This window comes from Haliotis rubra, unplaced genomic scaffold (assembly GCF_003918875.1).
Source record: "Haliotis rubra isolate DU_JTF1 unplaced genomic scaffold, ASM391887v1 Scf1027, whole genome shotgun sequence".
NCBI classification, from domain to species: Eukaryota; Metazoa; Mollusca; class Gastropoda; order Lepetellida; family Haliotidae; genus Haliotis; species Haliotis rubra.
In genome coordinates, this window is record NW_025764923.1 from 183,987 (window position 1) to 256,075 (window position 72,089).

Genomic DNA, 72,089 nt, shown 5'->3' on the forward strand with positions numbered 1-72,089 from the left:
TGGCGACATATTGGTACGAGTGGTATATATCATATGGCGACATATTGGTACGAGTGGTATATACCACATGGCGACATATTGGTACGAGTGGTATATATCACATGGCGACATATTGGTACGAGTGGTATATATCACATGGCGACATATTGGTACGAGTGGTATATATCATATGGCGACATATTGATACGAGTGGTATATATCACATGGCGACATATTGGTACTAGTGGTATATATCATATGGCGACATATTGGTACGAGTGGTATATATCACATGGCGACATATTGGTACGAGTGGTAAATATCACATGGCGACATATTGATACTAAGTGGTATATATCAAATGGCGACATATTGATACGAGTGGTATATATCACATGGCGACATATTAATACGAGTGGTATATACCACATGGCGACATATTGGTACGAGTGGTATATATCACATGGCGACATATTGGTACGAGTGGTATATACCACATGGCGACATATTGGTACGAGTGGTATATATCACATGGCGACATATTGGTACGAGTGGTATATATCATATGGCGACATATTGATACGAGTGGTATATATCACATGGCGACATATTGGTACGAGTGGTATATATCACATGGCGACATATTGGTACGAGTGGTATATACCACATGGCGACATATTGGTACGAGTGGTATATATCACATGGCGACATATGGGTACGAGTGGTATATATCACATGGCGACATATTGGTACGAGTGGTATATATCACATGGCGACATATTGATACGAGTGGTATATATCACATGGCGACATATTGGTACTAGTGGTATATACCACATGGCGACATATTGGTACGAGTGGTATATACCACATGGCGACATATTGGTACGAGTGGTATATACCACATGGCAACATATTGGTACTAGTGGTATATATCATATGGCGACATATTGGTACGAGTGGTATATACCACATGGCGACATATTGGTACGAGTGGTATATATCACATGGCGACATATTGGTACGAGTGGTATATATCATATGGCGACATATTGGTACGAGTGGTATATATCACATGGCGGCATATTGGTACGAGTGGTATATATCACATGGCGACATATTGGTACGAGTGATATATATCTCATGGCGACTTATTGGTACGAGTGGTATATATCACATGGCGACATATTGGTACTAGTGGTATATATCACATGGCGACATATTGGTACGAGTGGTATATATCACATGGCGACATATTGGAACGAGTGGTATATATCACATGGCGACATATTGGTACTAGTGGTATATATCACATGGCGACATATTGGTACGAGTGGTATATATTGCATGGCGACATGATGGTACTAGTGGTATATATCACATGGCGACATATTGGTACAAGTGGTATATATCACATGGCGACATATTGGTACGAGTTGTATATATTGCATGGCGACATATTGGTACTAGTGGTATATATTGCATGGCAACATATTGGTACTAGTGGTATATATCATATGGCGATATATTGGTACGAGTGGTATATATCACATGGCGACATATTGGTACGAGTGATATATATCGCATGGCGACTTATTGATACGAGTGGTAAATATCACATGGCGACATATTGGTACTAGTGGTATATATCACATGGCGACATATTGGTACGAGTGGTATATATCACATGGCGACATATTGATAAGAGTGGTATATACCACATGGCCACATATTGATACGAGTGGTATATATCACATGGCGACATATTGGTACGAGTGGTATATATCACATGGCGACATATTGATACTAGTTGTATATATCACATGGCGACATATTGATACTAGTGGTATATATCACATGGCGACATATTGATACTAGTGGTATATATCACATGGCGACATATTGATACGAGTGGTATATATCACATGGCGACATATTGGTACGAGTGGTATATATCACATGGCGACATATTGATACTAGTGCTATATATCACATGGCGACATATTGATACTAGTGGTATATATCACATGGCGACATATTGATACTAGTGGTATATATCACATGGCGACATATTGATACGAGTGGTATATATCACATGGCGACATATTGGTACGAGTGGTATATACCACATGGCGACATATTGGTACGAGTGGTATATCTCACATGGCGACATATTGGTACGAGTGGTATATACCACATGGCAACATATTGGTACGAGTGGTATATACCACATGGCGACATATTGGTACGAGTGGTATATATCACATGGCGACATATTGGTACTAGTGGTATATACCACATGGCGACATATTGGTACGAGTGGTATATATCACATGGCGACATATTGGTACGAGTGGTATATACCACATGGCAACATATTGGTACGAGTGGTATATATCACATGGCGATATATTGGTACCAGTGGTATATATCACATGGCGACATATTGGTACGAGTGGGTATATATCATATGGCGACATATTGGTACGAGTGGTATATATCACATGGCGACATATTGGTACGAGTGGTATATATCATATGGCGACATATTGGTACGAGTGGTATATATCACATGGCGACATATTGGTACGAGTGGTATATATCACATGGCGACATATTGGTACGAGTGGTATATATCACATGGCGACATATTGGTACGAGTGGTATATATCATATGGTGACATATTGATACGAGTGGTATATATCACATGGCGACATATTGGTACGAGTGGTATATATCATATGGCGACATATTGGTACGAGTGGTATATACCACATGGCGACATATTGGTACGAGTGGTATATATCACATGGCGACATATTGGTACGAGTGGTATATATCATATGGCGACATATTGGTACGAGTGGTATATATCATATGGCGACATATTGATACGAGTGGTATATATATCACATGGCGACATATTGGTACTAGTGGTATATATCATATGGCGACATATTGGTACGAGTGGTATATATCACATGGCGGCATATTGGTACGAGTGGTAAATATCACATGGCGACATATTGATACTAGTGGTATATATCAAATGGCGACATATTGGTACGAGTGGTATATATCACATGGCGACATATTGGTACGAGTGGTATATACCACATGGCGACATATTGGTACGAGTGGTATATATCACATGGCGACATATTGGTACGAGTGGTATATATCACATGGCGACATATTGGTACGAGTGGTATATATCACATGGCGACATATTGGTACGAGTGGTATATATCATATGGCGACATATTGATACGAGTGGTATATATCACATGGCGACATATTGGTACGAGTGGTATATATCACATGGCGACATATTGGTACGAGTGGTATATACCACATGGCGACATATTGGTACGAGTGGTATATATCACATGGCGACATATGGGTACGAGTGGTATATATCACATGGCGACATATTGGTACGAGTGGTATATATCACATGGCGACATATTGATACGAGTGGTATATATCACATGGCGACATATTGGTACTAGTGGTATATACCACATGGCAACATATTGGTACGAGTGGTATATACCACATGGCGACATATTGGTACGAGTGGTATATACCACATGGCAACATATTGGTACTAGTGGTATATATCATATGGCGACATATTGGTACGAGTGGTATATACCACATGGCGACATATTGGTACGAGTGGTATATATCACATGACGACATATTGGTACGAGTGGTATATACCACATGGCGACATATTGGTACGAGTGGTATATATCACATGACGACATATTGGTACGAGTGGTATATATCACATGGCGACATATTGGTACGAGTGGTATATATCACATGGCGGCATATTGGTACGAGTGGTATATATCACATGGCGACATATTGATACGAGTGGTATATATCACATGGCGACATATTGATACTAGTGGTATATATCACATGGCGACATATTGATACTAGTGGTATATATCACATGGCGACATATTGGTACGAGTGGTATATATCATATGGCGACATATTGGTACGAGTGGTATATACCACATGGCGACATATTGGTACGAGTGGTATATATCACATGGCGACATATTGGTACGAGTGGTATATACCACATGGCAACATATTGGTACGAGTGGTATATACCACATGGCGACATATTAGTACGAGTGGTATATATCACATGGCGACATATTGGTACGAGTGGTATATACCACATGGCGACATATTGGTACGAGTGGTATATATCACATGGCGACATATTGGTACGAGTGGTATATATCACATGGCGATATATTGGTACGAGTGGTATATATCACAGCGACATATTGGTACGAGTGGTATATATCATATGGCGACATATTGGTACGAGTGGTATATATCACATGGCGACATATTGGTACGAGTGGTATATATCATATGGCGACATATTGATACGAGTGGTATATATCACATGGCGACATATTGGAACGAGTGGTATATATCATATGGCGACATATTGGTACGAGTGGTATATACCACATGGCGACATATTGGTACGAGTGGTATATATCACATGGCGACATATTGGTACGAGTGGTATATATCATATGGCGACATATTGATACGAGTGGTATATATCACATGGCGACACATTGGGACGAGTGGTATATATCATATGGCGACATATTGGTACTAGTGGTATATATCATATGGCGACATATTGGTACGAGTGGTATATATCACATGGCGACATATTGATACGAGTGGTATATATCACATGGCGACATATTGATACGAGTGGTATATATCACATGGCGACATATTGGTACGAGTGGTATATATCATATGGCGAGATATTGATACGAGTGGTATATATCACATGGCGACATATTGATACTAGTGGTATATATCACATGGCGACATATTGATACTAGTGGTATATATCACATGGCGACATATTGGTACGAGTGGTATATATCACATGGCGACATATTGATACGAGTGGTATATATCACATGGCAACATATTGATACGAATGGTATATATCACATGGCGACATATTGGTACGAGTGGTATATATCACATGGCGACATATTGGTACGAGTGGTATATATCACATGGCGACATATTGGTACGAGTGGTATATATCATATGGCGACATATTGGTACGAGTGGTATATATCACATGGCGACATATTGGTACGAGTGGTATATATCACATGGCGACATATTGGTACGAGTGGTATATATCATATGGCGACATATGGTACGAGTGGTATATATCACATGGCGACATATTGGTAGGAGTGGTATATATCACATGGACACATATTGGTACGAGTTACCTCATACCTACCCTGGTCTGAGGGGCGACCTAATAGATCGGTGACTTAATTTGATTCCCTGGAACCCACGCTTGAATAAGGGGTAACCAGACAGATCAGCTACATGGACAAATGTGTCATAGCCTGACAGCGTGGGGCAAGTGTTGCTCACTCTATCGATCACTGGGTGTCCAGACTATTTGCTGGTGGGCATGTAGCCGGAACTAAGTTACACCAACAAACAAAGAAAACATGAGTTCAGGTGAATACGGCCGACGGAGTACAATCTGGCGAACACACAAACACACATTCGGTGAATGTGTGAACCCTTGAAGGTCCGGGTTAGAATTGCTCAACAGAATCCCATGCTTGTCGTAAAAGGTTTCTAACAGGATCGGGTGGTCAGGCTCGCCAACATGGTTCACGCATTTCATCGTATCCCAATTGCGTAGATCGATGCTTATGATGTTGATCACTGGATTGTCTGGTCCAGTCTCGATTATTCACAGACCGCCGCCATATAGCTGGAAGATAGCTAAGTGCGGCGTTAAACAACAAACAAACAAAAGGTAATTGTGTATTTCTCGTTTTAATTTTGTCTTTTCCCGCAACCAGTTTTGCCGTCTACAGGAAATGTACGATGTCACGTGTCATGTGTAAGATATAGCTCTGTTTCAGATCAGATGTGAAATAATTTTGTTGCTTTGTCATTGTAGAAAGGCGGTCATACAGGCGTGGACCGGGGATGTAACGACAAGATGCTCTAGATCTGCTGTCATGTAGGCGTGGACCGGGGATGTAACGACAAGATGCTCTAGATCTGCTGTCATGTAGGCGTGGACCGGGGATGTAACGACAAGATGCTCTAGATCTGCTGTCATGTAGGCGTGGACCGGGGATGTAACGACAAGATGCTCTAGATCTGCTGTCATGTAGGCGTGGAGCGGGGATGTAACGACAAGATGTTCTAGTTCTGCTGTCATGTAGGCGTGGACCGGGGATGTAACGACAAGATGCTCTAGATCTGCTGTCATGTAGGCGTGGACCGGGGATGTAACGACAAGATGCTCTAGATCTGCTGTCATGGAGCGCCAACTGCACTGTTCTCTGTTGTAATGTTGTTCCTAATTCTGTTGTTAAACAGCCTGAGCGTGGTTGTAAGATAATAATGAGTTGTTATGTTGTAGGTTGGCGGTAGTCTTTGGGTGGTCTTGGGCCAGATGATCTTGTAGTGTTGTTAGACAGGGTGGTCTTGGGCCAGATGATCTTGTAGTGCTGTTAGGCAGGGTGGTCTTGGGCCAGATGATCTTGTAGTGCTGTTAGGCAGGGTGGTCTTGGGCCAGATGATCTTGTAGTGCTGTTAGGCAGGGTGGTCCCGCTGTTACGGTGTTGTTTGTACACAAGGTGGTCAGATCAGATGGTGTTTCAAAACAACTACAGCAGAATACCACACCCTGTATTATGTTCTACCACGCCATGTCCATGTGTGTTATAACGCAATATTGCTAAATAAGGAATATAAGTCCAAAGTCCAGTGTTCATGATGATATTTAGTAATTGTGCTGATACTCCTTCCAACAACTGAAGAAAGTAGCAAATGTAGTCTATAGCATTTACCTAGAAATAGTCAATTAATACCATATTTGTTTGTTTTAGTTACACCTTGGACTGTATGAGGTACATCCCTACCCTGCATAGAAGCAGGTGGATGATACAGCAATACACGCTCCCACGCTGGAGTCGTACCACAACGCCGGCACGGCACATTTCATTTTGTAGGTAATTCCGTTAGAGCAGGTGGTAAAACCATGACACGTGGAACATGACTGGTAGTTGCCGCTTGGACGGCCGCTGCAGTCATCCACGCAAGTCGTTTGATTAATGCCTTCCTCCACAGAAGATGTCAGTATTCGACTTGAGCTCCTGAAACACATGATTTTTAAAATTATTAATATCAATTACATATTTAAAAATATATACATGAAACAAAGAGGGCTTAGGGGTTCCTTTCACGAAGCAACCTTTACTAGGGTTAACCTTAACTCCCATTCTTAACATTGTACTAGGGTTACCTTAGTGACTTACGATCACCTTAGTGCTTTGTGAAAGGAGACCCAGGTTGGTCATCATCAGATGCCCCTTCGAACCCACCAAGAACAATTATTTTTTTGTACGGTCACAACACATCACGCCTTCCTGTGCGGGACTACTCACCCACAATTCACTTCGGCCACAGGGAAGCAGTTTCCGGTCACATGGTTGTACGCAAGGCCACTTGTGCATGTATGGTTGACTTCATAACTACCGAAGCAGGTTCGAAAGTCCCGGCAGAATCGGCAGTCCCGATACATGGCCAGCCCTACCACCCCACTGCAGTCGTTTCTGCATTCTGTAACAAAGCATACCAAACTGTCTGTGAATGGATCACTAACATAACCCTGGTTTGTGTGCTCCCTACTCTGTCCCCAGTCAGATCAAACACCATCATCTATTACAAAAGGGCCATTTTGGGTTGGGTTTGTAACATTGCTTAATAATCGAACATTCTAACGGCCGATTGTAACTGATCGAATCTGGACCAGGCAATCCAGTGATTGATAGTATGTATATAGATACGCACTTTCGGAGCATCAGCAGAAGTTGCCTCTCCACTTGATACAAGCCGACGTTACGGAACCAGATAGTGTGTGAGTGAGTGAGTTGACTTTTACGCCGCTTTTAGCAATATTCCGTCAATCGAAACAAAACTTTTGGATCGACCAACGAAAGCTTTGAGCACTGGTCTACCCCACCGCCCCCTTATCAAGCAGGAAAGTGTACTGGGGGAGGTTAGTACCTGGTTCTCAGTTTGACTTCTGGTTTTATATTGGGAAGTTCGGAGAGAAGGTGTTGGTTAGGTTCCTCATTCCAATACACGGCTTCTTAGATTGCCTTCAGTAGTAAGAGGCTATAAGAGGACCGGGTGGGCAGGCTTGCTGACTTGGTTGACATATATCCTCTTTGTGAAGATCGATGATCATGGTGTCAATATTTGGCCTAGACTCGATCATTTATAGACTTCCCTAACACAGCTGGAATATGATTGCACATGACAGATACATGTGAAATCAGGGAGGAAAGAAGACACAAGTAGGATACAATGATGACGATACACCGCTACAAGTAAGATACAATGATGAGAATACACCGCTACAAGTAGGATACAATGATGAGGATACACCGCTACAAGTAGGATACAATGATGAGGATACACCGCTACAAGTAGGATACAATGATGAGAATACACCGCTACAAGTAGGATACAATGATGAGGATACACCGCTACAAGTAGGATACAATGATGACAATACACCGCTACAAGTAGGATACAATGATGGGAATACACCGCTACAAGTAGGATACAATGATGAGAATACACCGCTACAAGTAGGATGCAATGATGAGAATACACCGCTACAAGTAGGATACAATGATGAGGATACACCGCTGCAAGTAGGATTCAATGATGAGGATACACCACTACAAGTAGGATACAATGATGAGGATACACCGCTACAAGTAGGGTACAATGATGAGAATACACCGCTACAAGTAGGATACAATGATGAGAATACACCGCTACAAGTAGGATACAATGATGAGAATACACCGCTACAAGTAGGATACAATGATGAGGATACACCGCTACAAGTAGGATACAATGATGAGAATACACCGCTACAAGAAGGATACAATGATGAGAATACACCGCTACAAGTAGGATACAATGATGAGAATACACCGCTACAAGTAGGATACAATGATGAGGATACACCGCTGCAAGTAGGATACAATGATGAGGATACACCACTACAAGTAGGATACAATGATGAGGATACACCGCTACAAGTAGGGTACAATGATGAGAATACACCGCTACAAGTAGGATACAATGAAGAGAATACACCGCTACAAATAGGATACAATGATGAGAATACACCGCTACAAGTAGGATACAATGATGAGAATACACCGCTACAAGTAGGATACAATGATGAGGATACACCGCTACAAGTAGGGTACAATGATGAGAATACACCGCTACAAGTAGGATACAATGATGAGAATACACCGCTACTCATAACAGTGTTGGCGGGACTTCAGGGGGCTGGACAACCCATGCCCAGATACAAACACTGTTGGCGGGACTTCAGGGGGCTGGACAACCCATGCCCAGATACAAACACTGTTGGCGGGACTTCAGGGGGCTGGACAACCCATGCCCAGATACAAACACTGTTGGCGGGACTTCAGGGGGCTGGACAACCCATGCCCAGATACAAACACTGTTGGCGGGACTTCAGGGGGCTGGACAACCCATGCCCAGATACAAACACTGTTGGCGGGACTACAGGGGTCTGGACAACCCATGTCCAGATACAAACACTGTTGGCGGGACTTCAGGGGGCTGGACAACCCATGCCCAGATACAAACACTGTTGGCGGGACTTCATGGGGCTGGACAACCAATGCCCAGATACAAACACTGTTGGCGGGACTTCATGGGGCTGGACAACCAATGCCTAGATACAAACACTGTTGGCGGGACTTCAAGGGGCTGGACAACCCATGCCCATATACAAACACTGTTGGCGGGACTTCAGGGGGCTGGACAACCCATGCCCAGATACAAACACCGTTGGCGGGACTTCAGGGGGCTGGACAACCAATGCCCAGATACATACACTGTTGGCGGGACTTCAGGGGTCTGGACAACCCATGCCCAGATACAAACACTGTTGGCGGACTTCAGGGCTGGACAACCAATGCCCAGATACAAACACATTGTTGGCGGGACTTCAGGGGCTGGACAACCCATGCCCAGATACAAACACTGTTGGCGGGACTTCAGGGGCTGGACAACCCATGCCCAGATACAAACACTGTTGGCGGACTTCAGGGGCTGGACAACCCATGTCCAGATACAAACACTGTTGGCGGGACTTCAGGGGGCTGGACAACCCATGCCCAGATACAAACACTGTTGGCGGGACTTCATGGGGCTGGACAACCCATGCCCAGATACAAACACTGTTGGCGGGACTTCATGGGGCTGGACAACCCATGCCCAGATACAAACACTGTTGGCGGGACTTCAGGGGCTGGACAACCCATGTCCAGATACAAACACTGTTGGCGGGACTTCAGCTGGACAACCAATGCCCAGATACAACTGTTGGCGGGACTTCAGGGGTCTGGACAACCCATGTCCCAGATACAAACACTGTTGGCGGGACTTCAGGTGTTGGTTAGGGGGCTGGACAACCAATGCCCAGATACAAACATTGTTGGCGGGACTTCGGGGGCTGGACAACCCATGCCCAGATACAAACACTGTTGGCGGGACTTCAGGGGCTGGACAAGCCCATGCCCAGATACAAACACTGTTGGCGGGACTTCAGGGGGCTGGACAACCCATGTGGCGGGACCAGATACAAACACTGTTGGCGGGACTTCAGGGGGCTGGACAACCCATGCCCAGATACAAACACTGTTGGCGGAACTTCAGGGGGCTGGACAACCCATGCCCAGATACAAACACTGTTGGCGGGACTTCAGGGGCTGGACAACCCATGCCCATATACAAACACTGTTGGCGGGACTTCACTGTTGGCGGGACTTCAGGGGCTGGACAACCCATGTCCAGATACAAACACTGTTGGCGGGACTTCAGGGGGCTGGACAACCCATGCCCATATACAAACACTGTTGGCGGGACTTCAGGGGGCTGGACAACCCATGCCCAGATACAAACAGTGTTGGCGGGACTTCAGGGGGCTGGACAACCCATGCCCAGATACAAACACTGTTGGCGGGACTTCAGGGGGCTGGACAACCCATGCCCAGATACAAACACTGTTGGCGGGACTTCAGGGGGCTGGACAACCCATGCCCAGATACAAACACTGTTGGCGGGACTTCAGGGGGCTGGACAACCCATGCCCAGATACAAACACTGTTGGCGGAACTTCAGGGGGCTGGACAACCCATGTCAAGATACAAACACTTTTGGCGGAACTTGAGGGGGCTGGACAACCCATGTCCAGATACAAACACTTTTGGCGGGACTTCAGGGGGCTGGACAACCCATGCCCAGATACAAACACTGTTGGCGGGACTTCAGGGGGCTGGACAACCCATGCCCAGATACAAACATTGTTGGCGGGACTTCAGGGGGCTGGACAACCCATGCCCAGATGCAAACATTGTTGGCGGAACTTCAGGGGGCTGGACAACCCATGCCCAGATCCAAACACTGTTGGCGGAACTTCAGGGGGCTGGACAACCCTGGTTTGTGTGCTCCCTACTCTGTCCCCAGTCAGATCAAACACCATCATCTATTTACAAAAGGGCCATTTTGGGTTGGGTTTGTAACATTGCTTAATAATCGAACATTCTAACGGCCGATTGTAACTGATCGAATCTGGACCAGGTAATCCAGTGATTGATAGTATGTATATAGATACGCACTTTCGGAGCATCAGCAGAAGTTGCCTCTCCACTTGATACAAGCCGACGTTACGGAACCAGATAGTGTGTGATTGAGTGAGTTGACTTTTACGCCGCTTTTAGCAATATTCCGTCAATCGAAACAAAACTTTTGGATCGACCAACGAAAGCTTTGAACACTGGTCTACCCCACCGCCCCCTTATCAAGCAGGAAAGTGTACTGGGGGAGGTTAGTACCTGGTTCTCAGTTTGACTTCTGGTTTTATATTGGGAAGTTCGGAGAGAAGGTGTTGGTTAGGTTCCTCATTCCAATACACGGCTTCTTAGATTGCCTTCAGTAGTAAGAGGCTATAAGAGGACCGGGTGGGCAGGCTTGCTGACTTGGTTGACATATATCCTCTTTGTGAAGATCGATGATCATGGTGTCAATATTTGGCCTAGACTCGATCATTTATAGACTTCCCTAACACAGCTGGAATATGATTGCACATGACAGATACATGTGAAATCAGGGAGGAAAGAAGACACAAGTAGGATACAATGATGACGATACACCGCTACAAGTAAGATACAATGATGAGAATACACCGCTACAAGTAGGATACAATGATGAGGATACACCGCTACAAGTAGGATACAATGATGAGGATACACCGCTACAAGTAGGATACAATGATGAGAATACACCGCTACAAGTAGGATACAATGATGAGGATACACCGCTACAAGTAGGATACAATGATGACAATACACCACTACAAGTAGGATACAATGATGGGAATACACCGCTACAAGTAGGATACAATGATGAGAATACACCGCTACAAGTAGGATGCAATGATGAGAATACACCGCTACAAGTAGGATACAATGATGAGGATACACCGCTGCAAGTAGGATTCAATGATGAGGATACACCACTACAAGTAGGATACAATGATGAGGATACACCGCTACAAGTAGGGTACAATGATGAGAATACACCGCTACAAGTAGGATACAATGATGAGAATACACCGCTACAAGTAGGATACAATGATGAGAATACACCGCTACAAGTAGGATACAATGATGAGGATACACCGCTACAAGTAGGATACAATGATGAGAATACACCGCTACAAGAAGGATACAATGATGAGAATACACCGCTACAAGTAGGATACAATGATGAGAATACACCGCTACAAGTAGGATACAATGATGAGGATACACCGCTGCAAGTAGGATACAATGATGAGGATACACCACTACAAGTAGGATACAATGATGAGGATACACCGCTACAAGTAGGATACAATGATGAGAATACACCGCTACAAGTAGGATACAATGATGAGGATACACCGCTACAAGAAGGATACAATGATGAGAATACACCGCTACAAGTAGGATACAATGATGAGGATACACCGCTACAAGTAGGATACAATGATGAGAATACACCGCTACAAGTAGGATACAATGATGAGGATACACCGCTACAAGAAGGATACAATGATGAGAATACACCGCTACAAGTAGGATACAATGATGAGGATACACCGCTGCAAGTAAGATTCAATGATGAGGATACACCACTACAAGTAGGATACAATGATGAGGATACACCGCTACAAGTAGGGTACAATGATGAGAATACACCGCTACAAGTAGGATACAATGATGAGAATACACCGCTACAAATAGGATACAATGATGAGAATACACCGCTACAAGTAGGATACAATGATGAGAATACACCGCTACAAGTAGGATACAATGATGAGGATACACCGCTACAAGTAGGGTACAATGATGAGAATACACCGCTACAAGTAGGATACAATGATGAGAATACACCGCTACTCATAACAGTGTTGGCGGGACTTCAGGGGGCTGGACAACCCATGCCCAGATACAAACACTGTTGGCGGGACTTCAGGGGGCTGGACAACCCATGCCCAGATACAAACACTGTTGGCGGGACTTCAGGGGGCTGGACAACCCATGCCCATATACAAACACTGTTGGCGGGACTTCAGGGGGCTGGACAACCCATGCCCAGATACAAACACTGTTGGCGGGACTTCAGGGGGCTGGACAACCCATGCCCAGATACAAACACTGTTGGCGGGACTTCAGGGGCTGGACAACCCATGCCCATATACAAACACTGTTGGCGGGACTTCAGGGGGCTGGACAACCCATGCCCAGATACAAACACTGTTGGCGGAACTTCAGGGGGCTGGACAACCCATGCCCAGATACAAACACTGTTGGCGGGACTTCAGGGGGCTGGACAACCCATGCCCAGATACAAACACTGTTGGCGGGACTTCAGGGAGCTGGACAACCAATGCCTAGATACAAACACTGTTGGCGGGACTTCAGGGGGCTGGACAACCCATGCCCAGATACAAACACTGTTGGCGGGACTTCAGGGGGCTGGACAACCCATGCCCAGATACAAACACTGTTGGCGGGACTTCAGGGGGCTGGACAACCCATGCCCAGATACAAACATTGTTGGCGGGACTTCAGGGGGCTGGACAACCCATGCCGAGATATAAACGACACAACTGAAAAGTTTTATCGTTACAGAATGTTTAAGAAGAGATGACAAAACATGTAGCTCTAAGATAAGCAATCCACTGTTCGGAAGGGGGTAAGATATCCTGTTCGCCTCCATCAACGGCGAAGACAACATAACCTGGGCTCCGACAGCGCCACAAGAGCAGTCATTCACTCCCAAGTATTAACAGTACGGATTCTTTATCCTGAGATCTTCCGTACATGAACACAACAGGGAATAAACTGATGTCTCATGTTACATTATACAATTTGAGGTTCTTGGGGAGAAAGTGGATGAGTGTACGCTTGTCCTATTGCAAGAGAGATTTAACACTTAGTAAGCCCAGGTTCTATTCCATTTATTTTTTTATTTTTTTTCGAATTGCGCGAACACCCTGATTCAGCTCGCCGTCTCAACATGATGACGATGTTCGGATGGTGTCATTTCCAAAGAAAACACATTTACCTGTCCAGGTTTGAAGAGACTATCCGTATGGGGTCAGCACCAGACACTGTCCAGTGAGATGCGTGGTACACGCCGTCATGTTGTAGGTGTGTGAGTGAGTGAGTGAGTGTTTTGTCAATATTCCAGCTTGGGACACTAGAAAAGGGCTTTACATATTGTACCCATGCTTCAGTGTGACGAGCGGACGCTGTAACCATTCTGCTACCTCGCGGCCCCTCATTCTTAAGGAACAAACTGTACAATTCAAGTGTATATATAAATAACATATCCTTTGATTGTGCATAAGAAATCACCTCGAGCTGCTGGCGGTGTTGTTCTTGCCGTAGTTGTAGTGGAAGACGTTGTTATTGGCGAGGTTGTGACAGTTGGCGACGTTATTTGCGAAGTTGTTGTTTGAGACGTGGTAGTTGCTGATGTCGTTGTAGGTGACGTTGTTGCCGATGTTGTAGTGGTGGTAGATGACGTTGTAGGTGAAATTGTTGTTTGAGACGTAGTGGCTGATGTCGTCGTAGAGGACGTTGTTGCTGATGTTGTTATGGACGTTGTCGCTGATGTTGCCCTGCAGAATTAAGTCGTTCCGTTAATAGTTGATTTATGACAGGTATGAGTGGCCAGGGATGCCCACATAAAGGGCCGGTCTTAAATATGAGTCTCTTCTTACATTACAGTTCGCGTTTGAAACTTATTTTCCATATCCAAGATAAGAATTGATTGTATGGTCGTCACGGATGCTGCAGTTACTTGCCGTCTAAAACAACACGCTGAAGCTTACCCACACTTTGCATTGGCTGGGTAATCGCAGTTCCCAGCATCAGCATTGAAGGCGAGCGTCAGGGGGCATCGCCTTCTCAACATCCCGCTCGTCTCACATCGGATGTAGAAGTCGCAGTCGTCACAGTCGGGGTAGCGCATGCCGTCATCAGTCGCTCTTCCATCGCAGCTTGTGATACACACTGATAACGAATGTCACAGTTTGGAGTGAGTGAGTTAGGGAAGGAGGGGGTAAAGTAGGATTGAAATTAAAATCAATCCATTGGAATAATGCAAAAATAATCTGTCTCCAACTTACTGCTTGTCCCACAAACGTGTTTTAAGCATTGGCTGAACAAATACTCCATACATATGAACGACGAGTCAGTGTTTATGTTAAGAGAAGGCGTACACGGATTCAGTTGGTTGCTTCTTTTGAATGTGATGAAAACTAAGAGAACGCGCATGGTGCAACCATTCACTGTTTCACACTTGTCTCATATTCACTGATGACAATGCTAGACCTTCGCTCTCGAGCCGTCATCGCCCATGAGCATAACAACGCCATCGAAACATCACCATGGCCCACAAGGAGCCCCGATATGAACCCATCAAAACATCACCATGGCCCACAAGGAGCCCCGATATGAACCCATCGAAACATCACCATGGCCCACAAGGGGCCCCGATATGAACCCATCGAAACATCACCATGGCCCACAAGGAGCCCCGATATGAACCCATCGAAACATCACCATGGCCCACAAGGGGCCCCGATATGAACCCATCGAAACATCACCATGGCCCACAAGGAGCCCCGATATGAACCCATCGAAACATCACCATGGCCCACAAGGAGCCCCGATATGAACCCATCGAAACATCACCATGGCCCAAAAGGAGCCCCGATATGAACCCATCGAAACATCACCATGGCCCACAAGAAACCCCGATATGAACCCATCGAAACATCACCATGGCCCACAAGAAACCCCGATATGAACCCATCGAAACATCAACTTACCTGCATATGAGACAGTCGGCGACAGGAGCAGGAAAGCTGTAAAGTACCACACGAACTCCATTCTGCAAGCAGAAACGAGTAGAAGACTGAATCAATGTACGGAGAGGGTGCTCCATGTTTGGGTGGGTGGGGGTGAGGGGTATTAAGTGTGGGGGGGTGAACCTGAAGGGACGCAGGGTGTGAACGGGTACAAATGAGTTCGTCAACTGTGTACAACAGCATTAGTCCAGCTACGACCATCAGGGGTTGTCCACTAACAAACGGTTACAACTTTACAGGTGTCGTATGCGACTGGCAACCCACATATAGGTATCAGTCGAATCTACTCGATACGATGATATAATTATTATAGGATATTTAGGATATGTATATAGCGCACATATCCAGGCAACTAGTGCATGCTCAAGGCGCTGGTATTTTTTACAATGTAGTCTGTACCCTCAAAGGGAGGTAAGACTGCACCATGTTACATTTCGGGCAACCTTTGGGATTTACGGGTACATTTTCAGGACATTGCGATGTAGCATATTTGTGCGGATTGTGGGGAACTTAGGGATCGAGTACAAAAGGACGGATGTGTGATCGAGTGTTAGAGCACAAAAGGACGGATGTGTGATTAAGTGGTAGAGACAAGTTGTTAATATAAATGCCTGGGTGTGGCAGTATATTGAATATGTCAACTCCCATCACGTCAGTTGATGACGTAAGGATGCATCAGATATATGGTCACGTGTTGGAGGTCACGTGTTGGAGGCCAGGTCACTGGGAAGTACAACAGTCGGTCGGTATGTTGTTCTACGCCGCACTCAGCAATATTCCAGCTATATCGCGACGGTCTGTAAATGATCGAGTCTGGACCAGGCAATCAACAGCATGAGCACAATTGGGATACGATGACAAGTGTTAACCAAGTCAGTGAGCCTGACCACCCTATCCCGTTATTGGCATCTTACGACAAGCATGGGTTACTGAAGATCAATATTCTAACCCGGATCTTCCCGGGTAAACAACAACATACATGTCCTAGTTTCCTGCAGCTGGTGTTTAGTTTATGATCTCTACCAACGCCCGTCAACGGGGAAGACATTCAACAGGGTGTCTCCTCTGTTGGCCCATACGAGTGAGTGAGTATGGTTTTACGCCGCTTTTAGCCATATTCCAGCAATATCTCGGCGTGGAACACCAGAATTGTAATTATATCTTGGAATTAGGTACTCCATGCGGTGTCGAGAAGTAATATGTAGAAGAAACAAAGGAGATGTTTGTGGAACGGTACTATAATTCTTAACACATGAAACCTTGACCGTGTGATTGGTAAAGTAGTGTTCCTCCTACCTTTGACTAGCTGTTTCTGTCCCCGGCGTAGACGGCCCTAGTGTGTAGACGCTGTTGTCTCTCCAGCTAGAGGGAATACTGACGCATCAGGGTGTCTGTTTGTATGTCAGTCACGTCACACGGCGGGTTTATCTGTTCAAATAATCTACGCCTCTGGCTCAGTGTTTCTAATAGGAAAATGTTGTTCAGTGTATCTATTATTTTATCGCGACCAGCTATGTCAGAAATGTGGCTACTGTCGTTCCCACGGTCACCTGTCCCTACTTAGCTCTCACGGTCACCTGTCAGTATTGTAGTTCTCACGGTCACCTGTCCCTGCTGTAGCTCTCACGGTCACCTGTCAGTACTGTAACTCTCACGGTCACCTGTCACTACTGTAGCTCTCACGGTCACCTGTCACTACTGTAGTTCTCACGGTCACCTGTCAGTACTGTAGTTCTCACGGTCACCTGTCACTACCGTAGTTCTCACAGTCACCTGTCACTACTACAGTTCTCATGGTCACCTGTCACTACTATAGCTCTCACGGTCACCTGTCGCTACTGTAGTTCTCACGGTCACCTGTCGGCACTGTAATCGTCACGGTCACCTGTCGCTACTGTAGTTCTCACGGTCACCTGTCAATACTGTAGTTCTCACGGTCACCTGTCACTTCTATAGTTCTCACAGTCACCTGTCGCTACAGTAGTTCTCATGGTCACCTGTCGCTACAGTAGTTCTGAATGTCACCTGTCGCTACTGAAGTTCTCATAGTCACCTGTCGCTACAGGAGTTCTCATGGTGACCTGTCTCTACTGTAGTTCTCACGCCACCTATCACTACTGTAGTTCTCATGGTGACCTGTCACTACTGTAGTTCTCACGCCACCTATCACTACTGTAGTTCTCACGGTCACCTGTCACTATTGTAGTTCTCACGTCACCTGTCACAACTGTAGTTTTCACGGTGGCCTGTCACTACTCTTGTTCTCACAGTCACCTGTCACTACTGTAGTTGTCACGGTCACCTGTCTCTATAGTAGTTCTCACGGTCACCTGTCACAACTGTAGTTCTCACGGTCGCCTGTCACTACTCTTGTTCTCACGGTCACCTGTCACTACTGTAGTCCTCACTGTCATTGTCTATTCATAGCTTTTGGCCATGGGTGCTTTCGGCCGTCCGAATCCCGGGTGGGACTCAACTCAACAGCTCTCCTGTCACTCTGAGTTATGCAGAAGGCTGCTGTGTTGGGGAGTCTACATATTCTTTCTTCCTGCGAAAATTCCCATTCGCTGTCTGGGCTGCGTGTAGAGGGTCCAGGGCCCTGAGCTAATGATGAGCTTTACCAGCCTGACTGTGCCAGGATCACCAGACCTATCACTACTGTAGACTAGTTGTAATCATTTTAATAGCAAATCACCATGCACACAACCACTGCCAGTAAATACAGTACACACATCACGTCCTCGCGTTCAGGAAACCCCATTAAATAGTGATGATGTCAGATGTTTGAGAAAAGGGAGACGCCTGTACAACCCCAATATGTAAAATCAACACAATATGTAAAAGATAACGCAATATGTAAAAACCTAACGCAAAACGTAAAAAATAACGCAATATGTAAAATATTAACGCAATATGCAAAATATGTCTTTAAAGCAAAAAGTACAACACCTAACGCAAAATGCAAAAACAAGTTTTAACTTAATATGTAAAAAATTAACGCAATATGTAAAATCCAGTTTTAGGTTTGAATATTAGGGGTGGCAATCGAAATCCATTTTTTTTTATATTGGAAAACATTGACTTCATTTACAAAAACTAAGCTATCCCAATGTTTCTTACAAAATAAACTTCAGATTACATTTTTTTTGCAAAAATTTACCTCGTTCAGCATACATATAAGCATAGTCGATAAACACATCGGGATCCAATCTCAAATGTCTCTGGTATTACTCAATTTCATTGGCAGCAATATTACCTGTGACTTGATTGAAGGAAATCAGATATGACTGGAATGGAAATACCCGAATCACTGCGATGCGTCTTACATTTCCATTATACCTGAAACTTCAAGATGGATTTACCATTTCTAAATCAAATATATTTGTATCCATTGACACATCGACATCGACACAACAGTAATTTTCACATTTTGGAGTAATATAATATTTGTTAATACATCATCATAAATATGATGTTTTCTCCTAAATTCATTAAAAGTGTTTCTGAAACAAATTACCAAGTCTCTCGTAATTCTTATGGGATGGCTCAAACTTTTATCAGGATTTGTTGCATTTGATTTGTGCATTTTGAGGTGAGATTAAAAAACACACTAACTAACACATCAATTCTATAAAGGAAAATGTTTTGCAATTAATTCACCACTAAATAGGACAAATCTGAAAGCAAAACTGATCTCTCAACAAAAACAATGAAAAGAAAAAGAAAACAAATACAAAAAACTTATATCTGCAGAATTCCAAGTTAAACCTTGGTTACCGTACCCAATGCGGAGGGTAATTTTATGTCCCCAACTTTGCGCTACATGCGCGTTGTGGGATAAACAAGGGCCAAAAGGTAAAACCTCCTGGAATAGGACATAATGAATACAACCCATATGACCATTTATGTAAAACAACTATGAAGAATACAATGATTTCCTTGGATACTGTCGAATATCGATTATGATATCAAGTATCGCTATACATGTATATTACACAGTTATCGGCGTTACTTTGATGTTAAACGACCCAAAAGATCAGATATCAATTAAGTTAGAAATGAGGTTAATTTTGTCAGAAATATTGCAATAGCTTAGTTATTTTGAAAAACAATAAAGTAAAGTTTCTAAAAAAATAATTTCAGTCGCCAAAACAATACACAACAATAAAGCTGCATTTCACAGATTCCGTTAGTCTTTTACAAACTGCGTTAAATATTGATTTTACATTTTGCGTTAGGTGTTTACATATTGCTTTAAAGACATTTTTTACATTTGGTGTTAATCATATACATATTGCGTTATATTTTACGTTTTGCGTTAATTTCTTACATATTGTGTTAGTTTTTACATATTGTCTTGATTTTACATTTTGGGGCTGTACAACGCCAAACACGTAATAAATGACGTAGTACTAGTGACGTACTTCCGATTTAAATTTTTGCAGGGACTGTTGTGAGATACTAGTATTTACAAAAATGTTCTGTCGATGTCCTTTTCCTCTGGGAATTCGCCTGGTGACCTGGCAAGTTGTATGTTATTCCTAATCCGTAAACAATACACATTTCGTGACGAATTATTCTTATATCTACAGAACTTCCCAATGTGATAACATGAGTGAGGAAAATATAAATCCAGGGACGCTTATTTATTCCTGATGATAAAACAGACTTATGAAAAAAGATGGTACCAGTTTTCGTTGTACCCCCAGGCACACCCTCAGGGGCTCTGAGCAGAACATAAGTTTTATGTTTCTTTCGCTTATACTACTGCGTGTTCCAGCAGACCGCCATTAGGCACATGAAAAACAAACAAAACAAAACACCTCCAAAACAATTCATACTCCACCCACCCACCCCCTGATAACATCCACATTCCCGAATTACATATTACAAGCACTATACAATACTATAGCACTTCTCTCTTCCGCTTTTTATTGGGCAAAAAGTTCTCTTCCGTAAAAGGCTTGCCAGGTTACTTATAAAACATTCTATAGGATACATTTGAAGGATGTAATATGACGTAATACAGAAAATTGTCCAAACGTTCCGTCAAATAAACATAATATAACGGTTCTGTAGATAATCAGACAAATCAAATTGCTCAAAAGCATGACATGGTTTGTGTATGTCATTCAGTGTGGTAATTACCTGGTTTGTGTTTGTCATTCAGTGTGGTAATTACCTGGTTTGTGTATGTCATTCAGTGTGGTAATTACCTGGTTTGTGTATGTCATTCAGTGTGGTAATTACCTGGTTTGTGTATGTCATTCGGTGTGGTTATTACCTGGTTTGTGTATGTCATTCAGTGTGGTTATTACCTGGTTTGTATTTGTCATTCAGTGTGGTAATTACCTGGTTTGTGTATGTCATTCAGTGTGATAATTACCTGGTTTGTGTATGTAATTCAGTGTGGTAATTACCTGGTTTGTGTATGTCATTCAGTATGGTTATTGCCTGCTTTGTGTATGTAATTCAGTGTAGTTATTACCTGGTTTGTGTATGTCATTCAGTGTGGTAATTACCTGGTTTGTGTATGTCATTCGGTGTGGTTATTACCTGGTTTGTGTATGTCATTCAGTGTGGTTATTACCTGGTTTGTATTTGTCATTCAGTGTGGTAATTACCTGGTTTGTGTATGTCATTCAGTGTAGTAATTACCTGGTGTGTGTATGTAATTCAGTGTGGTTATTACCTGGTTTGTGTATGTCAGTCAGTGTAGTAAATACCTGGTGTGTATGTAATTCAGTGTAGTAATTACCTGGTGTGTGTATGTAATTCAGTGTGGTTATTACCTGGTTTGTGTATGTCAATCAGTGTAGTAAATACCTGGTGTGTATGTAATTCAGTGTAGTAATTACCTGGTGTGTGTATGTAATTCAGTGTGGTTATTACCTGGTTTGTGTATGTCAATCGGTGTGGTAATTACCTGGTGTGTGTATGTCATTCAGTGTAGTTATTACCTGGTTTGTGTATTTCATTCAGTGTGGTTATTACCTGGTTTGTGTATGTAATTCAGTGTGGTTATTACCTGGTTTGTGTATGTAATTCAGTGTGGTTATTACCTGGTTTGTGTATGTCATTCAGTTTGGTTATTACCTGGTTTGTGTATGTCATTCAGTGTGGTTATTACCTGCTTTGTGTATGTAATTCAGTGTGGTAATTACCTGGTTTGCGTATGTAATTCAGTGTGGTTATTACCTGGTTTGTGTATGTCATTCAGTGTAGTAATTACCTGGTGTGTGTATGTAATTCAGTGTAGTAATTACCTGGTTTGTGTATGTAATTCAGTGTAGTAAATACCTGGTGTGTATGTAATTCAGTGTAGTAATTACCTGGTGTGTGTATGTAATTCAGTGTGGTTATTACCTGGTTTGTGTGTGTCAATCGGTGTGGTAATTACCTGGTGTGTGTATGTCATTCAGTGTAGTTATTACCTGGTTTGTGTATGTCATTCAGTGTGGTTATTACCTGGTTTGTGTATGTAATTCAGTGTGGTTATTACCTGGTTTGTGTATGTCATTCAGTTTGGTTATTACCTGGTTTGTGTATGTCATTCAGTGTAGTTATTACCTGGTTTGTGTATGTCATTCAGTGTGGTTATCACCTGGTTTGTGTATGTAATTCAGTGTGGTTATTACCTGGTTTGTGTATGTCATTCAGTTTGGTTATTACCTGGTTTGTGTATGTCATTCAGTGTGGTTATTACCTGGTTTGTGTATGTCATTCAGTGTGGTTATTACCTGGTTTGTGTATGTCATTCAGTGTGGTTATTACCTGGTTTGTGTATGTAATTCAGTGTGGTTATTACCTGGTTTGTGTATGTCATTCAGTGTGGTTATTACCTGGTTTGTGTATATCATTCAGTGTGGTTATTACCTGGTTTGTGTATGTCATTCAGTGTGGTTATTACCTGGTTTGTGTATATGATTCAGTGTGGTTATTATCTGGTTTGTGTATGTCATTCATAGTGGTTATTACCTGGTTTGTGTATGTCATTCAGTGTGGTTATTACCTGGTTTGTGTATGTCATTCAGTGTAGTTATTACCTGGTTTGTGTATGTCATTCAGTGTGGTTATTACCTGGTTTGTGTATGTCATTCAGTGTGGTTATTACCTGGTTTGTGTATGTAATTCAGTGTGGTTATTACCTGGTTTGTGTATGTCATTCAGTGTGGTTATTACCTGGTTTGTGTATGTCATTCAGTGTGGTTATTACCTGGTTTGTGTATGTCATTCAGTGTGGTTATTACCTGCTTTGTGTATATGATTCAGTGTGGTTATTACCTGGTTTGTGTATGTCATTCATAGTGGTTATTACCTGGTTTGTGTATGTCATTCAGTGTGGTTATTACCTGCTTTGTGTATATGATTCAGTGTGGTTATTACCTGGTGTGTGTATGTCATTCAGTGTGGTGATTATCTGGTTTGTGTATCTCATTCAGTGTGGTTATTACCTGTTTTATGTACGTCAATCATTGTTGTTATTACCTGGTTTGTGTATGTCATTCAGTGTGGTTATTACCTGGTTTATGTATGTCATTCAATGACAAACCATGACATCGATGTATTGTTTCTAGGACTCATATTGGGTCCACAGCAGGATGCTTCACAAGTTGGTTGGTTGATGTATAAAGCCGCACTAAGCAATATTCCAGCTATATGGCGGCGGTCTGGAAATATTCGAGTCTGGACTAAACAATTCAGTGATCAACACATGAACATCGATCTACGCAACTGGGATACGATGATGCGATGTGTCAGGAGCCTGGCCACCCGATCCCGTCACCACAAGCGTTGGTTACTGATTCTAACCCGGATCTTCACGGGTTCCATTTAGTGAGTAATGCAACAGAACTTAAATGTATTGTAAATGTTCACAAATGGAAACAAAATTTGACAGTAAAATGTAATACATACATACATACATACATACATACATACATACATACATACATACATACATACATACATACATACATACACATACATACATACATACATACATACATACATACATACATACATACATACATACATACATACATACATACATACATACATACATACATACAGGATATGTATGAAACTAGTGACTCCACTACTGGTCAAGGGCTCCGATTCTGGCCACCGTTGGTGCCATGTGCGTTGGTGTTTAGGCTGGTGCTGTCCCTCGGTTTCAAAGTACTCTTAGTTGATTCTGTAGACAGACAGCCGCCAGGATCCCCCACAGATCGTTGTCCAACTACCCGAGCAGCGTCTGTTACAGCCATGTGACTCCTCTTGACCCGCGACCTCGTCACCACACCAGCATTCAGTTCCTGCCTGCACGTAAAGTGAAAAATATATGTTCATTGGGCAATATGCTGTGTAAACATTGTTGCCCATATGTGTGGAGGGATGTGAGTGAGTGGGTGAGTTTAGTTTTACGCCGGTTTTACCAATATTGCAGCAATACCACGGCAGGGGACACCAGAAATAGGTTGCATACATTGTACTCATGTGGGGAGTCGAACCCGGGTTTTCGGCGTGGCGAACCACTAGGCCATCACTCGGTGGTTGTGTATGCAGTGGCGCAGTACCATTACAGTCTCACCCAAATATTCCCTTCCGTTGACACGTGCTGACACGCCGGAGTTGCACATCATGGTGAGTGAGTGAGTGAGTGAGTGAGTTAGTGAGATGGCGGCGGTCTGTAAATAATCGGATCTGGACCAGACAATCCAGTGATCAACGGCATGAACATCGATCTACCCAATTTGGATGCTAACTGTTGTGGCGTGTGGCCCTGTGCATAGAGCTCAGGTCACAAATAAATTGAAGTTAAACAACGTTGGGCGCTGTGAGTTCTTGTATGGGTGACCGTGTTTGGCATTTTAACTCCTGAGAGTTAGAAGTGTTTAGAACCACAGTCCTGCCCCGCGACGAAGCACATGTGATACATGTGGTCTTACCTTAGGCGAGTGATTTTAAATCTGCCTCTGTTCACCCGGCAGAAAATGGGTACCCGTTTGGATAAAGTCATGTGACTATAACCTTTTAGCGCCTAACAGGCATCCTGGGTTATCCGGGGCAGTGACGTGTTAGCCCTTTGAGCATGGACAAGTGTGTGGAAACAGGTGCTTTATATGTTGAAATGTAGTTGGAATATTGCAGAGTGCGGCGTTAAACAACAAACAAACAACAATATTGGTCGATGATAAGAATCAACACACTGAAGGTTGAGGTAATTCTGTTGAAGTAAGGCATACTATATGACGGCGTGCATGGAGAAATATGGTCCATGTTCAGTGGTTTGGGTGTTGTGAGGCAGTCAGTTTTCAAAAGCTAATGTTTCTTAACGACCGATCCTAACATTTACAATGCCCAATGTTGTTTAGAGTATATTAAAAGCTAATATATTCTTTCTTTAAATGATTTCACTGTAAGCGACTATTGTGCACCAAGGCCAGCTTAAGAACCGACGCTTACCTCAGTGCCAAAGTAGACGTAGTGGTTGCCATGGCAATGCCGCATGCAGGTTTCAGTTGTCATGGCATCACCATAATGCATGTAGCAGTGAGGAAGCAGTCGGTCCCTCCCATCTCTATAGCACCCAATATACGTGTAGCCCACACCATCACCTATGCAACAAAAACCAGACGAACCTGTGACACGTTCATGATTATTATTAACAAATAAGTTTCACCGTCGGTATTGTATCTGGGATCCTTCAAAGAATATTTTTTTCTTCCATGATTTGATAGTAGCATAAATCTTTCAAACTAAATTTGAAATAATCACAAACACGTGAAGGGATGGTGTAAATCCAGCTAGGGTCCATGCATGCTGTTGATCACCGGATTGTCTTTTCCAGACTTACTTACAGACCGCCGCCGCATAGCTGGAATATTACTGAGTGCGGCGTTAAACAACAACCAACCACCCAGCGTGGGGTGACCGAATGTGTCCTGCTAAAGTGCATTTCTTAGCTGTTCCTAGACTGATTAGGTTTAGACAGCGACCACCTGTCGTGTTTCACTACCATGGTAGACTTCCATCTTTTTGGTATTGTTAAAGATGAAATACTCTTAGACGAATAAACGGCAACGTAAATATCAAATAATGAATCGGTTTACTGGTTAGTTCTAATGCACGTGTTTAAATTATAGGTGTTTGTTGTTATATGACGGAGGTCTGTAAATATTCGAGTCTGGACCAGACAATCCGGTCATCAACCTCGTGATCATAGATCAAGCAGCTAGGATACGATGACATGTCAGCGAGCCAGACCACCCGATCCCCTTAGTCGTCTCCTACGACAAGCATGGGTTGATGAAGATCAATTGTAACCAGGGGCTGTTATGTTTAGATAAGAGACAGAAGTAATACCTGTATTTGATAGGGGGTCATTGATCGTGCTTCCCCATCCCTCCGTGTCCTTGCAGGTTGCAGATTTGGTCGTGGAAGATGTTTCAGTTTTGACAGTGAAAGGAGTCACAGGAATTAGGTTAAGCTTTGAAACTTCAGTTGTTGTCTCAGTTTTGACCGTTCCTGTTAGTGCAGAATGGAATTTAACAATTGCAACTTCAGATGTGGTCTGGACTTGAGCTTCACTGTCGATAGATGCAGGATTTGCGTTGAGCGGTGCATCCCCAGGTGTGGACTGTGTGAGAGATTCAGTTGCATCACTTGCAATAGATGCAGGATTTGCGGCGAGGGTTGCATCTCCAGGTGTGGACTGTGTGAGAGATTCAGTTGCATCACTTGCAATAGATGCAGGATTTGCGGCGAGGGTTGCATCTCCAGGTGTGGACTGTGTGAGAGATTCAGTTGCATCACTTGCAATAGATGCAGGATTTGCGGCGAGGGTTGCATCTCCAGGTGTGGACTGTGTGAGAGATTCAGTTGCATCACTTGCAATAGATGCAGGATTTGCGGCGAGGGTTGCATCTCCAGGTGTGGACTGTGTGAGAGATTCAGTTGCATCACTTGCAATAGATGCAGGATTTGTGGCGAGGGTTGCATCTTCAGATGTTGAATGTACCTGAGCTTTTGTTTCATCAGCCTCGGTTGAGGAAATGGCAGTGAACGTTGCAACTTTAGACGTGGACGGTCTTGGTGTTGTAGTTTCAGTAGTTGCAGTAGTTGATGGAATATCGGTAAACGATGCAGCAGGAGACGTTGTTTTCTTGGAGGGTTCTTCGTTTTGAACATTGTCAGGAAATGCGGCAAGCAATGAAGCAGAAGAATATTCGTTTGTGATAGCGGAGTTTGGTGTTGTGTGTGGTAGACAAAGAAAGCCCGATCCTGCTTCGACTGGTAGACAAATTTCATGCTTTTCACACAAGTGATCTTGACAAATTCTCTCTAGGGACTGTGAATTGAAACATGTAACTGTTACATATTATACGTTGTTCACTGGTCACGTGGGGGACATCCCTTCGGGATCAGGGAACATAAACAAACACAGAGTGTACATTAACCTAGGCGCCCCGAGGGACCAGTGAACAACGTATTTATCTTACCGAACACTTCAATGTAAATGTTGAACTGTTTGAAGCACAGGTATCGGACTACAATATCAGAGTACCAGAGATAGGCAATTAGCCAATACCGAAAACAACAAAAACACTACTAACACGAAGTACCAAGTTACATGGACTACAAAAATAAGTTGTTTTCCGGAACACTGAAACTAAGAAGAAACGACATGGAAACCACCATTTCCAGTTGGTTTCCATGTAGTTTCCTATAATTTCATTGTGGTTTCCATGAAAACTGAAACTGAATTTTGCACCATTTCCGGTTGGTTTCCAGTGCGATTCAGTACCCACTCCTCCAAGCAGGATCCAGCTGGTTTCAATGTTTTCGTTTATTGTAGGTTTCAACCTGGTTTCCATGTTTTAGTTCATTGTAGGTTTCAACCTGGTTTCCATGTTTTAGTTTGTTGTATGTTTCAACCTGGTTTCCATCTTTTAGTTTGTTGTAGGATTCAACCTAGTTTCCAAGTTATAACCTAGTTTCCATTAAAACTGAAACTACGTTTTGCACTAGTATAAGGATGGTATCCATGTCGGGACTTTACCCACTCGTCCATGGAGGCACCTGCTGGTGCTTAGTTTATTATTGTTTCCAACCTAGTTCCCAGCTTATAACCTGGTTTCCATGAAACTGAATCTGTTGTACCGGCCCCTTACCCGCTCCTTCAGAAAAGAGGTTGTGTTTCATGCAACACACATACCAAATCAGGTATTTTATACAACTCCACAATGGTAAAACCGTCAGGATGACAAAAAACAGAATAGAACACAAAGTCATCATGGGTTTATTTATATTCAACAATTTGCTGATAAACAAATGATATTTGGAATGTTCACATTAATAAAAACTGAATTTTCAAAATGCATAAATAATTAAAAGCAATAAGGGAATAAATAGTAGTGAGTATGGTATGTTTTCTTAAACTCATCAATGTAGATGAATCCATATTATTTGGTTTTCCAATTTGAGAAATGTTAACTCTTTCCCCAAGAGAGGAAGAACTTTCTGCTTCTTCTTCTCCGGCCAGTCAATCGTTGTCAGGACTTTCTTCCATCTTTCCAGCTTCTGAAAGTAAAAAACAATAAACAATCAGTACAAACAAGCATTCGTCAACAATATCGCTAGTTAGAGAAAGGAAAACTGTCAAATGTTCCTTTTAAAAGCATGAGGAAAAATAAACCGAAACCACTGTCCAATAACCACAAAGTTAAATAAATCAACACTGATCCTTTGACCTGAAAAGGGGCAAAAGTTTCAATCGCAGAAGAACTTATTGAAATTTGTAAGAGTAGAGAGACAAGCGAGAGAAGGACATATTTCCTTAGCTTGGGTTGGACATTTGATGACTGACAAAGAAGATTTTCTTTCACTAAAATAATAGTTGTGACTTATAGAAAACATTGACATGCACACTAAACACAGACTGTCATTGCCTATTTTTCCGAGAAATTCTCATGTGAAAGCTATAACTCATTTTCTGAATGTTACATACATTATGCTTTGATATCATATGTATAGAACTACGAATTATCCATTATTTTGAAAAAAATGTGAAAAGATTTTTTAAAAGTTTTTGTTAAATAATGTGGGGTAATTCTGGCAGACAAGAACTTGAATGGGGTCATAGGCGGACCTCCATAACTAATATCTCATACTGCTATTGACAATGTGTTTGCAGCTACTAACTATCGGGGTGTTGTAAATAAATTGTTAATTAAGGTGAAATATGTCCAGACCAAAACCAACTGAGTTGAAAACATAATGTTCATTGGCGCTATTGTACTATTTAAAACTCTTTAAGCTGCATATTTCTATTTATACATTGCACGCATTGAACAGTGTTTATTTGAAAGTTCTTTGAAATGTCAGTGTACATTTCAAGAAATTACATTAACTGGATTTTAATTCAAATGAAGTTTTCCTTAACATTTTTACCTGTGTAAGATTAGAATTGAGAACGATTAGAATTTACTTACACATCTGAATCTTTTGTTGTTCTTTGCGGACAAAGGCCTCTGCTTTTCCACTTCTTTGTCTTCTAGGTGAACGAACCCTCTTGTTCGTCCAAAACCGCCAAGCTGCTTCTGAAAGGAGATGTGTATAAGTGGAAAATATTTTCAGTTGGAAGTTACAAAAATAGTGGTTGTGTAATTTGTATGTATTTTTCTGATTCATAGGATTTACAGTATTTGGATAATTTTATGTACATCATTTACTGAAGGGTTTGGATTACACATACCTGTTGCAGGTCAAGATCAGTTAGTCATCTTCAGTTTTTCGAACACTGCCCCAATGGAATGCTGGAAATGTAGAAGATGAGGGTATTGTACTCTTGATAACAACAAGGCAGAAAAATAGAAGAATAAATACAAATATCAAAAGCAATAACAAACTTTAAAATAGAACTTCCAATCATTGGATTTCTTGCAATAATATTAGAATACTTCTAAATACGTTTGGAAGTTATCTTGAATCGTGACAATGTTGGATATATGTGTGGTTCATATTGTTCTTGCAAAGATAATATTTCATACATGACGATAATGAACCATTTAGTCGTATGTGACCTGATCCAAATCACAATCGAGCTCTTGAGTTGACCGAGTACGGGGTAAAGGAAGCCATATCTCTTGTCAACATTTCGACACGCAATTGCTTATCGAGTCTAAAATTTTAATTTCACATTTAGTGTCCTAGCTACTTAATATGTACATTAAACGTTACGAATAACATTAGCTATTGCTTAATTCAAGAAATTTACACTGTACCTGCCAAGGTCGTGGAATGTTCCGTTTCTCAATCCGCCATCGACGACTGCTCCTGATTTCAAGTTTTCACGAAACCGAGCCTCCAAAGCTTCTAGAGTAACTCTCATTGCCATTTTCTTGATTCAGATAACATGGACAAGCGACCGAATAATGCATCGTGCTGGGTTCCTTATTGTGTTAAATAAATAAAAGATGTACAACTTGTTATTTGCTGTTTCCTGTAGCTTGATTGCGTTATGATTTTACCGTGTAGTAAATTGTAAACAAAGTAGATTCCTTTCCATACCTGATCGCATATAGTCCCGACGTATGCTTATTGTGTTTATACGTTATGGTATTTATTCAGTGTTCAAACAAAGGTTACAGATCATCATGAAGCAACTTGGTCAATATCAACATCGGGAACACCGCCGCTTCATTTCACGCCTGGACATGATTTCAGCACTCCAGTTTGTGGTCATGTTGACACTCCCGGAACATCTGGTACGTAGACGTTGCTACAATGTTTATTTATATTGTCACGTGTGTTACATTCGGTTTGTAGATTTAAAAAATATTACTTCTTGGTTAGGATGATGGAATAGAAATGAATTTATTTGATATTTTCGTTACACAAGAGTTACAATAACAAAACGGATATGTTTATATATAAGTACGACTGTTTTTATACGTCTCCAAGCTTCCTCGTTATCAGGTAAAAGGGATAATGTGGCTGTTTGTTTTAAAATTTAATCATTGCAATTGATCATAACCACCATCTCCATCGACCAGACCAGAGAACCAGTGACGGTGAAACAATGTAAGCATGCTACTAAGAGAGACTACTTATCATACAAACTTACTTATATATTCATATATGGCAGGGGAATTTCTTTTCTCCCTGTTACAGAAATAGAGGGTACCAAGATTTTGCCATGAAGTGTATTAGACATTGACCAATGTTGCTAACATATTACCTTACTTTTATTATTATTACATTGTGGATCCTCAGGTGTGTACAGTAAAAGAACCCAGCGTTGGAGACCAAGGACTGCCGAGAAGAACTACTCATACAGATGGCACCTACAGATGCTGGCCTTCCAGCAAAGAAAAAATGAGCAGACTGGAGGCCTGAAAAGGAAGACACCAATGGCCGATGTCGATCCCAGGCGTATATCGTCAACAATTGCAAAGAGACCCTGTCCCCCAATGGCAGAACTTGTAAATCACTGTCTGAAGCGATTCAAGAAGTGAAAGAGTTTAGACTGCATTCAGTTCCACGCCCAGATAGATATTTAAACTATTGCCTTGGACCATCTACCTTACTTTTTGTTATTATGATAACGATTGTCCATATTGGCTCTAAATCCCAGCAACCATTTGTTATTTCCTATGTGTTGAGTCCTATTGTGGAATGTACACTTTAAAGATATATATATATATCATTACCGATATAACTGTATTCTTGTGTATTTATTATCGTCACATACATGTTGTGACAGTTCACCCATAAATGTGATATATGTAACATACCTAATGAATTACACACAGGTGTGTCTAGATTTATGACCTTAGATTCACTTTGTCAGTAATTGCTCAACTCTTGTGTATTTATCATCGTCACATACATGTTGTGACAGTTCACCCATAAATGTAGATGTGATGTATGTAACTTACCTAATGAATTACACACAGGTGCGCCTAGATTTATGACCTGGTATTCACTTTGTTTGTAATTGATCTTGAGGTATGTAGATTTATGACCTGTAGAGTTATGTGCGACATGAATACACACAGATGTGTCACATTCTGTTATTTGCCAATCAGTCAGACAACAGCTCCACTTTGTGTTCTTTGTGTGTGTATGGTCTGGTTAGATATTGTGAGCTGGTTACAACCAATTGGTTTCAACTTTCATAATATTAATATTCATTAAGATTCAATTCATAAAAGACACGACAATAAATATATATACAAAACATACAATATATACCTACAAACTATAAACAAAACATACAATATAATAATAGCTTCCTTTTTGCTGCTCAGGACCAGTCACTTCCCACTCGTAATCGCCTAAATGTGATTCTTAAAGAAAATATCAATATGAAATGTCGACTTTGCAATGAATTCATTGAGACTGTCCAACACCTTGTCAGTGGATGCCTTTCCTTGGCACAAACATCATATCTTAAACGACATGATGGCATGGCTCGTTGCTTTTACTACCGTCTCCGCCATGTCTGTGGCTTTGACTCCGAGGTCCATCCATGGTACGACCCTGAACACATAATAATAATAATAATAATGGATTTATATGGCGCCTGGTATCCAACTCAAAGCTGTTCAATGGCGCATCACAAAGCCTAACTAGAATAGGCTTCCAGAGTAGAGATAGGTTTTCAGTTGTCTGCGGAAAGCGTCAATTATTTCTGCACATCGTTTTTTCAGTGGAATAGTGTTCCAGAGCATTGGGGCAAAGACAGAAAAGGCGTGGCTGGCTTGTTTTGTCCTGTATTTTGGGACAATGAGTTGGCCATTGTTCTCCGACCGTAGACTCCGTGCAGGTGTGTAAGGACTTATCGGGTCTTTTAGATATACGGGGGAATCTGGATCATTCACTGCTCCATATGTCAGAACCAGTGTCTTAAACTTTATCCTTTGTTCGACAGGTAGCCAGTGAAGCTGATTGAGGACAGGTGTGATGTGGTCCTTTGGTTTGGTCCTGGAGATCACTCTTGCCGATCTATTTTGCACTTTCTGCAGACGCAAGATATTTCCGACTCCAAACAGTAGCGAGTTGCAGTAGTCCAGCCTTGATGTTACGTAGCAATGGACTAGTAGTTTTGTCGCATCGGTGTCAAGGTAGCGTCGGATCTTCCCGATGTTCCTCTGATGGATGTTGACTGTCCTGCATGCTGTACTGGTGACAAAATATATACAAAACATACAATATATATTCAAAACATAAAAAAATACATACAAAACATACAAAATATATACAAAACATACAAAATACATACTAAACATACAAAATATACAAAATGATATATTTACATTGCTTTGTAGCCTATGTAGATACCTCTTGGATCTTGAAACCTCCTACATATAGCCATAACCACACATGTAGGAACTACACGTCTGTTTCCATGACCTAAAGGTCCAAACCTTTGTAACGTAAATTGTCTGTAGGCTTGGTGTCTGTAAGCTGTATTGTTCCATTCTTGATCTTGATCGTTGTAGTGTGCCATGGCGATATCAAGCACTGCAGGTGAAATTACAATGTAAAAGCTTGGCCCATCCTCTACACACTGGGACGAGCCAGTCTGCCAGCACTGTCCTCTTGCGCTGATGGCATGGGCCTACAGTTGCCACACCTGCACCATCTTGGTAGGTCGTCAGGCTGTGGCTGCTTTGGGGGATCGTCACATGGCCTGTATCCCAGACGATAGTCTTCAAACGCACCCTGATCCCGAAACAGCAGTTCTGTCACAATAGTCCGCAGTTCCGTGACATCTAATGAAGCAGCAAATTCCTGAACATAGAGATATAGAATTAGAGTCAAGCAAAAACAAAACAAGAGTTCCAGAATCCATTTTAACACAAATCTTTTAGACAAACAATATTTCATATGCAAACAATGCTAAAAAAACATACCTTGACTGCCTGATGGTGTGTTGATGGGCCTTTGGCTCCTTATCTGTGCTGTCATTCTGTGAACATGTGTGAATTAGAATTTCTTAGCTTATCCTGATAAGTGCAACACAAAAGGGCGCTCCTTCACCACTGTTCACATTTTTTTGTTGAGATAAAAGCTAATAATTAAATATACCTTAATATTACTAATTAGCAAAGATGAAATGAGAATGAATATTCATTGCAAAAACATTACCTGCACGTGAACTATTTTTATAGTAAAAAACAAAAAAGATAATTCAAATACTATTTTGTCATTGTGGTCCACGAATTTCTAATCTTCAACTGACATGATGCTTTACGTTTTGGTGAGATTATACGAAGATCAAATTTGTGTGTGCATAATCTTGCGTAATCATTTAGTGAAGACAAATATATATATAAATATTAAAATATATGCAAGTAACAACATATAACATACGTCTCGTGCCATGCTGAGGACTTCGCGATCGGCGAAATCACTCAAGTCCACGTCGATCATCTTCGGCTTCGGAGGCTTGCATTCTGGCTTGTTGATGCATGGCACCATCCATCCACAAGAACACAAACTCGTGCACGGTTTCCCGGCGGCACGACACGGACACGATCCTCTCTTCGATACACGGGTACACGTGTTTTTGCAGTTGCATACGATGTCCTGTAAACTAGCCATGTTGACTGTCGTCCATGTTTGTGGTCTGGGTAGATAAGGGTGTAACGAACCAATCAGCTTTCAGATAACAGAAAGGGGGTTTCCCCGTCGCGAGGGCTGGAATGACAAGTCTGCCGAGGTGGTCAGATGCCCAGTCCCGCTGTCTGTCACGGTCGAGAGAACAGACACACTGCTCACCCATTAACACGTTGGATCGAAACAACAATCGCTCTGCATCAGTGGACCTTTAATTCCCTGATATTCTAGTTATTCAGACATCCGTAATGTATGTACCGGATTGACAATTGTTTGAATGACATTATACTAAACTTCCTAAATGCTTATACTCTTTCACATTCTAAAGCAAACATAATTAAACCGATTTTTCCCTCAAATTTCACTTTTTGACGTTTAAGATTTACATTACTACAGTGAAAATTGTTACTCATCGTAGAATTTAGATTTTCAAAATTCCCCATGATATGAAATGACGATAAATAATTGGTATTTAATAACAATTAAGATTGTAATGAATGATAAAATTTGATAATTGATGATTGTTCATCTAAGCTTGTCAGACTTCACAGTTATTGTCGTACACACGTGAAACACTTCATGTGTCATATATATCAAACTTATAACAGTATAGTGATTTGGTGTCCCACAATATCAGTTCTTTCCACACACTCAACATCTTGGTTCAACAAAAACATGTAAATATAAAGTTTGACCAATGTACCTTTTTAAATGCTGAGTCAATTCATCTTTCAAAGTGTTATTCTTGTATATATTTATCATTGTTTTATTTTTTAATTTTAGATAAAGAATGTGCCTCATCCTCAGTTTGGCAAAGCAGACAACTGAAACCTGGACCTGCCTCATTTATCCCAATCCAGACTAAGTGTGCCTGGCAGTAGTAGTTATTTGCTTTATTTAACGTCGCACGCACAACTAAGATATTTCGGCGACGGGGTAGTACACTTATTAAGAAATGAGGGGGGGGATAGAAAAATAGAAATTTTGAAAGAGTGGTGCTACTACAAAATAAAAAAAAATAAAACAAGCAAAAAAAAAAGCAAAAACCCTGAGAAGTGTGCCCGGCGCTGGACAAAGGCCATTTTATAGTTGTTGTTCCGTTATCCCACCATTTGTATGTTTAGTATGATTATTGTGAAGTTTGTGTGTATGGCTGCGGAAACATGATACTGCTTCATTTCTCTGCCTATCACATGTATGAGTTGATAGTGAATAAAAAAAAAATGCGAAGAAATGAAATGTGTCTTCTTTTTTTTTTTGTATCATCAGTTTGAAGACACATTATAAAATTATGCTTTTATCCACCGAATGATGCGTCAACAAATATGTGGGGTAACCTTTCCTCTTGTTCATCTAAGCAATCTTTCAAATTACGTACTCTTTCAAATGCAAATCTGCTATTCCTTCCCCAGGCATATTCATTTTGAATTTTAAGACCTCATAATTATTCTACGCAATTACTGATAATGTAATATGATATGAAAGTAGTTAATCTTTGAAACTAAGTTTCAGGAATGGAAACCAACAGTAGACACAAGACCATAGTTTCTTGTTGGTTTCCATTACCGGAACTATAAGTTTACAGTATCTATTATGGATTCTATGAGGACACTAGGTTACGAAGTTTCAATGAATGGATACCAACTGGGTGCCAGGATGGTCAACTACATGGCAAATACTTGCAAATTTGAAGTTACTTAGTTCCAAACAGTGCACAGGAAACCAACATGAAACTACATATTCTGGTTTTATGTTGGTTTCCATTTAATGAAACTTCAATTGCAAATTCCAGGAATGGAAACCAACAAGAAACCTATAACCTTAGTTTCTTGTTGGCTTCCATTTACAGAAATGCAAAAATCAAAGAATCCAAAATGGAATTTAGTTGGAAACTCAGTTACTCAGTTTCAGTGAATGGAAACCAACTGGATTCCCCAGTTACCCACTATACGGATGGTTTCCAGGTTTCAGGAAACCAAGTCAGTTTTGTAGTGATCAGCCAATCGGAAAACGACATTTGAGGTAGGATAAAATGGGTTGTATTGTTCATCACCTACAGGAATGTCAGAGTATAATCTTACAGTCGTAGCTAGGAAATATTGAAACGCATGTTTCCGATTATGGACCGACTTATCCAGTCTGTGCCGAGCAGTAATTGCTGCTAATGATGGCCAAACAAAGTACTGACTTTGTCGTCATCTTGTGGACTCAAGTAAACAGAAACACAACAATAGAGGCTGCTGTTGTGTTGGTGAACTTTTTGTCCATAGACGTGTACCATTGAAATTACATGAAATAATTGCTATTAAACTAACGCAATAAATTCTTTTGAAAATGGCTTATGCGTTTCGCTGGTGAAAAGTGTACATTGTCACAAAACTCTCTTATCATTGTTGGTGAGACCATTACTAATTAAATTCTCCCCAAATTGTTTTCACATGTACCAAACAATACCTGAAAGTTGGAAAACAGATCTCGTCCATCAGAGGTTCCTTGGTCACTCAGGTGACATCTTCTGGTGGCAGTTTCCCAGTTGGTGGAGACGCACCTGGAGGTGTACAGACACAAAGTGTGACACATGAGGGAGGAAGGGACAACCTTGGTGAGGAACACACCTGCATCCACGTGTCCCGAAACTACGTTTCCTGTAGCCACTTTAGTCCTGTAGCCACGTGTCCCATAACCTGAGCCCCGAGCCAGTACCACGTCAGCACAAGGACCGAGCACATCGCTGTACATACACAATGCCACTTACAGTTCCCAGCTGATCATCCCTAGAGCTGCTGATGTGTGATGGTGATTGATATGTTTAAACGTCAGACTCTTGTGTTTGCATAAATAATAATTATTGTCAGTATATAAGACGTATTATTAAGACATATGAAGTATTAATTGACAGAAGGAGAAATACAAAACCTACCGACATGAACAACTCGTCAAACCACTTGCCAAGACACAATACATTCTAGTCAAATATCATACATCTGTTTCTCTGTGTATGTCTTGGTATTTGTACGTTTAAACCTTGGTATTTATCAAATATTCACGTTGAGTAGGTAAGGTATCATCATGTTTCTATAGGGTGACTCTTACGACATTAAACAGGAAATACATGTAGATGATATTAGGTTCAGTTATGGAGGTTCAGTATAGCACACATGAAACAATTGAATTGATGTTTCCAAAGTTTGCTCGGGCTGTGGGGGTAGCCTAGTGGTTAAAGCGTTTGTTCGTCACGCCGAAGGCCTGGGTTCGATCCCCCACATGGGTACAATGTGTGAAGCCCATTTCTGGTGTCCCCCGTCGTGATATTGCGTAAAACTAAACTCACTCACTTAAAGTGCAGGGAGTTTTATTTCATACAGTACAGTGGTTTAATTTCAAAGTTAAATGATAGTTTTAAATTATCTGTGATAATCTCGTTATTTTACTGTCCTTCGTACCCAGGGTTATATACTTTAACTGTATTTATCATGGATCTTTAACTTGCTTTAGTCACGATATATATATAGCTGAAACATTGCCATCGTGGCTATAGGTTCTTACTGACTGACCGACTGACTCACTGACTGACTGACTCACTCCTGTTGACTCCAGTCGGTTTCTGAGACAGTCAGATTGCCATTAGGATATAACGTGAACCTAAATAAACCAAAATCATGAAACTGCAGGCAATAATGTAGCGCACCAAGGACGAAACAGATAACTTTTGTTCATAAATAAAGTTGTCACTATGGGTTATGTTTCAGTGTTTAGATGTGTGTTAAGACATTAAGACCACTGCTATATCTGTACGTGGGAACAGGGATGAAGTATTGGAAGCCAATTTGCGTTTGATTATTAATGGATCTGAGAAAGAAATTATTCAAAGACAACCATGAACGAGTAAGCAGTTGATAGAAAAATATACAGATAATGGTATAAAATATTGAAAACACAACGAACTTCAACATTTAAACTGATGTGTTTCGAATTTCAACATGGTTTCACGTGTATATATCATGAGCTTAATAACAATTAAGGAAAGCAGTGACATTAAAATGATATGATTGAAACATAAGTCAACGTTGATTTCAAATATCCACCAAACCGATGGTTTACATCAAAGCCGATGAAAAGGATCAATATTTGTCATTGTGCAGTAATATCACGAGGGCGAGCAGCGGAATGACGTGGGTGAAGTGTTTAACTAATATAAATCTTCAGCACAAAGGAATACCAGCAGTCTTAACTATCATTAGAAACTTATTCCATTTGATGTCAGGAGGAAAATAGCTGTAGAAATCATGGAATGTACAAATGTAATTCTGGGAAGACACCAGGTGTTCGCGAAAAGGGCCCCGCGCTAGGTAGCTATAGCACCTGCCACTCAACAGGTAGGTATTTACAGCACAACACACAAAATATGATTATGTGGTAATAAATGTGACCATTTCGTGTTTAAGATTATGTTCGTGTGTGCATGCCTGTGTTTGTGCGTGTGTGTCTGTCTGAGTGACTCTGTTACTCTGTGTGCTTGTGTGCCGGTGTGTGTGTGTTTTATATATATTTGTGTGTGTGTGTGTGTGTGTGTGTGCGCGCGCGAGCATGCATGTATTGTGGCAATTACAACACTGAGAAAAGTGCACTTAATCTGTGTGTATGTGCCTTTGTTGTGTGCGTACGTGCGTGTGTGCGTACGTGCGTGTGTGTGTGTGTTAAAGCGATTATAACACTCAGTGGAAAAATGCACCAACTTCGTCAAACGGTACGGTTGATGCGTTTGGTGGTGCAACGATTACTCCCCCTGGGTTAGAGTAGCGCCTGTCCCATAGAGAAGTAATGGTAGTAATATCACACACACGTGAAAGTCAAGTGAAGACATAATTATTGCTTTAAACCACACTGACAAAATAGACAATTCAATTTAAAGGATTTATTAAGTGAAGACCATTCTACAGGACTAAGGCTTGAAGTAAGCAAAGACGTAGACAGCCTACCTCTAAGTAGTTTTTACAAGCTAGCAGCGCTAATAGTACATTGGTCAGTTAATATATACAGTAGACTCGATCTGACCATACCAAAGGTATAACAAATCTGTATGACTTGTCAATTCAAATCTTTATGTATGAAAGCTCTTAGCCATACACAGAAGAGTTCGTATTGTGAGTGATTTGAAATGTGATTTGTCTGAGTCTTGTCCCAATGCGTTCAGACCTACATCAAGACAGGGACATAGTAACGTTCAGATCTACATCAAGACAGGGACATAGTAACGTTCAGATCTACATCAAGACAGGGACATAGTAACGTTCAGATCTACATCAAGACAGGGACATAGTAACGTTCAGATCTACATCAAGACAGGGACATAGTAACGTTCAGATCTACATCAAGGGACATAGTAACGTTCAGATCTACATCAAGACAGGGACATAGTAACGTTCAGATCTACATCAAGACAGGGACATAGTAACGTTCAGATCTACATCAAGACAGGGACATAGTAACGTTCAGATCTACATCAAGACAGGGACATAGTAACAGATCTACATCAAGACAGGGACAGATCTACATCAAGACAGGGACATAGTAACGTTCAGATGAGGGACTAACGTTCAGATCTACATCAAGACAGGGACAGTAGTAACGTTCAGATCTCAGATCTATCAAGACAGGGACATAGTAAGTTCAGACTACATCAAGACAGGGACATAGTAAGTTCAGATCTACATCAAGACAGGGACATAGTAACGTTCAGATCTACATCAATACAGGGACTTAGTAACAAAAGCTGTTGACTTGACTCGTGCTCGAGTGTCTGTAACGTGTTCCTTCTCTGGATGTTTCACATAGGACATGCCCTGTGAGAGTTGAGGATACAGTGATGAGGAGGTGTTATCCCGGCTTGTGGTGATCCTCCCGCTGTGTCAGCCTTCCTTCTCCCACCCCCCACCTGCTGCCTAACTTTGGGGCGCAGAGCCGTGTAGATGTGGACGTGTTCTTCCTGCCCGAGAGACACATAGTCAGCTGTATCATCAGACCTTGGCAACGGCAAGCTGGCACCCTCGTCATTAGCTGTAGCATTGTGCTGCTCGCTTGAAGCAGAAGATTCTCTGTTGATGTGACCATGTTTGTTTTTGTTTCAGCCAAGAAGGTAACACTTATGGGTGCATAAAAAAATCATTAAAGTATTTATATTGTAACATTTGCTAGATGAATATTTTCGCAATAGTGAGAAACTTGAAAGATTTATTAGTCTTTGATTATTATGTCATATTTTCATTCATAGATTAACGTTATTGAGCCCAGTCCTAAATGAAATAATGTCCCATTGTTCATATATTTGTACGATATATTAATTGTATTTCTGTGGTAGATATAGGTCATGGGTACCTCATGTTTGAGTAGGACACCCTGGCACCCTCGTCGTGGACTGTAGCGTAGGGGGACTCGCTGCTGGCTCTGTTGTTCAGTGCAGTCAGGTGGGCAGCATACCTGGAGACGACATACGTACCCTGATTAGATAGATAGATAGATAGATAGATAGATAGATAGATAGATAGATAGATAGATACATACATACATACATACAGACAGACAGACAGACAGACAGACAGACAGACAGACAGACAGACATATGTTACTGTCAGATTGTCAAATCAGTCATTTCATGAAATAACTAAGAGGGTCAGCCATTTAACTATCCCTACTGCTCGTTCTCTTTCTTCCTGGGTTAACATTGGCATTCTCTCTGTGTGACTATGTGCAGCGATATTGCAGTGTTGGACAGGCCACTTATACCAAATTTACGCACTATATAAATGACATGTGTTTCATGTTTCTGAGAGTTTGGGCGATTTGTTTCGGGCATCACGAACATTGGCAATCGTTATCAAGCACATTTACATCAAACTTGATGGAGGCGTCCAAACCTATTTATATAGCCAATAGCGAAATGGCTGATCCTCTTAGTCATTTCACGAAATGACAGAAATTTTCAGTCATTTGCCAGGGAATGGGCAGGGACTAAAACATAATCCAAATGTGAGACATCATAACATGTTTTTTTCTGACAAAACAGTATCTTGATACAGTGTAACACATCCAAACATTTAGGTATTTAAAAGATCCAACATTAAAACTGAAATTGAAACATTACTTATTTTTCACTTGATATTTCTTGAAGATGACAATGACTAGAGCACTTATTTCCATCTTTGCAGCACACGTGCGTGTTTCTGTGTGTGTATCAGTGTGTGAAAGTAGTGTGAAATAACTGTGTGTATGTGTGCCTGAAAGCAGCATGTGTGTGAAAACAGTGTGTGTGTGTGTGTGTGTGTGTGTGTGTGTGAAAATAAAGTGTGTGCGAGTTAAAGCAGAATGGGCACGTGTATGTGAAAACAGTTTGTGTGTGATATTGTGTGTGTGAAATCAGTGTGTATGTGTGTATATCTTAATGAAATATTATGTGTTGGTGTGTGTCAAAGGATTTAAACATCTGAACACTTTATCAACTCTGTTTTCTTCAACAACATGCAAGTTTGAATGCTATATTATCAAAATGACAGACCAATAACGTAGAACTTCCACATGCATGTGGGGCGGTGGGGTAGCCTAGTGGTTAAAGCGTTAGATCGTCATGCCGAAGACCCGGGTTCGATTCACCACATGGGGACAATGTGTGGAAGCCATTTCTAGTGTCCCCCCGCCGTGATATTGCTGGAATACTGCTAAAACGTAGAGATAACCCAAACTCACTCACTCACTTTTATATGCAAGTTGCACGACGTTTGCAGGGATCGGTTGATCCTTCAAAAGGGTGCATTCGTACCAGTCAGGTTTTCATTTGTTTCTTACCTTAATTTCCGTTTTGCTGAAAAATAGAGAAGGAAGATTAAAGGAAGGAAGAAGGAAGATTCTATTACGGGAAATCTAGTAGTGCACAATCCAGCCTGTACATTACGCGAGAATCAGTGTTATTCTTATTTCTGTTAGTCCTTCCTCGTCGTCTAACGGCCACTGCCCTGTCGGTCCTGAGTTCAAACTTCCCCCCCTAGTATGGTGATCAGTTGCTGGTGATCTACAGGCCGTATTTTAAAGTAGTAGAATGTAATATGTAACATTTGTGTAAAATAGAATATTGCATTATTTGAAATGGTTAGTTTTTAGACATAAATTGTGATACTATTGTCCTAATATTGTGTATATGATTGTCCTGTGTGACAAATATCAAATATATTTATCATAACTCATTGCTGAAATATTGCCGAGGTGATTGTAACTCACTCACTCACTACAACTTCCTACCTCTCAGTCTCCTGCATCCACGTATCCCACAGACCACCAACACCACAACCACAACCACCACCACCACCAGGACCAGGAGGGACGACATGGACACGACTCCATCTGGAGACAGTGATGGATGTATCATGTCAGAAACATGTGTTGGAATTTCACTATTGTAGGGTAACTGAGTAACATGTACGGTTGGTGTAACCCGCCGTGATGTTGTTTGAATACTACCAAAAGCGGCATAAAACTAAACTCAGTCACTATAAGTAAGGTAGTATGAAGTTTGCACTGTTCCTCATCAAAGGCATTTTTTACAATTATGCTAACAAAAAATCCATCTCTACGCCATTACAATATGACACAAGCTATCTTATCTCGAAGGAAATTTGGGTTACATCAGCACAAGGTCTCAAATATTAATCTTGTGAACACAATAAAAGAATTAATAATACGTAATTAACGTTAAAATTGACACCAGCGAATGAACGCTCAGCAAGTCTTCATAACAACTCGTCAAACCCAGTACTACTTAGTTCGAATTTCTGACCCTGTTTGTTCGGGCAATGGACACATGACACTCTGAATGTAATATTACATTTGATATCCAGATAGACGCTAATGATTCCCAAACAGTAAGCTTACGCTAAGAATACAATTCCTAAAAGAAATTTAACATCGGGATGTAAACATGAAATACAAGATATGAGGTGAGTTGGAATGGGTGAAAGATTAGTGCTCTTATATCGAGACGTGCACGCCGAACGGCCAGCAGGGAAATATATTAGATATGATATGATATGATATGTATGTTACTTGGTTTATCAAGCTTCAGATTCCTCGACTTATTCCCATGTGTGTTGTAGACATGACAGATGTACTGTCCCGATCTGTCAACAGCTGGCGTAGACAACACAGCCTCCCTGTGTCCTGTAACCAGCCTGTGTCTGGATGTGTTCCACCAGGTTACAGTGCAGGCAGGGTTACAGTCAGCGGAACATCTCACTGTGAGAGGGGCACCTGCTGCAGCAGTCACTGTGCTGGTTGTTCCATTGAACAGGATCTGCTCTGGTCCATCTGAACAATACGAACGTGTAACCAATAATTTGACAATCCGATAAGTGAGCTTGCTGTCGATATTCTCATCCAAACTGTTATTACATCTTGAAGATAAAACCCGAAATTGTTTAGTCACACTGACATCAGAATCTACAATCAATCTTTAGTCAACAACAGCCACTCATATTTTACAAATATCGATGGTACCTGGTGAATAGAAATTGATACTTACTGATACTTACAACTAAATAAATTTACACAAAAAAATATTTAAAAAAAAAAAAAAAAATAAAAAAAATAAAAATAATAAATAAATAAATAAATAAATAAATAAATAAATAAATAAATAAATAAATAAATAAATAAATAAATAAATAAACAAATAAATAAATAAATAAATAAATAAATAAATAAATAAATAAATAAATAAATAAATAAATAAATAAATAAATAAATACTGCATTCGGTCGTGTAGGTAACAAGATAGTAAGTACATCAGTATGGAACAGTGTTTAAAGGCACAGTGTTGACCTATTCTGCTGAAGGTGGACAACACAGATCACGGATTCACTCACACTGAACATCCAGGTCGTGTCCGTGACTCCAGTCAGACTCCAGCCCCTCCTCCACAGCCTGACAGCTGTAGTTGCCGTCTTCCGCCTTGCTGATGTGTCTCATAATGAGGTTCGGCCCGGCTACATGAACGTCTTTCCCTTCTTGAATCTTCTCACTGTTCCTCCTCCAGATGTAGGTCATGGTCAGAGGGGGGTGGTCCGGGGGGAGACTCCGGGAGGAGGAGGAGCATGTCAGGGTGACACGCCCACCTGAGTCAGCTGATGCAGGTCCAGTGATCTTCGGTTGTGAAGGTTTCTCTGTAATGACAGATAACATCGGCATTTACCCTGGGTAGATGATCCAGATGTGGGAGTGTTCTCGAGTAAATGATACAGTGTGACAGGTCCAGTCAGGACAACTAACTCTATTCTGATTTTAGAAAAAAAAAAGAAAACATAAAATCCAATAACAATAAAAGGTTTCAAGCAGTGGCACACCGTGACGTGTCTCTCGGCAAAGTTGTCGTTAAATCATATTTAACTGGATATAATGTAATGGTTCCAGTACAAGTGAGGCAGGTCCTGTAAGTGTAGGTGTATTGTTTCTCAAAAAGAATTGTTAGTTTTACATGTTAAACCACAGTACTCGGACAACAACACGAGTGCTCATAAATAATGTTTTACAATGATTTTTCGAATCACTGTAGTAGTCCAAACTACTTATCATCAATGACCTAATAACCAGTATAATAGTTGTGAAACATGTGGTTAATTACAATACAGCTGTTATAACATTACACGGGCGATGGACTCTGCCCATCTGGAGAAGATGGTGTTTTGTAGAGTAGAGTACACATAGTGGGAGTTAATGGACCTTATAACTTTCACAAAGGCGCCTTGCTCCACATAACCATGTTGATCACGAGACAGTCAGTTGTATAACGATACCTCATCATCACAGTCTATGTGTCTTCAACGTGACACAGGTCAGACACGTGTAGTTCTAAAAACTGATTAACATCCAACGCATTTCATATGAGTTGATTAATACTTCCTTATGTTATGAACACATATTTTTCGCAAAAGTAGCCAGATGTCATGATCATTTACGATAACTGATTGACGTTTACTAAACAAAATTGAACTATTTGTCTTCCAAATTCATAACGTTTGATATTTGGTCAAGATTTATCACTAGCTACATAAGCTCTGTGCCGTTTATAGAATGTGGCGGTATTTCTACGTGGAAACGCATGCTAATGTTGAAACAGACACCTTATTGTTCTGTGGCTAATAATTCCCCAATACATGCATATATAGGCAGTAATTGTTCTTATACAAAAAGAACTCCCGTTTAAAGCACACTATTTCCCTTATCGTTATTCGTATCCACATTCCACATGTATGGGTTACAGATAACGGATATTCATATTTTAAAACGCTATCTAAGTGTGATAAACAATTGGGCAAGTGGTCTGATGAGGCGCTATGCACTGTTCAGGATGTGCCTAGGCCACGTTAGAGTCCGCAGGGTCGCTCCAAATTCGTTTGTCAAACATATACCTTGTGGGTTTCACCAATGAGGTACCATTTGAGACATACATCACAATGGGCTGTCTCTACATCAAGCTAGACCCATTAGTAGGTTTTCAGTGATTCCTGAAAGTGGAATTAACATATTATACAGATACCGTATCCAATTCTCACTCACGTGCCACAACGAGAAGCTGTCCACAGCCAGGTATCCCCTTGTTTTCGTCAAACGTCCGACATTCGTAGAGCCCTGCGTCCTCTGTGGTGACATTATACAGTGTAAACCTGAACTCTGATGGGGTGGTGTTCACTTGGATGTCTCTGTTTCTGTACCATGTATGGCTGGTGTTCACAATGTTAAGCTCAGTGTCAGTTTTTAAAAAGAGATATCCCGAAACATTATTAACTAACACGCCGACTTTATACTCTTGTCCAGCCTCGGACGTGTTGAGGGAGATGGTCACATTATGACCAACACGTGCAACGATGTAATCAGATGCTGTCGTGGCAGACACGAGACCTGCAAATAAAATATTATTGTCAATTTTCTTCTACACAATACTGCACACACAAAACATTTGATTTGTACAATATATTGCACACTCAATAACATCTGACACAACACCGTTAAAGTTCAGCAAATATATAGTTGTTAATGATGTGTTATGTAATATTTTGTGTTAATATTTCAATGAACAATTACATACCACCAATGCTGGTTAGTGACAGACCAGGCCTTTAAGTCTTTATTATTGTGGGTGTGTCACGTACACGAGTGTCACATCATAATAAATAGATATATTTATGATATTACATAAACGGTGTATAAGGTCATTACTGGTGACCAATTAGTGGTCACGTGAACAATGATGGCACAACACAATATTTGTAATTTTACTTGTGCAGTGTGTTTTGTGTAGGTGAAGAATTCACGTGCCTTCGCGTGTATTTGTGACACGTGCCATCTGTGCAGTAAGATGTGCCTCTGTACCTAACATGGCCTCGGATACTGATGCGTATATATAAGACGTCTGTGACCATGCGCTGATTGATCTAAAGGTTAGAGCTAGGTACATGTATATTGGTCTTAATAATATCTAGATATGGTGGTGTGTGGGCCTATGCACATAGCGCAGGTGGCAAATCAGTTGAATTTAAGCAACGTTGGTCGCGGACAGTTTCTAAGGCTAAACACAACACATTGTATCATAGACATTGTACTACATTACGCGCACACACACACACACACACACACACACACACACACACACACACACACACACACACACACACACACACACACACACACACACATGACTCGTGGAAACAGCCAAAGACAGATACCTACCACACAAGTACATTCCTGCAGCCACATTGTAGAACATAGTCACCAGCTTGCTGAGTTAACACTGAGAGAGTTCAGCTCTTGTAGTGATTTGCCGTGAATACGTGCGAAAATTTAGTTTCACTTCCTGATATTCCCATTTCAAATGAATATCTCTAAGTGGGTACTGAAACCACTACGGACTGACCCCGGGTAGGATACTGGGAACAATATTTGATACTGTTTGATGTATAGCACAGTATAGTACAGTGCAGTTTAGTGTAACATAGTGCAGTGTAGTATAGTACAGTACAGTATAGTATGGTACAGTATTCTATACAATGTAACATAGTGCAGTGTAGTATAGTGAGTGAGTGAGTTATTATTTAACGTCACATCGGCAATATTTCAGCCATATCGTGACGAGAACACTTGACATTGAAATAGCATATATATAGAGATTATAAAACCTGCCGACGAAGGACACAACTAGAGTATCACAGATATATATGTAAAACTAGTAATTGAATCTAAAACATGTTAACTATAGGGGACAACACAATATAAAAATGGGCAATAGATCACCAACAACTGAAGGTAGATCACCATACTAGGGACCATGGGGACTTACAGTACATTTGCTTCCTGCATGGACCCTAGCTGGATTTACACCATCCCTTTAGTCGTTAGCAATTTAGCAAATCTAGCCATACATTGAAAGAACAGGTATTCTAAAATTAAAAAGTGGAATGTGTTAATTTACTTCGAATGTTTTGGGACTTACATACCCTCTCAGGAGGACAATAATTTTACAGGACTTTAACCCCCCTCGAGGATACAGCCACTAACAATCTTAGTTACTAATTCAAACTTCCAATCATAAAATAGTTATGTATTTACAAATCATTTAACAAATCTAAATCTTTTAAAAAGGCAATAATTAAATAAGAACTGATACTATTAAAAAGATCCTTCATAGTTCGTGATTTAAAATATTTATCCCTTCTGATGGAATACTCAACACAGTCAAGCAAGACATGCTTGACCGTGATTCTTTCATCACAAGGGATACAAAATGGAGGATCCTCACCTTTCAATAGGTATTCATGAGTATATCTTGTGTGGCCAATACGACATCGTCGTATGATGACCTCTTCAAATCTGGACTGACAACCCAAGTAAGTATAACCAATATAGGGTTTTATTTCATGTAATTTATTGATACCTACTTGGGTGCCCCACTTCTTCTGCATCAGATCACGGATGTAAGTTCTAATGCAAGCTTTGTAATCAGAGTAAGGAATAAGAAGTGGTATCACAGATGTGTTGAGTGCTGCCTTGGCAGCAAGATCGACCATTGTATTCCCAGAAATGCCAACGTGGCTGGGTAACCAACAGAAGACGATGTCGCATTGGCCAGTAGCAAGATCATTTATATAATTCGATTATTTCAATTAAAAGTGGATGCTTGCAAGAGAGATTTTTAATAGCCTGAAGGCAAGAAAGAGAATCAGAAAATATTATATATTGTTAATGTTTGGGATGTCTTTGAATATATTTAAGAGCTGTTAAGATGGCGTTTGCTTCTGCTGTAAACATAGAGCTGTTATCAGGTATTCTAGAAGATATTGTTCTGGACCCAATAACAGTGGCACATGCCACTGCGCCACCGTCCTTTGACCCATCTGTAAATAAGGATTTGTATGTAGTATATTTCATTTTTAATTGATTATATTCTTGTTTATACTGTAATTCATTAGTTTCCGATTTTTTAAACTGTGTCAGAGTTAGGTCAACTTCAGGCCTCACCAGTTGCCAAGGAGAAGAAGAAAGAAGACGGGAAAGAGCTATATGTTCTAACTCAATCCCAGCAGCAGAAAGGAACGGTTTCACTCTTATACCAAGAGGCGGAACAAGAGAAGGCTTCTTGTTGTACAGATCTTCATATAGTGGATTAAAGACACAGTTATATGCAGGGTTTGACTCATTGGAATAAAGTTTTGTAATATACTGTAATGTTAATTTTATACGGCGTTGTGTAAGAGATGGCTCATCAGCCTCGACGTAGAGGCTGTCAACAGGTGAAGTTCTAAAGGAACCAAGACATAGTCTTAGGCCTTGGTGGTGGACAGAATCTAATAGTTTTAGATTACTGTTGCAGGCTCCACCATACACGATGGAGCCATAATCAAGTTTGGAGCGTAGCAATGATCGATATAATTGTAGGAGGGTAGCTTGATCCCCTCCCCACTTTGAATTGGAAACGACTTTCAACAAGTCAAGTGCCTTCAAGAATTTAGTTTTTAGGGACTTGATATGGGGAAGAAAAGTTAGATGCGAGTCAAAAATTAAACCCAAGAACTTGGCCTCCTTTACAACTTTGATGGGAGTGCCATTGAGGAACAGTTCCGGGTCTTTATGCGGTTTATATTTTCTACAAAAATGTATACAATTAGTTTTGGATTTAGAAAATTTTAAGCCATTTATGTATTCTATTCAAACACAGCTGCATTTGCCGTTCAATAGTATGCATATTCTTACCGCGACAAGAAATATTAAAATCATCCACAAAAAGTGATCCATCAATTGAATCATTTAAAACCTTTGATAAACTGTTGATCTTGATACTAAACAATGTTACAGACAAAAGACTGCCTTGTGGGACACCCTGATCCTGATTGTAATGGTCAGACAGGGTTGAACCCACTCGGACTTGAAATTGCCTGTCATGTACAAAGTTGGATATAAAGTGAGGCAAACGCCTCGTAATCCAAAGTCATGTAAATCTTTTAAAATCCCATGTTTCCATGTTGTGTCGTATGCTTTTTCTACATCGAAAAAGATCGACACTGCATGCTGTCTATTAATTATGGCATTTTTCACAAAAGATTCTAAGCGCACTAAATGATCGATGGTACAACGTTTTTTACGGAAACCACATTGTATATTAGTTAGAAGGTTATTGGTTTCCAAGTACCAAACAAGTCGATTGTTTATCATGCGTTCCATGGTCTTGCAAACATAGCTAGTTAGTGAAATTGGCCTATAATTGGAAGGATCAGTATGATCACGTCCAGGTTTAGGGATGGGCACAATTATAGCATCACGCCACGACGAAGGAAATTGTCCAGATGTCCAAATGTCATCAAAAATAGACAAGAGCGTCTCTAAACATGATTCAGGTAAGTGTTTCAGGAGTTGATAATGTATACCATCAGCTCCTGAAGCAGTATCGTGAGCTTGGTCAAGAGCAGTATGAAGCTCATGTATCGAAAAGGTTTTATTGTAGTCTTCCCCATTGTCTGAATTGAAATTAATAGGTTTCTTTTCTTGCTGTTTTTGATATTACTGGAATTCAGGTACATAGTTAGATGAGGAAGAATGTTTGGCCAAAGTTTCTCCAAGTTTATTTGCTATGTCAGATTTATCAGTTAATCATTCATCTCCATCTTTGAGACGCTTAACGCTAGATTTAGAGCCCTTACCTTTTATTTTCTGGATCATGTTCCACACCTTTGATATAGGCGTGCGCGAATTGATGTTTGAGACATAGTTTCGCCAAGATTGGCGTTTACTTTGTTTAACAGTACGCCGTGCTTTAGCATTTAAAATTCTAAATTTGTTTAAATTGTGGACCATAGGATGGCAACGGAAATAATGTTCAGCTTTCTTCCGTACCTTGCGAGCTTGTTTGCAGTCAGCGTTAAACCATGGTTTACGTACATGAGGAACTGCAGAGGATGTGGGGATACACTTGTCAGCTATGTGTCTGAGCTCATCTGAAAAACATTTGATAGCATCAGGAAGATCATGAAAAAGTTCAGGTTTGAGTTTGTCAGCACAGAAAGTTTCATATAAAGGCCAGTTAGCCTTCTTAAGGTTCCATCTTGATGATGGAGGAACATCAGATGGATTCACGGGTTTGAGAATTGTTGGGAAATGGTCACTTCCACACAGGTCGTCGTGGACTGACCACTCAAATTCATTCAATAAGTCTGAGTCAGTAATTGATAAATCAAGAGCTGAATAAGTTCCTGTGCCAGGATGTAAATATGTGCTAGAACCGTCATTATATATGCATAAATCATTGTCTGAACAAAACTCTTCTAATAGTTTACCTTTAGCATTAGTTGTTGTACCACCCCAGAGCGGGTTGTGGCCATTTACATATCCCATAATGATACAAGGTTTTGGGAGTTGGTCATAGAAATTTTGAAGGTCAGTCTTCTGAAGAGTTGAAGACGGTGAGATGTACAAAGAGCATAATGTGAACGCAACATGTAACGTCAGTCGTACGACAACCGCCTGGAGACCGGTATTAAGTATAACAGGGCTATGGATAACATTTTGTTTGATAAGGATCGAAGATCCTCCAGTGGCCCGATCACCTGGGGTTGAAAAAGAATGGTATGCATTGAAATGACCTAAATCAAATGTATCCGTCTGTTTTAAATATGTCTCCTGGAGACAAATGGCCGATGGTGTGAAGTCCTGGACCAATAGCTGCAAATCATTGAAATTATTCCTTAGCCCTCTGCAGTTCCACTGTACAAGATAGAAGACATTATCTTTTGGGGGGATTTATTGGGGATCTACCCCGCACTTGTTTTGAGGGCGACAAGCTATGTGCCCTAGAATGGACGTTTTCAGATACGTCCATGTCCTCAAGAGATCCATATTTGTTGAACAACTGAATTTTATTTTGCGACCCCTTTGGAGCTCTGCCACTTTGTTTCTTGTTAGCATCAGTCTTAGGCTTACCTTTACTTTGAACAATTTGTAGATTGTCAGATGATGATTGAGTGAGTGAGCGTGATTGAGAGGATGATTTGTGATCAGAAGAAGATTTTGACGTACCAGGAATTGATTCCTCAGTCTGAGATGATATCGCAGGGTACAAATTCTGTGGAGAGTCCCCTTTGACCCAAGTCAAGGTTGTTTGGCAGCTAGTGGATGATTTTGTTATTTTAGAGCTAGACTCAGATGGTGTTTTGACTACTGCAGCATAACTCTCTGGAAGGTCGGATCTCTTAACCAGTTTTTGTGCCTCAGAAAAAGTGATATTTTAGGTAAATTTGATCTTGTTAATTGCCATTTGCTCTTTCCAAATGGGACCATCTTTAGAAAAAGCTGAATGTCACCCGAGCAGTTGGTGCATTTTTTAAAAGTACTGTTACAATCTTCTACTACAGTGAGCACACACAACAGACAATGTACAAGTATTTACACCGTGTCCATATTTCTGACATTTAAAACACCTGAGTGGGTTAGGGATGTAGGTGTCAACGGGAATGTTACAGTAACCTGCCTTCAGCGATTTGGGAGCATTTGGAGATGAGAAGGAAAACAGATAGGTATTTGTTCTGAAAGTTTCATTGTTTTTTCGGGTTGTAAAGTGCTTAACGTAAAGAACACCTTGATCTTTCATCTCTGATACTATGTCAAGTTCGGACATATCATCAAACAATCGATCCCGGTCTCTGACGATTCCTTTACTTGTGTTCAAAGTTTTGTGAGCAGAGTCCGAGACCTGAATGCCAACGAACAATTCCATATTCATCAAGTTGGTTGATTGCGTTTTTTTCGCGCATTCAACTAGCAGCGCACCTGAATGGAGACGTTTAATGTTCTTTACATCCCCAGCAATACCTTGAATACCCTTAGATACTGCAAAGGGGTTCAACTTTAATGGACTCTTGTCTAGAGTCTCGATTACAAGGAAACGTGGCCAATACTCAATCGATTTGGGCAGTCTGTGGTCATCATCAACAGCGTCATTGTCAAGAGGACGTGTTTTTTTTTTGTTGGTGTTTCATAAGCCATGGTTATTTTGTTAGATTTCATCATCCGAGCTCCCCACCCACCACGGAGTATCACAAGGACAATGCTAAAAACAAGCGGATCTCCAACTTGCAGCACCAAGGATACCCGGATGACATACTCCAGCAGAAAAATTAAAAGATTTATGAATCCACCAGATTGGCCCATGAGCCAGCGCCTTCTGGGCAAAAACATACATGAAATTGTGCAGTTGAAATTCAGAAATTCCAAGTTCAAAAATTGCCAAGACTTAAAAATATCATATAATACTTCTCAATTTTGTGCAACATTTCCAGTTGTAGCACAGGGCTTGGCGTGACCAGCCGATTGATAGAACCGGGCCAGTTCTACCACCTAGAACGGGTTGGTGTAAACAATTTGCCATCAGTCATATACCGGCTTCTGTATTTCATATAGCATTGTACGTGTTATATCTTGAGCAGATATACGCCATAGTCTGGGCACATAATTTAGCAGTCACATTTCGTCAAGTCTGTGGGCACCCGTGAAGAGCCACCTCCTCGTGGTGGGTGCTGGGTAACGCTAAGAGCTCTTCGACCCCCCGTCGTGGACCCGGGGGTATATTTGGTCCACCAACCCGTTTACCGTGGGTTGCGCCCCTGTGTCGGTGGAGGACGGGAGTCTGGTGGTTGAGGGCACTGGTTCCAGGAACAGTGTTCCTTTGCCCAACACACCACTTCGGCCTTTCTTCACCTAGACGGGTGGTAGAACTGGCCCGGTTCAATCAAACGGCTGGTCACGCCAAGCCCTGTGCATGGCGAATATCTTTGCACATTTCTATTATTGGGTATTTGGTCGTTTAAACTTTCAGTGTATAAATTATGAATGTCTCTAATTGCCTAGAGTCCTATGCCAGAAGGCGGTGGCTCATGGGCCAATCTGGTTATATAGACCTCTGAATTCCGTGTTCTTTAGAAAAGCGTCATGGGCCGGACCAGCCTGGCACTTATTCTTTAAGATATCATGGCTTTTCAAGTCTGTATTTTCTGGAGTATGGCATCCCTGTAACACTGGTATTGCTGTCTGGTTTCCACTGCAATACCGTCCTTGTTGACACTCGATGGCGGATAGGGGGCAGGGTTGCTGAAATATATTATTACACCATGGCTAAAAACACTCAATCTTGTTCCTCAAAGACAAATAAGCGGAGACATCTTTCTTCATCATCTGACAAAGAAGTATCCCCTTTCGTGAAAGATTCTTGGCCAAGATTTTTGGTTATTTCCACTAATGATGGAAGTCCATTGAATATTAATCCTTTTGCCGTCTCCAAGCGCATCCAAGGTGTCTGTGGAGAGGTAAAGAATGTCATTCGCCTCCGAAACGGTTCACTTTTGGTAGAATGTTTACGGCGACATCAATCTGTCAATCTGCTGGGATTGCAGCAGTTTGTGAATAAACAGGTCGTTGTCTCGGTTCACAAGACACTGAACACTTGTAGAGGTATTGTTAGAGACAGGTCGCGTTGTTTATCAGACATGTCTGAAGAAGATATTGTGGCTGAGATGACGGATCAAGGTGTTATTTCTGTGAAGCGTTTCACCCGGAAACAGGATTCAAACGTGATAAAAGCAAACACTTACTTCTTCACTTTTGGTCTTACTATGCTTCCTCAATCTATTAAGGCTGGATACTGTAATATCGGAGTGGAGGTATATGTACCAAATCCACTCCGGTGTTATAAATGCCAAAGGTTTGGCCATGGTGCAAGATCATGTACTGGCAAGTCTATCTGCTCACGTTGCAGTGGAACCCATGACAGTACCGATTGCACTGGTGACATCAAGTGCGCAAATTGCAGTGGTGAACCTCTGACTTCGTCTAAATCTTGCTGAAAAGTTTGAATATGAAAGCCAAATTCTTAAAATCAAATGCATGAATAACATCTCGTACTTTGAGGCAAAGAAATTAGTTAACTCTCAGTCAAACTCTTCTTTTGGTCAAACATATTCGGCCACAGTTTCTTCTTCTGTTTCGCCATCTATTTAAAGAACAGTTTCAACTTCCTGTCAGACTGACTTATCCTGGGTAAATGCAACTCAGAAGAACTTGAGTAACAATACTTCGATATCACAAGATTGTCAACGCTCATCAGCATCCCAGACTTAGGAATCACAGATTAATTCAACACAGGCAACAGAGAGCGTTGTCCACCTGTCAAATAAGGAAAAGAAAAAAATGAGAAGAAAGACCTGAGCTCTTCAACATTTGGAAGATTCTCCTTCGTCGACACCTCCTGTGACGGTTCAAAATCCATTTGAACCACTTGCTATGGAGATCACTCACTCACATACAGGGTGTAGGAGTTGCACTTCCATGCGCTCACGATCTCCAGTTGAACCTCCTTAAATTTGTTTTATGAAATTACTACAATGGAATTGCAGAGGCCTTAGGAACAATTTTAATGATCTACAATTACTATCGCAAGATATTAAACCATCGGCTTTTAGTTTACAAGAGACATACCTGAAAAGTACTGATAAATTTGAATTGCGTCAATACAATTCCTTTCATTCATTCTCCCCTCCAGGTGATAAAGCAACTGGCGGCGCTTCTATTCTAGTGAGGCAGGCTGTTATCCATAGCCCAGTTACTCTTAAAAGCAATCTTCAAGCTGTTGCTGTCCGTCTTACTTTACAGATAACCTTTACACTTTGTTCTTTATATATTTCTCCGTCTTCAACTCTTCAGCAGTCTTACCTCCAGGATCTTTTTGAACAGCTTCCTCAACTATTTATAATTATGGGTGATCTTAACGGACATAACCCTTTGTGGGGAAGTACCGATACCAATACTAAAGGAAATATTCTTGAGGACTTCATTTCAAACAATAATTTATGCATATTTAATGATGGATCTGTCACATATTTACACCCTGGTTCGGAAACTTATTCTGCACTCGCTCACAGATCCAAGTATTTATAACATAAGTCCTCATTTAATTATTGCTTTTTTGAAAGAATTAAATTTGTTAACAGATTTGTAAATAGCTAAATATTTTATGATTGGAAGTTTGAATTAGTAACTGAGATTGTTAGTGGCTGTATCCTCGAGGGGGGGTAAAGTACTGTAAAATCATTGTCAACCTGAGAGGGTACGTAAGTCTCAAAACATTCAAAGTCAATTTCAGCTTTCCGTTTTTTAATCGTAGAATATGTGTAATTTTAATATATGGCTAGATATATCTCAATTGCTAACAGCTGAGGGGATGATGTAAATCCATCTATAGGGCCCATGCAGGAAGCAAATGTACTGTAAGTCCCCATGGTCCCTAGTGTGGTGATCTACCTTCAGTTGTTGGCAATCTATAGCCCATTTTTATATTGTGTTGTCATTTATAGTTCCAAATTTTAGATTTAATTGCTAGTTTTAAATGGATATCTGTGATACACTAGTAGTTTTACTGTTCTTCATCAACAGGTTTTTTACTGTCCTACTTTATTGATCTATAATATAATTATAAACTGTTCTCGTCACGATATGGCAGAAATATTGCCGATGTGACGATAAATATTAACTCACTGACTCACACTCATAATAGATTGTAGAGATGAGAATAGCCTGTTTGTATTTGCAGTGCATGTGTTCAAATGGCTGACCAAAGTTCATTGGTCAATTGAAATACAGCTAATCATGAATTAACATAGCTTTGTAGTTTTATCCTTATGTAGTAATAGTATTGATGCAGTTGTAAGTTTCAATTTGTTTTATATGCAGCTACCAATTATATATAGTGTTGTCGGAATCAGTCAAGTTAGATTTCGCGCCAAAAGTGCAGTCCTTTGTTCGTGTGATAGCCCACATCGGTTACTTCCCCTTGCCAACATGCTGTGTGGTGGTAATAGTGATAGGAAATGTCAACATACTCAGGCTGGCAAAACGTGATATTTACATTTCATTTCTCTGGATTGTGTTTCTTTTTATATTTTGTTACAAATCTAGTCATTGTTATTTAGCCATTGTAGCATTTGTGCCAACCTAGAACTTTGGTTTTCTAGTATTATAATTGTTACTGTTAGGTAACTTGAACGCCAGTGGTGACTGATGTAACTCCGTGCTCGTCCTCGCTGTTGAGCAGGTCACCTAGGGGTGAGTTTATTAATGTGTAATGTATATTGTTTATTTATATGTATTCCAGAATTTGTTATGAACAAGCTTTGTTAGATTGGTGATTTTCTTCATTGCGCTGTAAAATAGAAATACTTTTTTTCATTACAGTCATATGTATGTCAGTCCAACGGTAAACGAACTTGTTTTGTATCTGAAATTCTAATAATATTTCCGTACACTTATATGTTCAGTATTCATCTTTGTATAATCTGTAAGCTGAAATAGTCGTCAATTTATATCTATATTTCCGTCCATATGTCAGTTCAATACCATCAATGAACTTTGTGCATAACATACAATGTCAGGTGTAGGTGTTTAGCATGCTGTTGTAGCAGTACTAAGAAATATTTTTTCATTCTGTTATACAGTGACTGTTGCCTAAGAGTTTGTGATATTTGTATGTTGTAGGTTTTTCTTCTGCGTTTTCTCAAGTTGAGAGCATTAAAAAGATGCATTGACCACTCAACCTCCTTGTGTCATATTTTCCGCCCCACACAATTATACATCACTCTTGGGTACTTGAAGTGTATCAGTTTCGTTAATACACCTTTAAAGAATCTGTGGAATAAGGAATACTCTAAATTATCGTATTTCCCCCAGAAGTGTTGTATGGAATAACGGGAACACAGTTCTACCGGTAGTGAAGTATGGCAGTTCATGTTACAACCGTGAAGGACTGTACAGGACCAACCGACATCACCTTGTAACAAACTGCGTCAACATGCCGCCCCAATTGTATGGCATAGCATGGCATATGGTATGGTATAGTACAGTATACAATGTAGTATAGTATAGTACAGTCCGGTACAGTACAATGCAGTATGGTAGTGGTGATCCGGGTGGTATATCCATCGTCAACAGAATTACAGCTGGTGGCAACAGATGGGTGGGCAGGCAAATATGCGAAGAGAGACAATACAATAAACGTTCCGTGGAGATACAACATGTCGCCTCACTCATACACTCCCACGCGGAAGTGTTGTGATCAAGGCTACAACATTCAAGACTTGAATAAAGCTTTCCAAAAGCTTCATGGTTGACGTGTTTTGATCGTCGACGGCACCATTGCACACGAGGTAACAAACTGCGTCAACATGTCGTCCCAACTGTACTAGCCAGCGCTAAATTCTCTGACACTCTCCGATATATCTAATTTTGTATTACATTTGTTTTGTTTTGTGCCGAGAAACCGCAATACAGATGATGAATTTCTAAACTGGTTGTCGAGAGCAAGTATCATGACCCCGACATTTCGAATAATTACTCAAGAAAGACCAGGGTGCTGCTGTACCACCTTAGCGCTACTTAAGACTACCTTAAGTCTATGTTAAGGTGTGGTAGTTTCGGTCACCTTAGCGCTAAGATCGCATTGTACAATGGCACCCTGAAGGATTTCTAAACATATCAAAACCGGTAAGAACGACATAAAAGCTTCGATAATCAAAACATTTCTACCTCGGAGTCTAGTTTGCCAATTCGAGTATATTAACAATATGCATGGCATGTATGAATCAGTTTTAGTGAGTGAGTGAGTTTAGTTTTACGCCGCATTCAGCAATATTCCAGTTATCTGGTGGCAGTCTGTAAATAATCGAGTCTGTACCAGACAATCCAGTGATCAACAGCATGAGTATCGATCTATACAATTGAGATACGATGACATGTGTAAACAAAGTCAGCGAGCCCGACCACTTGATCCCGTTAGTCGCCTCTTACGACAAGCATGGGTTACTGAAGATCAATTCTAACACAGATATTCACGGGTTGAATCATTGTTAAATATTGATGACACCCGGTGTTCGGGACAAGATGAGCGCATCCTGCCAGGTAGATGCCAAGTCGGTGTGGTAACTCATCTTGAATGAATGATTGACAATTGACTTGTATGGCGCCTAATATTCAGGTTATTGCCTGCTCAGTCGCGCTTTACAGGAAGATTACACAATCATAACAATGATGCTTGAAAAAGACAATATGTTGATGCCGTCCATCACCCTGCACGGGACTGGGTCTGAACAGATATTTACTGCTGATCGAAGGATTTGCTTGGCCCCTCCAACACCCTGTCACATCAGTCACAAGGACCATGGTACAGCCGTCTGACATGAATAACACCAGTCGCCTGTTTCGGTTTTCCCGTATTTTTTAGAGTACACACTCAGCTTGTGTACCTGTAACTGTAAGCTGACGAGTATACTTCCCAGGGAGCCTAACTGATGAGGATCCTGGTGCATATCTCATAGGATTTTCCCGTTCGTATAAGAAGGGGTTTTGTGTACATTTGGGTGGTCTGTATCTTACAGTTATATGGGTATAATCTATATTTCCAGTCTTAGCTATGTTTCACTTCCTTTGTATCGTATGTTACTGAAAGTGTTACTTAGATAAGACTGGAAATATATGCATATATTAAACCTGTTTATATCATGTATATATTCTTTTTCGTATGTATGTCGACCATCACCACACTACACACACACGACCTCCACCACACCACACACCATCACCACACACACCATCACCACACCACACACCATCACCACACCACACACACCATCACCACACCACATCACCATATACACACCATCACCACACCACACACACAATCGCCACACTACATACACACCATCGCCACACTACACACACCATCGCCACACACCACCGCCACACCACACACACACCAACACCACACCACACACACCATCACCACGCACACACACCATCACCACACACACACACCAACACACCATCGCCGCACACACACTACACACACACCATCGCCACACTACAAACACACACCTTCGCCACACTACATACACACCATCCACACACACGCGCGCACAAACACACACACACACCAACACCACACTACACACACCATCACCACGCACACACACCATCACCACACACACACACCAACACCACGCACACACCATCACCACACACACACCATCGCCACACACACACCAAACTACACACACCATCGCCACACTACACACACACCATCGCCACACTACAAACACACCATCCACACACACACCATCGCCCCACTACATACACACCATCCACGCACACACGCGCGCGCACATACACACACACACACACACACACATATAACCGCTGAAGCAGAACTTCACTTGTAACAGTATCTTGCATATCGTCAGTTACCCGTATATATTTTTGTGTCGACTTAAAAGTTGATTTATTTAATTAACCTAGTTATCTTTTCAATAAACACATCCTTAGTTTTGTAAGTAGTATTTTGGCGAATTAATCTGATCCGTCATACTATAAAGTTCAACTACAAACTTTCAAAGATATTCTATTACAAACTAAAAGCTTATCTTCCTCACAAATATTTGTAATATTAACGAGTTGGTAGGAGAAGCAACATGGTAATTGTACAGATGAATCAATTATCAGAAATGTGAAGTCGCGAGCCTTGTGTCACGTCTTTAGAATGGCATTCATTTGTCTTTGAAATATTAAAGTGTAACAGCTTAACAATAACATCCACACATAGTGACCATATATGACCAAATCGCTATCACTGACGATGTACAGAGGAAAGCGCTCCACTCTCTATAGTGATTAAAATCGCATTAACCAAATTGGGATAAAATTTACATGTCAATGACATGGGTTTCATTGTGCTTCTCTCGCCTCGCCGAAATATTTCCGGCTGATTAGTGACACATGGATGAAGCGAGAGGAAGTCCTGATGTCAATGTTATGAAATCATCAGCCATTTTATTTGGTTACAGCACAATGGGTTGGCATTATTTCAAGAAAATTAAGCATGTTTACCCCGCAATTAACACAGCACTTTCAGTATCAAACGTATGTGACCCGTGAAGGTCCGGGTTAGAATGAACTTTCAGTAACCCTGGCTCACTGGCTTGGTTGACACATGTCATCGGTTCCCAATTGCGCAGATCGATCCTCATGCTGTTGATCACTGTATTGTCTGGTCCAGACTCGATTATTTACAGACCGCCGCCATATAGGTGGAATATTGCTGAGTGCGGTGTAAAACTAAACTCACTCACACTCACTCATCAAACGTATGTAGTGTAAAGATAAAGTTGTTAAGGGGAGATAACTCTTGCACGGATTTGTTATTAGTGACTGATTTGACCGCCCATCTATTCCTTAAGCAAGTGGCCAGTTTTACAGCGAGGTAACCATGGAGATAATGCTGTATGCAGTATGATTAGCGTATGTCTGTCTGGGTTGTCAACAAGTCATTGGGATCACCCATTCGGACACACTCTTGTTCATACTTGGTGTAAAAAGTGGAAAACAAATTTTATTTTTTATTTTTTAAAATACCGCCGACAAATAAAATCCAAATAAATAATTTAAAATTCTGAACAGAAACTAAATTTCTGTTACGAATCTAGCATTGTTGGAAAACAACATTATATATATTGAAACAAATAAAATCGCCGAATTAACGTTAACGAGTGAAAATGGTGGGATTTGTAAACACTATTATAGTAGGAATTGAGAACACCTCAATGGATGATGCGATATTCTATTTTTGTTAAACAGCCTACCTGTGGTGAAAGCCACTTCGGGGGAAAAATCGGAAATAGCAGGTTTTTTTTACCACCTTCCGATAGGTATATTGCTGTATAAAAGTGCGTAAACCAAGTGATATACAAGTGTGTTCTAAAAGCTTGGTAGGAAGCCCTCTTCACCCAGGTGTGGTATTGGCGATACTAGTGTTATGTTGCAGGCATGGGCCAAGATTTTCGATGCTCTCTTAGCGCTAAGATATTCGTAAGTGCCATACATTAACATTAACTTACGTCTTTATTAGCGCTAAGAGAGCCTCAATAATCTAGGCCCTGGAATTTATATAAACTGCACGTACAATGACGAACTTTTGGCTAAACCACGTGGTCACAGGTTATGGGTCTGTACGTGAAACCTTCAGTATATTGAATATACCTGTCATTACAACCAATAACTCACTGGACAGAACTATCAAACTTTATATATTTATCAGCTGTCCTACATGAACTCCTACAACTACACACTTGAAATTAATGTTCAGAGTTTGGTTATTTGTAACTGATTGCATAAAATCCACGACAAGTAAACTACCCCCTATAACATTGAAACAACAGAAGCACTCTTATTAATATTCCTTTTTTATGCAACAAATATTCTGAAAGAAAATGAATCGAGACAGTACTATATTTCACCAGTCAGTTTTCACGGCATTCCACAGGACCACCCGCTGGAGTAACTTCCCTTTACTAAAGGGAAGCTACTCTCTCTTATTTCACTCTCCGGTGCAGTGACTGCTTGGAACATGTTTAGAAGGGTGGCATCTCCACGAAGTGTCACGTTTAAAGTCTTCTTGGCGTTGAAACATGAAAGAATCCAGCCACAACAAGGTAGGCCTGTTTATAACATTTACTACTATACTTGATCTCTCTTACTCGTGTATCAAGAAGTCTGCTAATTTACAGTGTTCCACAATACGGAGGTTTCTGCGCGGGGAGGCGCAAATAGGATGCGCAAACTGGAAGGTGCTGTTTTTAGTGTCGCAATGGCGGGTAATTCAAAATGTATCGATTCGATGCTGAAACCTGAATTAAGATCGTTTCTAATGGCAAGGGGCATGACTCTGTCAAATTACACTTTGGCACATCTGCGTGAGTTGGCGAATAAGGCAGTTGAACTTGGTTTACCAGTGCTAACGACTCGCGATGACACGGCTTCATTCCTTTTTGGAGAGATGTACGGACTACGGTAGTTGTTGACAACAAAACTGTGACGTTTCCCGTGGTTGTGTCGCCCAAACTGAAATTGTGGACTGATAACCTGTCTTCGCTTCTGATGTTCTGTCAACCTGAAATCCTAGTTTACTTGCTGTAGCTATGCTCAATGATTTTTCCAAACATGTGATTTTATTATTATCATTAAATGGCTTTATCTCATATGAACCTTAAGAAAGAAAACCATATTTTTTATTGATTTTTATTGTCCATATATATCTCATGTGAAAAATCCTACAAAAATGGCACCGTCAGGACCTAGAGAAACAAACAAAACAGAAAAAATGACAACCGTACATAAAATATTCACTTTTAGTGGAAATAATGAAATCTTTAAATCACAAATGTGTCCTTATCAATGCTGATTGGTGGGAACAATATTTAAGGTCAAGGGTGTTCATAGTGATTTTACAAATAGAACAAAAGTGGAGAAAAAATAGCCGGAAATGGATGAAATTCTCCCAAAACACGCATTAATGTCTTTGCACTCAATATGTCAACCACAAATTCAAAGGAGAAGTGTTAAAAGAAACTAAGTGGAAGATATGATTTTATTGAATAGTTGCATATGCAGTGAGTGAGAGTACAAGTTTCCAGTCTTGTGTAATATGTTGCAGTCATCAGTGGTTATCATTACGATACCGTTGGTGTTTAGTTTAGTCTAGCCCTACTTGATGATAATTCTTTGATTTAGGGACTGTATAACGATTTTGATGATCATTTATTCAGTGAAAATTATGTGTAATATCCCACCAGTATGTATTACCTTGTCTGTCCATCTGTCCTGTCTGTCCGTCTGTAATTCATTTCGTTTCCGGAACAGAATTTGAAAACCGTTCATTATTTCTTTCTGAAACTTTGTATGCATCAGCCAAGTACTGAAGTGGTGCCTTTTGATATTTTCAGAATACTAAATTTTTTATTTCAATGGCTAGACTTAGAATTGATTCCGGGTAAGGGTTTGTTTATGGATCAGAAACATGATCTTAGGATTTATGTGGAACTGGTGGGATAGTCATCTTCTGATGATTCTTGTTGTCACATTGATATAGAATAAACCTGACTTGACTTGACTTGATATAAAAACTACTTTTAAAACAAATATAAAATATATATGCTAAATATAAACTCATGTGAAATTAAATGATATGGTAGAATTGCCAAGACAGACAGGCCATGGGCTCTTAATAGACAAAGGCTGATCCTTTTATATTTTTGCATTCAGATTTTCTCAATTTGTTTCATTTGCAAATTGTCTAATTTTTCTAGACTGAATGACCCTTTCTCATTGAAAAAGTCACAATTTTTTTTACACAATCACACAGATAAGCATTAACAAGGGGGTTTAGGTTTCAAATAAGGTAACTTGAACATGAAATTGATAAAAATTCAGACCACATGTGAAAGTCACCCATTTTGAATTTGTTTTAAAATGTCATTGTCACTTGAAAAACAATATTTTAAGGTATGATTTATTAAGTATATACTTTTTTCTTTAAAATAAGAAAGTTTCATTAGTGTAATAACACATTTTCCCCACCAAATCAAATTTTCAAAAACCTATTTCATCATAACAAAACTATTAAACCAAGTCTAGCTCTGAATATAGTTATTACACATCTGCCATTTACCACAGCCTGTAGTGCACATACTATTTCCCATCTTTGTAGAAGGGATTTGCTTCAAATCAACGTAAACTGAGAGCCCTCACTGACTGAGGTTGGGATGAGTTATCCGCCCTTACCTTGAGCATTGCTACTTGCTGGGGCATGCAAGTTGGAGTAAAGAGAGACTGAAGGGGTTCAGGAAGGAGAAGGGATATCGACGGCATGTCGATGGCCATGTCATACAGTTGATCTTGATAGTTTGACACACGATCATATCTATGTACGAGCCAAGTGCACCCGTGAGACATCACAGTCTGAGAAGGCCTACCTAACCTGGTGTCTACTGGAGAAGGAAAATGCTTGTATTGTGTCAGCAGGATGTGAATGTACAGGGTAAGTGTTATTTTTATGTGTATTTTCCTACTAATTATTGAATTTCCTGTGCGTAGTCTACCCAGAATCAGTTGAATTATGTCAAGTGAGGTGTTACAAAAAAAACTTCAAAGCTACAATGTTTTTTAATCTTTTCCAAAATTCATAATATTTATTAAATAAGTTCTGGTTCATATTTTTTTCAGTGATGATTGCGCTTGTAAGCACGTTGTTGCCCTACTGTTCAGCATTGTGGACTGGTCTGACAGACATGCGGACAGGAGTACAGAGATTTGCACAGATGTCAAGTGTGTTTGGGACAATGCTAGGAAAGAGTCTTCACCACTTAAACTAGCTGACATTAATACTTCACTACTCCACACAGATACAATTAATAATTATCGACCTAGTAAAGAATGTTGTTTTCATGTCCAGAATGCATTGCATGAATTAATTAAGGACACAGATTGTCAAATGAATGAAGTCTTGGATAATGAGCATAGTCAAGTTAGCATTTCACTTCCCAAACTTCATTGATTATGTTAAGTTTAACATGACACACAGTGATTGTGAAGAATTTAATTCACTTTCTGCAGGTCAGTCAGATAATGAAAACTGGTTTAAATATCGATGTGGTCGACTGACTGCATCTGTCTTTCCAAATGTGTTAATTAACAGTCAAAATATAAGTTACAATTACATAGTAAAGCAAGTCATGTCTGAGTATAGAGGTCAATCTGATGTTAGTAGTACTTGTGCTTCTTCAAGATTAGCATCAACAATGTATGGAAAAGAGCGTGAAGTCCTTGCCCATCAATAGTATGAATGTAAACAGAAAATAGACCATGTTGGCTTGAATGTTTATGTTCCAGGATTATTAGTAAATGAAAATATTCCTCATCTTGGTGCCAGCCCTGATGGTGTTGTACATTGTAAATGTTGTGGTAAGGGCCTTTTAGAAGTTAAATGTACTGAAGCGCAATGGGGTATCATTAGCTTATTCTAAAACGTACTGGTCATTACGTCATTCTGCACATAACTGTCGAATCGAATGTCCATCATACTTCCGGTAGAGTACTGGGTTAGATTATGACATTAGGAAGTGATTGTACATCATTAAACTATTTCTCGGGTATATCGAGAATACGTTTATTACCTTACTGTCAGAAGAAAATATGTGCAGTAGCCCCGAAGTTCTTAGAATCGTCAAACAGCATAGGGATGACAGGTTGTTTTATGGGTCCTGCCATCTTTGTTTACGAATCTTTCACATGGTCACGTGGTCACTGCAGCTGGTGCATTTCGATTGTGACGTCATTGTAATTAAGAATAAAGGGGAGACGCTACCGTAAATCTGCCTGCATTTCTTGGAGGCTTTAAGCAGCTAAACATCTATACACCAGAATCAAAGCTAAGCTAAGAGGTGAGGATGGCAGAACATTCACCAGGACTCGGAATATTTTATATAAGTAATTTGTAAATGTTAACCAGGACTTATAAGAATGAGTAATAATGAATTTGGGGAATTTCTAATTAGGGTTAGCAGTCAGTTGGTACTATAGGTCGTTGCGATTGGGATGCACCGATTTAGAGTATTTTTCTAGGTGTCTTTTTAAGTGTATATATGTAGATATGTTACTGTATGTTACTGTGGGGCGCGGTGGACGAACTGGCTAAAGTGCCAGGCTAGTGATCCAGCGAGCTTGAGGTGACGGGATCGAGCCCACCTGTGACCGGGTGTAAAAACCTTGGAGTCAACTTTGTGTGCAGACTCTTTCAGTGTTGTCACAACCCCTAGTGTACGGTACACAACACTGTGCACTTAAAAGAACTCACGAATCCGTTGGTATATGACCAGATTGTGGCCACATGAATACGTGCAAACACCCAGTTGCGGGTACAGCAACGTGCAGTAAACTTGGACAAAGTACTGTGACTATCTGTCCCAGTCCACCCAGCTGTAAATGGGTACCTCGTAAGGATGGGAATGTCACAGTAGCTCGGTGCGCCTGGTGGCTGCAAGAGTTGTATGCTCTCCAGGGAGTTGAGATTGATAATACGATGTGCCGTTGAGATTGACATCCAGTGAACGAGGGAAAAACAAAGCGCCTTTGAGCAGCTGAGCTGGATATCGGCGCTATACAAATGTTAGTATGTATATGTATGTATTAATAAATTATTATTGTTGTTGAAATGCATCTTGTACGTTTTTACACAAAGTTTTTTCTTGTTGTTGTTCCAGAAGTTTCGGAGTTATGGAAAGTATAAGTTTCGCGGGTTCAGAAACCAATGCCAAGTCTAGCCATTAGTAAACGTCAGCTAGCTAATTATATATTCAAGGAATGTCGGGTCAGAGGTTAAAGGGTGGTCCTCCCACGAACTGACCAATCAGGAACAAGGACATTGTATTGACAATATGGCTGACGTTTTCTATGATCTAGATGCGAAGCACAGAAGTCTTATTTTCAAGCCAATTAAACTGAACACAATAGTTTACATATCACAAATTAATTATCTTAACACGTATTCCCTACATTTATCACTTATCAGTAATATATTTTCTTGGAGTAACAAGCGAACTTGTTAGTGTAATGCAAATTAGGGGGCTGAATTTAGACATGTTTGTAAACAAACTTGCGCTACCTAATCAGACTGTGTAAATTCTACACTTGTACTTTCGCATGCACAAGGGTACATATTTTAGTGACTCTGAGCATCGAATAGCATACCCTCCCCTGTTTGGCGTTACACTACTTACAAATACAAAAATTGCAGTATTGATGAAATTTGTTCTGAGAATTACAATGTGTATAAAAATGGAAATGGAGTGATAAAGTTGAATACGTCTTCACCTTGGTTCAAGCAAATACAGTGCCAAATGGCAGTTGCAAATATGCATAGGTGTGATTTTGTTCTCTATATTGAAGGTACCTTAAACACTGGAAAGCATTTGATATATATTGATAGGATTTTTTTTGAGGAAATGGAATGGAAAAACGATTTTCAGAAAATAACCTCTTTCTATGAATCATTCATTGTCCCAAAACTGTTGTCTTAAATTGATCTGCAGTTGTAGTCTTGTAAATTATTCATATATGAAATGTATGTGAGAGGTGTAAAAGGTTAGTAAGACATGCATGTACAGATAGAAATCCCAGTCTCAGACGAACAAGAGAAAGAATATATTCGTGATATATTGTCAACTTTCTACTTGGACCAGGACGAGATCTACAATTATTTGTTATGTCACATGCAGCAGCATTGCCATTTCAATAGTTCAAAAGTGAACATTTAGAAACAAGTATGTTATAGATACTAGTGTTGAGAATTTGTTGAAATCTCACAATTGATGATTGATTCATTACCAACGAACAATCATCGATAAAAGAAATTCAGATTTTCCTATCCAGGTTGTTATTGCAGATATGAATAACATGATGCAACTGGCTTCTTGAAAGTGCAGACTTATATATCATGAACATAAACTTCCCGGAGTCTTTAAGAAATATTCAGTCATGGCTTTTCAGTTACTGAAGTGAGTTTTCTAAGAATTATACAGGTTTTCAGGCCCTGACGCTTCAACGATATGTTCCATTGTCAAGTATTTTAAAGACTAAAACAGTAGTTCCAAAATCGTTTATGTTCGATTATGAGAAAATGTGATCGATTGCTTGGTCGTTTGGTCGTAGCGACCAATCTTCGATTATTTCAATTAATCGGAACACCACTAATAGATACCCAATAAAACAGTACAAGATGGTAAGCCTGTATAGAACCTTACATGTTCATCATCTTTAACAACATTTTCCAGACACAAGTCCCATAATAGAGTTTCCTTGTCATCTAGTTTTTCACTTTTACTTTTAAGGTCCTCATTCATGTTATGAATGTCTGACATTGTCAGATCTGTCTGAGTTCCAGTCTCACACATCCGGCTCTTCTCTGCCTCCTTTATGACAATGGATGTGTTTGACTCTATTGCACCTGGAGGAAAATAAAAAAATACCTTGAGTCACAAAGTCAGTTAGCTCTTTCAAAAAATAATTACGAAATCAACATAAGATTTTCATTCTTTATTCAAATATTCAAAATATATTTTCAATAAAATTTGTCATTTAAAAGTTAAGAAATATTTATGAGCAGACCTTTTGAAAAGCTTGTTTTCCATGTTGGCTGAAGGACAGTGATCTCTCCAACTGTGTAGGGTATGGAGGCAAAGTCTGTGCATAACATGTACAGTTGCGAGCTCGTTGGTGGGTTTCCTCTCATCCATGGCCAGGTGAAGTGATGCGTTTTGAGTAGATCTATAAAAAAACATAATTGATAATTTTCAGGGGCACAGTGTTTTAGAACAGATTATTTTTTATTTGCAAAAATAGAACAAACATCTAAAGTAATTCGATCCTATCATTCACAATTTGTAGATTTATACTGAGCAGAAGTGCTAACTACTTTGACAATAGTGTTGAATAAAACAAATATTTATACAGTCGGCTTTTCGAATCTGTATTAATATTGATTATCGACCTCCCACCATGACAAACCAAGGATCTATTTATAGATCCATGGCCAAACTCACAAAATTATAACAAAATAATGGTTACAAAGACTTTTAAAACCAATGAAAAATAAAGTATATGTGTAAGTGGTCATTACCTTAGAGTGGAGGGCATTTTAAGTTATGTGGAAACAGTGTCGGACAGTCACCACCTGGCAAAAAATGTCTTGAACATATCCGACTGTACTTGTTCGGTGCCCATGCAGGCTCTCCATCTTCTCTGAAGAGTGGATGCCCTGATCCTGTTCGGGAAGGAGAAAAAGGTCACCCCCTGTAGCCATGGGTACTTGTGAACATTTTGCTGCTTTCGCGTCGATGCGGTACAACCCGTAACACAACAGTGATGAGATTGCATATTTACATAAGCGACGGCCTTGAAACAGCCCCACCTTCCGGTGACGTAACAACCTTTCTTCGCCTTTTCTAAAGAGAGCACGTACAAAGGGACGTAATTTATTTGATGGATGATTTTCTGATATCTTGAAATAGTTATGGCAGCTCTCTGAAAATGAATCAATAAAATGGACGATTATAAACAATAGCTGAAATAGAAATAGAAGTTGAAACTGCTTGACATGACATGGTGGAGTATAACCAACACCTTTATACATGTATGTTTCAATGTACACGGACCACAAACAGGCAGATACCATGATTTATTTCAATTTCATAGTCAGGGAGTCATAACAATATATTTTGTGATAAATTCCAATAAAAGTGGCATGTCAGCATAGAACCTTTGATTAGACAAGTAGAGTTATTTCCCTGCTATGAGTCCCACAATTGACCAACATTGTTTAACTGTTTGTTTTATATGTGTTTCTAATATTAGGGCTGAAACGAATACACTATGTGGCGAAAATGCTACGTATCATGAATATTGGGTAATGAATACGAATAGTTATTCACGAATACAATATTGTAGTTAAGTGATTGATGTACAATATGGAACGCCCATGTTGACAGTGTTAATTTGTCACAGCAATAACCAGTGATCTTGACACTCAAATTTGGTATGTAATAGTTATAGTCGACAGTACCGTGTGTGGCATTGGCAAACTAACATGACTTGGGCTACTGCAAGGCTAGTACATATTCCATTACTGCATATCTCACTTTCAAAAAGTACACAAGGGTTCAAGTAAAACATGCTCCCTTAAAAAAAATGTAAATATTCGTTAATATTCGGTTCTGGTGACCACGAATAACGAATTGAATTCATGAAGGGCTACGGTTCGATTCACCGAATATGCGAGTGAATCGTTACAGCCTGTAGTTTCTATTAGGCCTTAAACAAGTTTTATTGGGCCTTGAAAAGATCCTAAAAAGGCCTTATGTTTTACGGTTGATAATTTGTACATAATCCTGACCTTTGATTAGACAAAAGACAGTCCAAACAGAAATGCAGCTCAGATTTATGACCAGAGTTTCAGAATATAAAAAAGTAATAAAATACTGTATATTTTTCTGATCAAAATAGTATGTGTGGGTAAATTTCTAATTTTGAGATCATATGTGTGTAAAAAATGAAAATGTCTGAAACACAATATTACAATAAAGGCATTACAATTCTGCTCTTCAGAAATCACCATTACTGGACGTATTGGTGGTGGAACATTATGAAGCAGGATACATAGGCTGAGCAATGACTTGATGCACACTACAGTATGGCCAGTATATGTTGTTGTGGTTCTAAATACAGCAATTTTCAATCTGGCAACAGAAAATGTACACATGCAAGCACTCAACTTCATTTCACTTCGGCTCGGTTACACCTTGCACTCTTTCTTTGTTTCACCTGCCTTTTGACTGATGTAATGTTGCACATTTCAGATACTAG

General features: G+C 40.5%; 3 protein-coding genes across 4 annotated transcripts; all 3 read right to left on the minus strand.

The window, feature by feature from the left end:
• Positions 1-6,959: 6,959 nt before the first annotated feature.
• On the minus strand, positions 6,960-48,041 carry LOC124271551. The gene is made up of 3 exons (XM_046706694.1): positions 47,994-48,041; positions 7,489-7,663; positions 6,960-7,197 (listed from the first exon to the last, which is right to left on the minus strand). Exons 1-3 carry the CDS (start codon positions 48,028-48,030, stop codon positions 6,960-6,962), a joined length of 450 nt encoding a protein of 149 aa, XP_046562650.1. The 5' UTR covers positions 48,031-48,041.
• Positions 40,823-45,523, minus strand: LOC124271490 (cell adhesion molecule 4-like). 2 transcript variants are annotated; one of them, XM_046706652.1, is made up of 6 exons: positions 45,134-45,523; positions 44,316-44,576; positions 43,515-43,616; positions 43,065-43,080; positions 41,601-41,702; positions 40,823-41,302 (listed from the first exon to the last, which is right to left on the minus strand). In XM_046706652.1, exons 1-6 carry the CDS (start codon positions 45,453-45,455, stop codon positions 41,053-41,055), a joined length of 1,053 nt encoding a protein of 350 aa, XP_046562608.1. In that variant the 5' UTR covers positions 45,456-45,523; the 3' UTR covers positions 40,823-41,052. The 2 variants fall into 2 exon arrangements, with proteins under 2 accessions (XP_046562608.1, XP_046562602.1); XM_046706646.1 differs by having other exon boundaries at positions 40,823-41,320; positions 45,134-45,520.
• Positions 48,042-68,636: 20,595 nt separating the features above from the next.
• Positions 68,637-70,604, minus strand: LOC124271561. The gene is made up of 5 exons (XM_046706703.1): positions 70,402-70,604; positions 69,889-69,995; positions 69,420-69,675; positions 69,136-69,138; positions 68,637-68,919 (listed from the first exon to the last, which is right to left on the minus strand). The coding sequence occupies exons 1-5, from the start codon at positions 70,602-70,604 to the stop codon at positions 68,781-68,783; spliced, it is 708 nt and encodes a 235-aa protein (XP_046562659.1). The 3' UTR covers positions 68,637-68,780.
• Positions 70,605-72,089: the final 1,485 nt, after the last annotated feature.

Bases quoted from the DNA above. Each gene is read 5' to 3' on its own strand.
- LOC124271551 (XM_046706694.1), bottom strand. From the start codon at position 48,030: ATGTTCTACAATGTGGCTGCAGGAATGTACTTGTGTG. The intron at 7,664-47,993 runs GTAGGTATCTGT...GCTTTGTTACAG, and splicing joins TGCAGGAATGTACTTGTGTG to AATGCAGAAACGACTGCAGT. The intron at 7,198-7,488 runs GTGAGTAGTCCC...CATGTGTTTCAG, and splicing joins GTGGCCGAAGTGAATTGTGG to GAGCTCAAGTCGAATACTGA.
- LOC124271490 (XM_046706646.1), bottom strand. From the start codon at position 45,455: ATGCCGATGTTATCTGTCATTACAGAGAAACCTTCACAACCGAAGATC. The intron at 43,617-44,315 runs GTAACATACATA...CACTGTCTCCAG, and splicing joins TCTGAAGCTTGATAAACCAA to ATGGAGTCGTGTCCATGTCG. The intron at 41,321-41,600 runs GTACCCATGACC...TCACATCAACAG, and splicing joins GTGTCCTACTCAAACATGAG to AGAATCTTCTGCTTCAAGCG.
- LOC124271561 (XM_046706703.1), bottom strand. From the start codon at position 70,604: ATGCAATCTCATCACTGTTGTGTTACGGGTTGTACCGCATCGACGCGA. The intron at 69,996-70,401 runs GTGGTGACTGTC...GTTTTTTTATAG, and splicing joins TTCAAGACATTTTTTGCCAG to ATCTACTCAAAACGCATCAC. The intron at 69,676-69,888 runs GTTGGAGAGATC...ATTTTCCTCCAG, and splicing joins TTGCCTCCATACCCTACACA to GTGCAATAGAGTCAAACACA.